General features: G+C 36.8%; 2 protein-coding genes and 1 pseudogene across 2 annotated transcripts; all 3 read right to left on the bottom strand.

Annotated features, from left to right (window-relative positions):
* Nucleotides 1–6,573: 6,573 nt before the first annotated feature.
* Nucleotides 6,574–7,500, bottom strand: LOC107500355 (olfactory receptor 2G3-like). Its single transcript, XM_016125476.2, has one exon. The coding sequence runs from the start codon at nt 7,498–7,500 to the stop codon at nt 6,574–6,576; it is 927 nt and encodes a 308-aa protein (XP_015980962.2).
* Nucleotides 7,501–32,493: 24,993 nt separating this feature from the next.
* LOC118605541 lies at nt 32,494–54,574 on the bottom strand (annotated as a pseudogene).
* A 14,020-nt stretch (nt 54,575–68,594) lies between these two features.
* LOC107500354 (olfactory receptor 2T27-like) lies at nt 68,595–69,533 on the bottom strand. Its single transcript, XM_016125475.2, has one exon. It carries the CDS (start codon nt 69,531–69,533, stop codon nt 68,595–68,597), a length of 939 nt encoding a protein of 312 aa, XP_015980961.2.
* Nucleotides 69,534–72,089: the final 2,556 nt, after the last annotated feature.

The following is a 72,089-nucleotide window of genomic DNA, read 5'->3' as shown; positions in this document are numbered from 1 at the left end:
TATAAAGCTGGGGGAAAATTATTTTTTTCAGTGATCTTTTTTTAGTAGGTTGATAAGAAGAGTTTTTTCATTGTTGTTTTGTTTTCCAGTAGGTGGTGCACAAGCCTCCTTCACAACCCAAACTTTCTGGTCTCCACTCTGAAGTTAAAATGCCCTTATTCCCTGAGGAAGTGTGTGTCTTCTTTGTGACCAGGTTGTCCCAGTCCCAGGGCTCCACTCCCATGGAAGAATGAATGTAAAGGGCTAAGGGGATGAGAGTCTTTGAAGAGCCCCTGAAGTTCTGCGACTGCCGCAGTAGCCAGATGCAGTGCTAGGGCCACTGCCAGCTCTGGGGAGGTACAGGGAGTGGGAAGGGTATATTCTGTAAGGTTTGGAATAGGATAGCAGGCTCTGTGACTCAGCCTTTAGCCTGAAAATGGCAGTTGCCACTCTGTGTATTTGGTCTCTGCCCTGTTCACTGGGCTCTGCCACATAGAATATGTTGATCACATAGGCAGGACTGCTCTGGGCTTCAAAGAGAGAAAACTACCATCACTCTCCTGCATCTTGCAGGGACCTCTGGGCTGTGATCACAGTACCAGGTCTCTGTTTCTTCCCTTTTGTCCTCCTTTAGTCATTTGATTCACCCACCTTCAGATGCTCTGATGCGCAAATCTCTCCAATGTGTCTGTATGCTAGTCTGGGAATTATCTGTTGGATTGTAGGTGTTTGGTTTGTTGTAACTGCAAGAGAAAAGTTCAGGGGAGATCCTTCATGCTGCCATTATTCTGATATCACTCATTTTTAACCCTGCAGAGGTTCGTGTGTGGCCAGATGAGAAATCGCCCAGGGGTGACAACTCAACAGAGACCTCACACATAGGTCTGCCCTTTAAGCAGATGAGGCCTTGTATTCTGAGAGGGGCTACCCCAGGAACTTTCAAAATGCTACCTGGTCTTGGAGACATGTTTCTGAATCTGGAACATGGTTGAGGTGGGAGTTCTGTGGGCAAGGATGGGAGGGCTGCAGCTGCTTTTCAGATGATCACCGGGCCCTGATTTAGTGTTTTGGTTTCTTTGGATAAATAACCAGAAGTGGAATTTTTGGATCATTAAGTAGAGTTTTAGGTTGCTTCCATCCCTTGGCTATTGTGAATAGCACTTTCATGCATAGATTTACAATTTAGTGTTTTGGGATTTTTGGATAAATACCCAGAAATGCAATTGCTGGGTCAAAAGGCTGATTCAGCTTAATTTTTGAGGAACCACTAGACTGTTTTCCATAGTGGCTGCACAAATTTTTCCTTCTACCAACAGTGCAAGAATGTGACCCACAGACATGAAACATAAACTTCTTGGACCTCCCAAGGCCTAGGAGTAAACAATTCTTTATGTCCTTATTTTGATCTTGATTAAAATTTTTTATTACTCATTGTAATTTTTTTAGGGAAATAACAGATGATCAAATATTAAGAACATAAAACATTGAATACACCAAAAAATGTCACCACCTTTGCATGTATCTACTTGCCTATATACACATTTTACACTAAAAAAATTAGAAAACTTTTGGATTAAAATGCCTCCAGTGGTTTCACTAAAATTACACACACTTATACATCCAGAAAGTACATAACATAAGCGACTATTATGTATATTTATAATCAGTGTTTTTATTCAATGACATACTAGCAATGCTTTTGCAATGTGTGTTAATAGGTGTATGTTTTATTAATACTTGAAGACTGTTAAACTATAAGACATGGTATACACTATATTTGTCAAATAAATATCTTATTGTTAGACACTGATGTTCTCATTTTTTCAATTGTATAGCACTTCATGGAGTCACTCATACAGAAAATTTTGCAAAATGACTCGACACTTTTCAAAACTATTTTAACAGTTTTTTCTAAAAATGTTGCACCCACAAACAATGAAATCAAATTTTCTATGCCATTGATATCTTTGAATTTGACGTGCCTATTCAATACTTCTATTTCTTCACTTCTTTTTCCCTAAAATTAAAAACCACCAAATATCTGGTTCTCATAATCCTCCCCAAGCTCTCTTTAATAATAGCACAAGTATTGGACTAATTCAAGTCAGAAATTGGACACACCCTTTCTTAATTTGCAGCTTTGATCACATTTTATCTTTCCTGATACCTTCCCACATTCTACCAAGATAATTCTACTCAAGTCTGGCTTATCTATTAACTGCCTACCCAAGATCCATCCCCTCTTTTACACCTTTATTTGTCAAATCCCAATTTTAGAAGAATGTGACGTGACTAGATAAAATAGCCAATGTCCCAATCTAAATTAAAGCTAGAAGTGGCCCAGTTCTGGCCAAGAGAGTTTAGGATGTCTTTGAAAAAAAGGGGGGTACCTTCTCAACTAAAAAAAAAAACAAATAATTGAGAGAATAAACCTTTTAGCTCTTTTACTTAAGTTCTGTTTCTGCTCAGAACACACCATGAGGCCTCCAGGTGCAAATGTGTTGATAAAATCATACGGCGAAAAGTATGAGAATGGAGACTCATGCTAAAGCTAGTGGAAAGGAAGATGGAGGAAGAGCCTGGGTACTCTTAGTCCATTGGCCTCAGACCCATCCTTTTCCCTTCTTTTGTCTGCTCTCTGCCTCAGGAAGCTGACCCCTGTGGACCGCATCTCCCAGATTAACTTCTTTGCTAAATGCCAGCTGGGGTCTTATGTCTCAGTAATTCAAGGCACCAAAAGGAGTTGAGAAAATGAGAAGACAGCTTTTAGGATATTTTGCCTTGCTTTCTTTAGCATTAGTGAACCTCTGAGAGCAGCTGCATCTCTACCACATGTGCAAGGAAACTTGTCCACGGTTTCCAATCTCCTACCTTGATGACACTTTTCCTTCCCTTATTCTTCTAGATCGAAGTACAACATGCCTTCTCCTGTGGCTAATCTCTAGTGCCTTCCTACTTCTTCTGTGTCCCCATACTCACACTCCAACTGGTATGTGTACCTTCATTACATCCCCTCATCTGAGCCAGGGCGATTCTTCTTACTTGTGAGGACCCTCCTTGATACCCTGAGATAGATGAAAATGAAACTACAATAGCTCGAAACTTTTAGAACACAGCAAAAGCAGTCCTAAGAGGGAAATTTATGGCAGTACATCAAGAAACAGAAAAACTCAAATAATCTAAACTTACACTTAAAGAAACTAGAAAATGAACAGTGAACAAAGCTAAAAGTAAGTGGAAAAAAGAAAATAATAAAAATGTAAACAGAAATAAACAAAATAGAATCTAAGGAAACAATATAAAAGATTGAAGAAACCAAAATCTGGTTCTTTAAAAAGATAAACAAAATTGATAAATCTTTAACCAGACTCATCAAGAAAAAGAGAGGACCCAAATAAATAAAATCAGAAATGAAAGAGAAATGACAACCAACACCACAGAAATATGAAGGAGTATTAGAATATACTACAAGAACTTGTATGCCAACAAATTGGGAAGTCTGAAAGAAATAGATACATTCTAAGAAACACACAACCTCCCAATATTGTCAAGAAGAAACAGAATATCTGAACTGACTGCAAAACAAATTGAATTAGTAATCAAAAACCTCCCAACACACAAAAGGCTTGGACAAAATGGCTTCAAAGGTGAATTTTACCATACAGTCAAAGAAAAATTAGCTCTCATTTTATGAGGCCATCATTACCAGACAAAACTGATACTAAAGACATTTAAAATATATATATATATTTTATATATATATATATATATATATATATATATATATATATATCCCTGATGATTTATCCCTGATATCCCTGATAATATCCCTGAGAATAAAAATTGTCAACAACGTGCTAGCAAAACAAATACAGAAATATGTCAAAAATATCAAACACAAATAAATCAAGTAGGATTTATTCCTGGGATGCAAGATTGGTTCAATACCCACAAATCAACTAAGATTATATACAACATAAACGAAGTAAAGTATGGAGTCATATTATAATATTACTAGATGCAGAAAAAGCATTCAATGAAATCAAGCATCCTTTTATTACAAAAACTCTCAGCAAAGTGGGAATAGAGAGAACATATCTCAACATAATAAATGGTGTATGTGACAAACCTGCCATTAACATTATACTCAAGGGGGAAAAGCTAAAAGTGTTTTCCTTAAGATTGGGAATTAGACAAGGATGTCCACGTTTACCACTTTCATTCAACTTAATATCGGAAGTCCTATTCACAGCAATCAGCTAAGGAAAAGAAATAAAGGCACCCAAATTGGAAAGAAAGTAATAAAACTATCATTATTTGCAGATTATAGGAAATAAAGTCAATAATATTGCAATAACTATGTATATTGTCAGATGGGTACTATAATCAGGGGATTACCTTCTAAATTTTATAAATATGTACACATTAAAATAATTTAAAATAATATTAAACACCAAGTATAATTGAAAAATAAAAATTTTAAAAAGAAACATTAAAGAGACTTCTTTAAGATGAAGAAAAAAGAACACACTTAGGAATAGTAAAATGGCAATAACTACATACTTATCATTAATTACTTTAAATGTTAGTGGATTAAATGCTCCCATCAAAAGACATATACTAGATTAATGGATAAGTAGACAAGACCCATACATATACTGCCTACAAGAGACCCACTTCACCTGAAGTGAAGGGGAAAAAAATTTCACCTTTATTTTCATTAACTTCTAATTAAGCACATTTAGTATTTCCTTTTTAGTATTTTCCTTTCCCTTCTTTTATTTATTCAGACAAACCTCAACACTATGCATGTACCCTTGCAGTGGATCCCAGGTAAGAACTCCCAGATTGGGTGCTGGGTCTTGTAGAACCATGTCTGACTCTGGAAGCACTCAATAAATAGTACTTCTCTCCAGCAAAAAATGTGGCTCTTCTCTTGGAAGGAAGGTGATCAAAAATTTACATGCTGTTCCAGGAAGAGAGGAAATTTCCCCTTAAAATGGATTAAATCAGTCCTTCTAATGGATCAAAGAATAATGCAATGTTTCCATATCACAAAAAATAAATATACACACTTCAGATCAAAAGAAACACAAAGATTGAAAGTAAAACAATTTAAAAAGTTATTTCATGCAAGTAGAAATGAAAAAATCTGGAGCAGCAATACTCCTATTAGACAAAATAGACTTTATAAAAGACAAAAAATACATTTCATATACAAGAACCAAAATATGGAAGCAACTTAAGCGTCCATTGATAGATAATCTGATAAAGAAGTAGTACATATATACAATGAAATACTACTCAGTCATTAAAAATAATGAAATATTACCATTTGAAACAGCATGGATGGACCTAGAAGGTATGACAATACCTGAAATAAGTCAGACAGAGAAAGAAAAATACCATATAATTTCACTTATATGTGGGTTCTTAAGTTCAGAATAAATTAACTAACAACACAGAAATGGACTGATAGATATAGAGATCAAATTGATGGTCACCAGATAGCAGAGTGTCTGCAGTGCTGGGTGAAAAGGAGAGGGGATTAGGAAGTACAAATTAGTAGCTATGAAATAGTCACAAGGATGTAAAGTACAGCATAGGGAATATAGTCAATAATATTATAATAACTATATATGGTGCCAAGTGGGGACTAGACTTATCAAAAGGATCACTTCATAATTATATAAATATCTAACCATTGTGCTATACACCTGAAACCAATATAAAATAATATTGAATGTCAACTGTAACTGAATAATAAATACCAGTATTGTGAGAAGAGTTGCCATCATGTTACTGAAGAAATAGGTTAAAGAAATATGTGTTAATTTGAAGAAGTTATGCAGTGAACTCTATTTCATATGTTGAAAGTATTTAGGTAAAGGGAAGATTATATTGTCGGAGGCTATTTTGCCTGACTCTGAAGGCCAAACCAAACCAACTAGACTGATTTAATAGAAGCAAACTTCCAGCTCACCCTTAGGAAAAATCAGAAATGAGCATATCTTTTCAAATGTGGAATATACACCTTGGGGAAAATAGACCATTTGTGTGTGTGTGTGTGGAAACGTTTAAATAAATTCGAATGACCATCATTCAAAAATCTTTTACAGAGATTTGAATACTCCACAAATTAGGCCTGATGAGCTGTAAATAATCTAAAACTAAAATTAATGCCCTAAAATTATATGTGGGATTTCTTATATTTTACATTTGTAACCTACAAAACACTATTTTATCTAACTCTATCCCACTCCTTCGCAACTATGCAGGGTAAGTGTTTTCATTGCTCTTTTTCATAGTGATAAAAAGATAAGAGGAATTGCTTGGTAGGCGCTGTCATGTAGCCGGTCATTGGCAGAGCGAAGGTAAGAGATTGTTAGCTAATCTCAGTTACTTAACGCTCATAGGTAAGCCATAAAATATATTAACTTGATAAAATTAATATTTTCTGACACATGGGTTTGACCATTCAGAAATTAAAACAAAAGATTACCAGTTTTTCAGAATTAAAAGCATCTCATGGTCAGGTCCATTTTGCAATCCTGCATTCTTTAGTTTCCACTCCTTCCCACCTCTCCTTTCTCTCTACTCTTTCCCCAACATCTTCTTCAGTGCTATTTTCATATCTTTATTGTGTATTGTGTAGATAAAAGGGTTTAGAGTTGGGGTGACAATTCCATAGAGTAAGGCCATGAACTTGTCCCGGTCACGGAAAGTAGTCGAGGGCGACTGCAGGTATGTGGCCATAGCAGTGCCGTAGAAGAGAAATACCATCATCAGGTGGGAAGAGCAGATCCCCAGGGCCTTGTGATGCCCCTCAGTGGTCCTGATCTTCCACATGGCCTGGGCAATGCAGCTGTAGGAGGTGAGAATGAGTGCGAAGGGTTCCAGGAGAAAAAACACACTGACCAGGAGGAGTTCCATGCAATTGAAGGTAACATCCACACAGGCAAGTTTGAGCAGAACTGGCACTTCACAGAAAAGGTGATCTATGACATTTCTTCCACAAAGAGGGACCTGTGTGACCATCATAGTCTGCACCAGTGAGCTTCCCAAGCCTGCCAGCCAGGTCATGGCCACCAGCTGCCCACAGATGCACAGATGCATGAGAGTGGCATAGTGCAAGGGCCGGCACACCGCCACATAGTGGTCCACTGCCATGACTGCAAGGAGGATGCACTCCATCGAACCCATGGCCAAGGACACATACAGCTGGCCAACACAGCCACCATAAGTGGAGGTCTTCTTCGGGCCCTGCATGTTAACCAGCAGCTGGGGGACCGTGCTGGTGGTGTAGCAGAGGTCCATTAGAGATGGGTGTGTGAGGAAAAGGTACATTGGGCTATGGAGCCGGGGATCTAGATGAGCTAAAATAATGATGGCCATATTGCCCAGCAGGGTCAGTAAATAGAAAATCACAACAATGGCAAAGAGGGTCATCTCCAGCAGTGGCTGCTCAGAGAATCCCAGCAGAAAAAAACCACCAAAAGAGCTGGTATTGAGAATGACCATCACTTTTCATTGCATTGCCTTTAAAAGAAAAATATATTGGAGCAAGGAAATATGTGAGATTGCATAGAAATCTGTACTTTCATCATCTTTCCTGGGTGTTGACCTTACAGAGGCAAACAGTGCAGTCCTCCCTTAGGACTGTAAACAAACACCTCCAATTTAAGCCCTCGCCCGTTTTTTATCCTTATATTATTACCTTTCCCTGCCTTCCCTGGGTTTGTCATTGGCTAATTTTGTGTATTCACACTATTTCTAACTCTGACTTCACTTCTTACCTTTGCCTTAGAACATATATATATTTCCCCCGTTTTGAAAACTGATGCTATTAAAATTCTTTTCTTCCATGCTGTTCTCTGTACCTTCTGCTATCATGTCCTAACTGAGGTTGTAAAGATATAATTCTGAAATCTATATATAATCTAAAGTGTCTCTGATATGACCTCACTGCTGAAGGCACCCTTCATTTCATGGTGCTAGAGTATTTTATCAATGCACATACGTATACAATCTATTATTAACCACTTTGTAAATGTTGCTCAATATCCTAAATTTATTTTCTGTGCTTTTGTTATGAACTCATGATGCTTAGAAATATTTTCTTAACTGTCAGTCCTAGGAGCTTGACTCACTACCATTCTGTTTCATTATGCTAAGAAATAAACTATGTTAATTGTCATATTTTATTTTTTAAATTCTATTCATTAGGAAATTCTAAGCATATTTTGTTCTTTCTCCACTATGACAACTTTTGCCTTTTATATACTAAATTTGTGTTTCCATCTCATCCCCATGGGGGTCATTTCCCAATTTTTGATGTTTTCTTCTTTCTTCATCACTACTTCCCAACTATCTCACCTATTCACATTACTTCACCACTCGCTGATAACACAATGACTTCATGTTTAGTTGATGTATTTTTTTTACCATGAAACTCTATTTTCACATGTCTGTGTGCATCTATGTCTGTCATAATACCACCTTTAACTCAACCTGTGTGACAGTGAGTCTACCACACAGCATTCTGTGATGACGATTGAACAATAGGGCACCTATCTTTTTCACACACCTTAACTGAAAATTAAGCATCATATTTGAACTCACCCTTCATCCCTCCTATCTTGGTCAAACCATCCTGTCTTGGGACTATCACAGAGCTCAGATTTTAAAAATACATAGAAATATTGAAACATCCCTCTTATCACAATTTTTTCCAGATCAAAATCTTCAGAAGGCTTTTAGGCCATGAAAATTTAGATCAAAACTTCAGAAGCTTTAATGTGTGCCTTGCTCTGTGAGCTTCTAATGTTTTTGTCTGTTTATTTGTTTGGTCTTTACTGGTCATTTTGAATTTATCACACACAGACTTGTATATAGAATACTTATATATATTCATTTTAGCTTTATTACACATATGATAAGCATCTGGACAAAAAGAGAAATAAATGTGTTCCAAAGGCCCCATAGCCAAGTCTTCCAAATAAAACAGAATTTCTACCGAAATGTAAACTGATCACATAATTAACTACCCAAAACTGAGTGCCAAGGCCTATTTCTTTCTTTTCTTAAATACGCATTTTCTGGTTCTTACCACTCTGAATTCTGTGTAGATTCCTGCTTACTAGTCTCATCTATGTAGCAGAATAACCATCATCTCTGATTATCTCATCAGATAATGCACATAGACACACACACACACACACACACACACACGCCACACACTCACACATCTAACCCTTGCTGTGCAATCTCCCATTTAACTACATACAGTCAACTCTAAAAATAAAATAATAATTTGGAAATACTTGTTTGCCCATTGTTTAGATTCAGTATTATATTATGTTTAACTTTAACATTAAAGCAGGTCCTAGTGAATGGATTATGCTAACCAAAATATATTGAAAAGCATTTATCAATGGAACGTTTCCCTTGGAAACTGGCTAAGAAGCTGAGATGTGTTGCATCATGCTTGGAGCTTTGTCAGAAGGTTCTATCTGCCAGTTTCTTATTGCCAAGAAAATTCCTTAAACATGATCATAATACAGAATAAGGGGAAGGATGAAAGTACAATTGGCCACTTTTAAAATTAGTCTTTTTGTTATATTCACAAGAAACACCATCCATATTTCACTTTCTAATTAATAATATTTTTAAAAATCAGTTAATAATTCCTGAACATTTAATCTAATTATTAATGTGCCATATGATATCTTTGGCTACACAATAACATTCACATACTAGAAAAAGCATAGAATCATTAGCAATGTTTGTATCAAATTCAAATAATTTTTTCCTGGTAGCACTTTCTCCACCACATGAAACGAATAGATTGATAGTTTTTGCTCTGTATGCAGATAATTCACTTAATCAATTCACATAGAAAAACAAATACCTATCTGACAAAATCATTGAAAAACAAGCATATTGGCTTCTCTTAAATCTGACTAATAACTGAACACTTTATTTAGGTATGTATTTATTTATTGTAAAAGAACCTTACTCCCCATAGAGCCTTTGCCACAAAGTCCATGAATGCTGTACCTGGAGAGAAAGGTGGGCATTACTGCAGGCATCGTTTACCTGACTTCAAGGCACAGACACCAGGAAAGAGCACAGGGCATCTGCTTCTAAAAGAAGAAGATTCTGTTTTCTCAGAAATAATGAGAGCATGGAGGAGTTAGACAGGGACACGTGGTGTGTTTACTTGGCTGTGTCATTGTGACTAAGGACCCCAAGGAAGCAGTTAGGGCTTGTGCTCTCTAGCGCACAGCCATTCAGAATTCATGTAAGAAAATAGATGCCTGTGGGGCACAATATGTGTGTCACTCTGCTCTCATTGTTTGGTGAGAGATGATTTGCAATTTTCAAATCCAAATAAGATGAACAGATGAGGTATCACCTATATTTGTACAATTCGATAAGTTTTTTTCCAATTATAGTGGGCATACAATAATATATTAGTTTCAGTTGTACAGCATAGTGAATAACTCATTAAGTGGTCACCCCACTAAAACAGGTATCCTTCTTCCCCCTTACATATTTTTTATAACACTGTTGACTATTTTTCTTATGCTACATTTTATATATCCATGACTATTTTGTATTTATCCATTTGTACATCTTAATCCTTTTGCCCTTTTTCATTGTCTCCCTTAAACTCCTCTTATATAGCAGCTCTAAAAGTATTCCCTGTATCTATGAGTTTGTTTCGGTTTTTGTTATTGTGGTGGTTGAATATTTTGTTCTTTAGATTTCACATATACTTGAAATCACCTGGTATTTGTCTTTCCCTATCTGTCTTATTTCATTCAGCACAATACCCTCTAGGTCCACCAAGGCAATATATTTTTCTATCCCCTTACTTTTAGCCTGTATGTGTCTTTTAATCTGAAGTGAGTCTCTTGTAGGCGGCATATGCAGGGTTGTAGTTTTCTTAGCCATTTAGCCACTCTATCCTTTGGTTGGAGCACTTAATTCTTTTCCATCTGAGGCACTTGTTGATAAATATGTAGTTACTGCCATTCTTTATTCATGCTTTTGATACATTTTCTTCTTCTTAAAGAAGTTCCTCCAACATTTCCTGTAATACTGGCTTGGTGTTGATGAATTCTTTTAGCTTAATTTTGTCTGGGAATCCCTTTATCTGTCCTTCAACTCTAAATGATAGCTTTCCTGAGTAAAGTATTCTTGATTGTAGATCCTGGGTTTTCATCAAGTCGAATATTTTGTTCCAAGCCCTTCTATCCTGCATAGTTCCTTTTGAGAAATCATTTGCCATCTTATGGGGGCTCCCTTGTAGGTAACTAATTACTTTTCTCTTGCTGCTTTTAATATTCTCTTTGTCTTTAACCTTTAGCATTTTAATAATGATGTATCTTGGTGAGGGTTTCTTTGAGTTCATATTTTGGAGGACTCTGAGATTCCTGGGGTTGTATGTCTATTTTCTTCACCAAGCTAGGAACATTTTCCATCATTATTTCTTCAAATATATATTCAATCTCTTATTCTTCCTCTTCAGTTACCCCTATGACACAGATGTTACCCTTAATTTCGTCCCATAGGTTCCTTAAATTATTATTATATTCTTAGCCTAAATCCAACATGGGTTTACATCGATTCTTTTCCACTGGTCTGTGTGTCTGTTTTTCTGACAATACTATGCCATTTTGATTATTGATTCTTTGTAACATAATTTGCAGTTGGGCAGAGTGATGCCTCCAGCCTTGTTCTCTTTTCTCAAGATGACTTGGCAATTTGGGGTCTTTTGTGCTTTCATACAAATATGATAATTTTTTGTTCTATTTCTTTTAAAAATGCCACTGGGATTTTGATGGTGATTCCATTAAATCTGTATAATGCTTTAGGTAATAAGGTCATTTTAACTCTGTTGATTCTTCCAAAAAGAGAACACAGAATATCTTTTTGTTTTTGATCCTCTTCAATTTCTTTTAATACAGTCTTATAGTGTTCATTATATAGGTCCCTCATGTTTCATTAGATTTATTTATTTATGTTGCAATTGCAAAAGGAATTATTTTTCCACTTCTTTTTCTGACACTTCATTATTAGAACAGAGGAATGTTATAGGTTTTGCACATTGCTTTTGTATCTAGAAACTTTACTGTGTTTGCTTATCATATCTAATAGTGTTCTTGTGGGATCTTTAGAATTTTCTATATATAGAATCATGTTATCTACAAATACTAACAATATGACTTCTTAGTTTCCTATTTGGATACCTTTTATATCTTTCTCTTGCCTGATTGCACATGCTAGGCTCTCCAATGTTGAATAACAGTGGCAATAGTGGACAGCCTTGCCTCGTTCCTGATCCTAGAGGGAAGGTTTTTAGTTTTTCACCATTAAATATAATGTTGGCTGAGGGTTTGTCATATATGGCCTTTATTATGTTCTTTTCCTTTTATACCGATTTCGTTAAGTTTTTTTTTTCATAAAATTAGCATTGTATCTTGTCAAAGGCCTTCTCTGCATCTATTAATGTGATCATATGCTTCTTATTTTTTAATTTGTTTATGTAGTTTATCACATTAATCGGTTTGCATATGTTGAACCATCCATGGTGTATAATCTTTTTAATATTTTGCTGTATTCAGTTAGCTAGTATCTTATTTAGGATTTTTACATCTGTATTCATGAGAGATATTGGTCTGTAGTGTTCTTTTTGTGTGTGTTATCTTTATCAGGTTTTGGTATCAGAATATTTGCCTCATAAAATGAGTTAGGAAGTATTGCCTCCTCTTCAAATTTTTGGAAGAGTTTGAGGAGAATAGGTATCAAATCTTCTTTGTTTGATAAAATTCACTGGTGAAGCCATCTGTTCTTGGACTTTTACTTTTTGGTAGCTCTTTATGATTGTTTCCATTTCCATGCTGCTGATTGGTCTGTTTAGATTCTCCAGTTCTTCTTGTTTCTGTCTAGGAAGGTTGTATCTTTCTGAGTAATGGCCCATTTTTCTAGGTTATTAAATTTGGTGTTATATACTTTTTCATAGTGTTGTTGTATGATCCTTTGTATTTCTGTGGTGTTTATTATAATTTCCCCTTTTTCATCCCTGATTTTGTTTATTTGTGTTCTGTGTCTTGGTTCTTTAGTGAGTCTAGCCAGGGGCTTGTCAATTTTATTAACCTTTTCAAAGAACCAGCTTTTTGTTGCATTTATTTTTTCTATGTTTTTATTTTTAATTTCATTCATTTCTGCTCTACTTTTGATGATTTCTTTCCTTCTGCTGACTTTAGGCTTCATTTGTTCTTCCTTTTTTAGCTTTTTAAGATGAAGTGCTAAGTCGTTCATTTTTGGAGATCGGCCTGTAATGATATGAACTTTCCTCTTATGACCTCTTTTTGCCATGCTATCATTATCATTTGTTCTATGTATTTCTTGATCTCTCTTCTTATTTCTTTCTGACCCAGTAATTCTTCAGGAGAGTGTTGTTTAATCTCCATGTATTTGTGGTTCTTCCTGATTTCTTTCTGTAGTTGTTCTCTAGTTCCAAAGAATTATGATTAGAGAATATGGTTAGTATGATTTCAACCCTCTTACATTTGTTGAGGCTATCTCTACGTCCCAATATATGGTTAATCCTTGAGAATGTTCCATGTGCACTAGAGAAGAATGTATAAGCAGCCATTTTGGGATGAAAGACTCTGTAAATGTTATTTATGTCCAGTTGGTCTTATGTGTCATTTAAGGATGTTATTTCCTTATTGATTTTCTGTTGAGATGATCTGTCCATATCTGACAATGGGGTATTCAGGTCACCTACTATGTTAGTGTTTTGATCTGGCTCTCCATTTAGTTTTGTTAGTAATTACTTTATATATTTTGGGGCTCCTTGATTGAAAGCATAGATATTAGTAAGTGTATGTCTCCTTGCTGCATGATTCCCTTTATTATTATGAAGTGTCCCTTAATATCTTTCTTCGCCTTTTTTTACTTCGAAATCTATTTCATCCAACATTAGTATCACAACTCTCACTTTTCTCTGAATGCCATTTACTTGAAATATTTTCCACCCTGTCACTCTGAGTCTTTATTTGTCTTTGGAACTGAAATGTTTCTCCTGAAGGCAGCATATGGTTGAGTATTTTTTTTTATTCATTCTGCAACTCTGTGCCTTTTTATTAATGAATTCAATCCATTTACATTTATGGTGATTATTGAAATGTGAGGTCTTCTTATAGCCATTTTATCTTTTGCTTTCTGATAGTTTGGTGTTTGCATTGCTTCCTTGTACTTGCATCTGTTTTTTAAAATTTTGATTGGGCTTTGTGGGTTTTCCCTCTGGCCCTTCTTCTTTGATGTTATATACTTTGATTCTGAATCTTTGGCATGTGGTTACCATTAAAATATGTAAAGGATAATTATATACATACAGTCATCCATTTTCTTCTATGCATGCCTTATCTCCATTCCCCTTTGCAAATTTGGACCTTTGAATCTTCCCCTTTTCTGACATTATGGTCTCAGTTTTTCCCTGTATATGCTGAACATTCACTACTATCTTGCTATAGCAATCTCTTCTTATTGTTTAAGTTTTTCATGCCCTGTTCTTAGTAAGCATTGCACTCCTCTGCCTTTATCTGCCTGCTAGTTGCCTTACTCCTAATTATGTTTTGTGTGTGTGTGTGTGTGTGTGTCATTTTGTTTTAGGTGAGCTGACCTTTTTCAATATTTTGTAATGCAGGTCTCTTAGTGGAGAATTCCCTCAATTTTTGTGTCTGGAAAGGTCATTATTTCTCCTTCGTATCTAAGGAGAACTTAGCTGGATACATTATTCTTGGTTGGTAGTTCCTTCTATTTAACACTTTGAATATTTGATTCCACTCCTTTCTGGCTTGAAAGCTTTGTTCCAAGAAGTCCAAGGATAATCTAATGGGTTTTCCTCTATAGATTTCCATCTTCTTTTCCCTGGCAGTCCTGAGAATGCTTTATTTGTCATTGATTTTTGGTAATATTTGTACAATGTGTCTTGTTCAAGACTTTATTGGGTTGTTATAATTGGGTGTTCTATTGACTTCTTGAATTCCAAGTTCCAGTCCATTCCTTAATTTTGGGAAATTCTCAACTATTTGTCTGAAAATGCTTTCTAATCCCTGCTTCTTTTCCTCACTTTCAATAATGCCCATTATTCTTATGTTTTCTCTCCTGATGATGTCAGCTAGTTCTTGTATTTCTCTTTCATTATTTTTTATTCTTCGGGTTCTCTCTTCTTCTTTCTAATTTATTTCCAGAATTCTGTCTTCGATATCATTGATGCTTTTCTCCATTTGATCGACTCTATTTCTCAAGGTTGCTATTTCATTTTTCATCTCTTGCAGTGTGTTCTTCAACTTCAGAAGTTCTATTTGGTTCTTTTTGAGGGTTCGAATCTCCTTGCTAAAAAACTCGTTCTGCTCACCTAGTTGTTTTTTCAATTCCTGAAATTGTTGATATGACTCATTTTGGAACTCATTGAGTTTTTTCAGAAGTACCATCCTGAATTCTCTGTCATTTAAGTTGCAAATTTCTATGTCTGTAAACTTACTTTCTGAAGATTTTTCTCTTTTTCTGAGATTTCTCGTCGCCTTGGTTGTTCATGGTGTTTAATGGACTATTTTTCTGCCTGGTCATCAATGCAAGTGTATTCTGCTTTTTTTTTTCCCCAGAAAAATGTAATATAGAAAGGTCTGTCATTAACCTGTTGCAAATAAGTGTTTTTCTTTTGGTTTCCAGTAGGTAGCATCTAAGCCTGTTATATCCCTGCTTTATATAAAATCTTTTAATGCCTTTTTTTAAAAAATAGATGTTCTATCATGCTCGCTACCCTCAGTCTCAGTTGCTGTCAGTGTTAGTGACCATTTCAGTAGTGTTTCTCAAGGTTGCTATTTCATTTTTCATCTCTTGCAGTGTGTTCTTCAACTTCAGAAGTTCTATTTGGTTCTCACATTTCCCTGGGGCTCCGGGGTCTTCAGTCTCAAAGGATATGGTGAAAGGGGCCTCTGGGTTGGGTAATGGGCTTGTGGCTCACCCTTGCATTTTGCAAATGTGGCTGATAATAATCTACTGTTGTTTCTCTGCTGTCCCTGCTTCTCTGTCATCCCCACTTCTCTTCTTTCTGTCCTGATGTCTGGGCACTGCTACCAGCTGCGTGGAGCTCACAGCTCTCCTAGGTAGGATACTCAGGAAACTCGCTGCATCTTTTCTCCTCCCCTCTCCTCCTACAGGGAGCTCCGGCTGCAAGAGGCAGCTTCTTTATTTCTCCCAATCTACCCATCCAGCTCCTGGGGTTCTGACCTGTGGTAGCTTTTATGTGCACATCCCATGCTCAGACATGCTAGTGTGCAGTTGTCTGTTTGTTGTTGTTGTTGTTGTTGTTGTTGAGTTTTACATGTTCAGCTTATTGTTATTTCAAGCAGAGAGATCTGGGGGACATCTCTCACTCCTCTATGTTTCTGACATCACTCCATTGATTTAGTTTTGAAAATGGAAGAAAATTTAAACTCATTTACAGTCTTTTGTGAACACAGTTTCTCATCATATAATATCCAGATGCACAAATTTAAGATCTGAACAGGATTTACTTGGTAATATTTGATGTTATGTAGGTCAAGAGAAAATCTTCCTCCTTTGTTAATCAGTTCTGTAACTTAGATCCAAATTACTTTGGAGTTTAAACACTAGGTAGTGTTCTGAATGGCTCAGAGTTGAACTTTAAACAACACTGGCTTGAACTGTTTTGGCTCCACTTAAACGCAGGTTTTTCAATAAAGCTAGCCTTTCACATCACATCTTGGATTTCCCTAACCTTTGGCATTTTAATGATGATGTGTCTTGGTGTGGGCCTCTTTGAGTTTATCTTATTTGAGACTTTCTGTGCTTCCTGGGTTTGTATGTCTATTTCCTTCACCAGGTTAGGGAAGTTTTCAGTCACTATTTCTTGAAATAGGTTTTCAATTACCTTGTTCTATCTCTTCTTTTGGTGTCCCTATGATGCTAATGTGGTATGTATGATGTTTTTCCAGAGGGTTCTTAAATTATCCTAATTTTTTTTAAATTCTTTTTTTCTTGTTGCTTTTCTGATTGGATATTTTCTGCTATCTTATCTTCCAAGTCACTGATTCAATCTTTTGCTTCATCTAATCTACTGTTAATTCCTTTTAAGGTATTTTTCTTTTTAATTATTGTATTCTTCATTTCTGACTGCTTTTTGTTTGTTTTTGCCTCTATTTTTATGTTTCCTATGTCTTTGTTAAAGTTTTCATTAAGTTCATCTACTCTTTCTTTAAATTCATTGAGCAGCTTTGAACTCCGCATCTGGTAGATTACTTTTTTCCATTTTGTTTTGTTCTTTTTCTGAAGCTTTTTTTGGAGGGGAGGCATGTTTTTTTTTTTTTTTGTCTTCCCACTTTTGCTGCCTACTTGTGTCTGTTTCTATGTACTAGATAGGACTACTGTGTCTCCCAATATTAATAGAGTAGCCTTAGGTGGTAGGTATCTTGTGGGGCCCAGAAACTCAGTGTCTCTATTCTTCTGAGGCAAGTGCTCTAGGTGTGTCTTTGTGTAGGTTACATGTGCTCTCTTATTGTAGTTGAGCCCCAGATGCTGTACATGCATTAGGCTAATGGATTGTGAGGACTGGCCCTGACTACAGTGGAGGAGCTATTGTGCAGGGGCTGACCCTATGGAGAAGGATTCACTTTAGAAGGGTTCTGGTGCCTGCCCATTCTTTTCTCTGAGTGTCATTTGTGGAGGTGGTTGAGAGATGCTCTGTTGTGATCTAAATTTGACCATCTGGTTGATTCTGGGTCTTCTCGGGTGGGTCTCTGTTATAGGCCAAGGACAGCCACTGTCTGTGTCTTGCCTAGGGCCATTTGACATGAGCTAAAAAGTGATCTGCAGATGGTTTCCACTTATTCTGTGTTTGGAGGTGTCTGATAGAGGACGAGCTGCAAACGAAGGTTAGATGCTGCTAGTTCTGGGCTTGGTGCTGCTCAGCCAGAAGTACGGGACATATCAAAGCCAGATGTTGCTTGTCTGGGGTTTATGAACCTTTGAGAGTTTATAAAAAGTTCACAGCTAGAGCCAAAACTGGAAGTTGCTTTGGTGGGCCCACATGTTGGATGGGGCAGGGTCTCAGGGAATCACAAAGATGAAATGAATGATGTTAGCTAGGTTGATGGAGACTACACCTCTATGCGCAGGCTGGATGGAAGGACAGCCTAACAGAGGAAAATGGCTTCCACCAGCAATTTTGTCTGGGAGAAAGCTGTCCCTCTAACCCTCACCATGAAGCCAGACAACTCAGTTTCTCCCACATGTCCTTAGCATCTTTTATGCTGCTGCCCTACAGCTGGAGCTCAGAGCAAGGAGTCCAATAGTGAGTAAGTCCCTGAATGGGCCCTTTAAAAGAAATACCTTAGACTCCAGTCATCCTCCATCTCCCTCAGCCACAATCTCCACTGGATTTCACAGCCAGAAGTTGTGAAGACTTTCTCTTTGGACTAGAACCCTGGTTTGGGAAGCCTGGTGTCAAGCTGGGACCCTTCACTCCTCCAGGTGAAACTCCAGAGCCAAGAAATCCCTCCTTATTTTTAACACCCACTCGTGGGTCTGGAAGTAGCCTATTCTGCATCTCTGGCCCTCCTACTGGTCTCCACGTGGCTTTCTCTGTGTAGCCTTAGTTATAAGACTTCCTTCCGTTCAGCTAGAGTTCAGGAAATTCTCAATAATTTTTGCTCTGAAGTTTAGTTGTAGTTTTGATGCAATTGTGAGGGGCAAGGACAGCATTTACCAACTTCACCATCTTGACCAAAAATCCCTAGTATCATTTATTTTTTATCAGCATGGTTATTTACAATGTAACATCACTATATTAAAAACCCAAAAAGGAAAATTGTCTAGAAAAAAATTAAATTTCCAAAGTTTATTGAGTAATAGAGAGCTTAAAATATAACAATAAGAATTAAATCCTCAGTGAAACACCTACCCTCAACCAGTAAAAACAAACACAGTATTCTGGAAGTTCAGTAAAGAAATAATATTCAAGTGCAAAGAGTGATTGTCTGTGCCAAACATTGCTATCATGTCATGTGAAACATTCGGGAACATATTGGTTTAGCAACAAGGATGCCTGTGGTGACTGACAAGAGAAATATTTTCAGTAGGGTCATGTAAAATGTATTTGGAGATGTTTTAAGAGCCAGTGGTAAAGATTAATTTGAATAAGCAAAGATAACTAAAGAATTTTACCTCAAAAGGGAGGAAAAAATTAAAAGATCTAGGGAGAGAAGTTTTGCAGGTAAAGATATTTTACATTAGGTTAAAAATAGCACTGTTTTGGGGGATGGCTCCATAGTGTAGTGGTTAGCATGTCTGCTTTACACACAGAAGGTCCCGGATTTGCGCCCCAGGTAGAGCCGTAGACCATACCCTGGGTGTGCCAGGCCCCAGAGGCGCCAGGCCCTAAGTGCACGCCACAAGCATGTGGGAGGAGATGCCCTGCCTTCAGGGATCCAGCGCTTAAGGGGAAACAGCAACATCCATAGGTCAGGGGTGGAAGTGGGGTGGGGGGGGGGGTTGGGCAGAGAGGGAATTAAAGAGGAGAAAAAATAGCACTGTTTTACATTGATTGAATAATCCAGTAAAAAAGAAAAAAATCAGTGATGTAAAAGAGATAATAAAATCCTGGAGCAATTTTCTTTGAGGTAGCAAGACAGATAAGATCTAAGTTAGAAGTGGGAGAATTGACTGTAAATAAGAGTATAAGAAGTTTATCTATCAGGAAAGATGGAAAAGTAGAATAATTGAGGCCAATGCTGGCAGGTGAACAGATGCAGTGGTGAGATGCCTTGAAGTTTTCTTCTGATTGCTTCAATTTTTCTTAAAAATACATAATGTGAAGAAGTAATTAATAATAATAGTATAGTTAAAAGTTCAACAGAATATCATCAAACCTAGGATAAAGTGGAGAAAATAAAAATATTAAAGAGTATTAGTGCATTACTCAAAAAAATATTTAAATTTTGGAAGGATGATGATTCTGAACTAATCATTTTAGTTATTTTTTTTTTAAATTTTTAGGACTAATGTTCAGACAAAATTACTTCCCAAACATTGACTATGTAAAATGTTAAAAAATGGAAGAACACAGAAGAAAGAACAGAGTTCTTGAAAACATGACAGAGAAGGAGACATCCCCAGATCTCTCCCCTTGAAACAACAATAAGCGGAACATCTAATTCTCAACAAAAAAAAACACCCAAACTGCAAACCAGGACGTCTGAGTGTGGGATCTGTACATAAGAGCTATCACAGGTCAGAACCCTGGTGTCAGGTGGTGGACTGGGAGTAATAAAGAAGCTGCCTCTTGCAGCCGACAGAGCTCCCTGAAGAAGGATGAGGAAGGGAGAAGGAGTGGCAACTCCGTGTGGCAAGTTGCCTGAACATTTCTGCCTGGGATAGCTGTGAGCTCCCCATGCCAGCTGGCTGAAGAGCTCACTCATTAAGGGAAAAAGCAGAGAAACAGCCAGCAAAGAAACAACAGTTGATTTTTCCAGTCTGAGGTTGCAAAACCTAAGCTGAGCTGCAGCCCCTAACCCCCAACCCGAGGGCCCCTCCCCCCATCCCCTCCAAGACAGATCACCGCAGAGCCTCAGGGGAATCTGAGCAAACACTACCAGGGCTGTCTCTAACACTGACAGGAATTGAAACTGTGGGTAGCAAGAATGATTAAATGCCTATCAGAAAATAAAAAGTCATTTTTAAAGCTTTACGTAAAGCAGGGATCCAAGACTCTTAGACGCCACCTACTGGAAACCAAAAGAAAAGCACTCTCTTTGCAACAGGTTAAAGAGAGACCTTTATATAATAAATCTTCTTTCTGGAAAAAAAGAATACATTTCCATTGATGCCCAGGCAGAGAAATAGTCTATTAAACACCACAAACAACCAAGGTGACACAATATCTCAAAAAGAAAGAGGAAACTCTCCAGAAATTAAGCTTACAGACATAGAAATATGAAACTTAAACGATAGAGAATTTAGGATGGTACTTCAGGAAAAAATCAGTAAATTCCAAAATGAGTCATATCAACAATTTCAGGAATTTAAAAAGCAGCTATATGAACAGAGCAAGGAGATCGAAAACCTCAAAAAGTACAGAATAGATCTTCTGGAGATAAAACACACACACACACACACACACACACACACACACACACACTGCAAGGGTTGAAAAATGAAATAGCAAGCCTGGGAAATTGAGTCGACAACATGGAGGAAAGAATCAGTAATATTGAAGACAGAAATCTAGAATCAATAGGAAAGAAGAAGAGAGAAACTGAAGAATGAAAAAATAATGAAAGAGAAATACAAGACCTATTTGATACCATCAGGAGAGGTAACATAAGAATAATGAGCATTATTGAAGGCAAGGAAAAGACCAGGGAATAGAAAGCATTTCCAGACAAATAGTCGAAGAGAATTTCCCAAATTTAAGGAATGAGCTGAAGCTTGGAATTCAAGAAATCAATAGAACATCTAACTATCTCAACCCAAAAGGGCCTTCACCAAAACACATTGTATTAAAATTATCAAAAATCAATAACAGAGACAGAATTCTCAGGGCATCCAGGGAGAAAAATATAAAGGTTACTTATAAAAGTAAACCCATTAGTGTATCCTCTGACTTCTCAGCACAAACTTTATTAGCCAGAATGGAATGGAATCAAATATTTAAACTACTAAGTGAAAGGAACTACCAGCCTAGAATAATATATCCAGCTAAACTCTCTTATAGATATGAAGGAGAAATTAAATTTTTTCAGATGTACTAAAATTGAGGGAATTCTCCACTGTGAGGCCTATACTACAGGAAATGATGAAAGGGGTCAGTTTACCTAAAATAAAATGACAAAAAAAAATACATAATTAGAAGTAAAGTTACTATCAGGTAAATAGAAGCAGAAGAGTGCAATCTTTACCAAGAACAGGGCATTATAAGCTTAAACAATAATAAGAGAATTATTACAACAAGATAGTAATGAATGTTCAGCATACACAAAGGCAAATTGAGATAATAAAATAACAATGATGAAAGAGAGGGGAATTCAAAGATCGAAATTCACAAAGGGGAATGGAAATAAGTCACACACAGAAGAAAATGGACAATTATGTATAAAACCTTTACATATTTTTGTAAGGGTAACCACATGCCAAAGATTCAGAAGCAAAGTATATAACATAAAACAAGAAGGACCAGAGGGAAAAACTACAAAAGCCAACCAAAATAAGAAAAACAGAAACACAAAGACAAGGAAGCAATGGAAACACCGAGTACCAGAAAGCAAAAGATAAAATGTCTATAAGAGCCTCATATTTCAATAATCACCATAAATGTACATAGATTGAACTCACCAATAAAAAGGCACAGAGATGCAGAATGGATCAAAAAACAAAACTCATTTGTATGCTGCCTCCAGAAGACACTTCTCAGCTCCAAAGAAAATATAGACTAAAAGTGACAGGGTGGAAAATGATATTTCAAGCAAATGGCATTTAGAGAAAAGCAGTAGTAGTGGTACTAATATCAGATGGAATCGACTTCAAAATAAAAAAATTAAAGAAAGATACTGAGGGACTTCATAATAATAAAGAGAGTCATACACCAAGAAGACAGAACACTTATTAATATCTATGCTCTCAATCAGTGAGCTCCGAAATATGTAAAGCAATTACTAACAGAACTAAAGGGAGAAACAGACCAAAACACTATCGTAGTAAGGGACCTAAGTATCCCACTGTCGGATATGAACAGATTGTCCAATCAGAAAATCAATAAGGAAAAAACATCTTTAAGTGACACATTAGACCTACTGGACATAATTGATATATACAGAGCATTTTATCCAAAACAGCTGCTTATACATTCTTCTCTAGTGCACATGGAACATTCTCAAGGATTAACCATATACTGGGACATAGAGATAAAAAATATAAGAAGGTTGTAAGCATACTAACCATATTCTCTAATCATAATTCTTTGAAACTAGAGAACAACTGCAGAAAGAAATCAGGAAGAACCACAAATACATGGAGATTAAACAACACTCTCCTGAAGAATTACTGGGTCAGGAAGAAATAAGAAGAGAGATCAAGAAATACATAGAACAAATGATAATGATAGCACAACATATCAAAACTTTTGGGACATGGCAAAAGCAGTCATAAGAGGAAAGTTCATATCATTATAGGCCTATCTCCAAAACCAAGGATGAGTCCAAATAAACATCCTAACTCTTCATCTCAAAAAACTAGAAAAGAAAAAACAAATGAAACCTAAAATCAATAGAAGAAAAGAAACAATCAAAATTAGAGCAGCATTAAATAAAATTTAGAACAAAAAAGAAAACAACAGAAAAAAATAAATGCAACAAAGAGTTGGTTCTTTGATAAGGTTAATAAAATTGATAAGTCCCTGGCTAGCCTAACTAAACAAAAAAGAGAAAGGACACAAATAAATTCAAGAATGAAAGAAGAGAAGTTATGACCGATACTGCAGAAGTACAAAAGATCAAACAAGAATATTATGAAAAAGTATATAACACCAAATTTAGTAAACTAGAAGAAATGGACAGGTTCTTATATTTATACAACCTCCTAGAATGAATCAAGAGTAACTAGAAAATCTAAATAGACCGATCAGAAGTATGGAAATTGAAACAACCATCAAAATCTACCAAAAAGTAAAAGTAAAAAAAAGAAAATCATCAAAAAAGAAAAATCTAGGACCTGATGGCTTCACTAGTGAATTTTACTAAACAGTCAAAGAAGATTTAATACCTATTCTCCTCAAACTCTTCCAAATAATCAAAGAAGAGGCAATACTTACTAACTCATTTTTATGAGGCCAATATTACCCTGATACCAAAACCTAATCAAGATAACAAATATACACAAAAAAGAAAACTACAGACCAATATCTGTCATGAATACACATGCAAAAATCCTAAATAAGATACTATCGAACTGAATACAGCAACATATTAAAAAGATTGTACACTATAATCAAGTGAGTTTCATCTCAGGGCACAAGGATGGTTCAACATATGCAAATCGATTTATGTAATACACCATGTAAACAAATTTAAAAATAAGAATCAAATGATCATATCAATAGATGCAGAAAAATCTTTCAACAAGATATAGCACCCATTTTATGATAAAAACAATTAACAAAATCAGTATAGAAGGAAAGTACCTTAACATAATAAAGACCGTATATGATAAACCCTCAGCCAACGTTATACTTAATGGTGAAAACTAAAAACCTTCCCTCTAAGATCAGGCACAAGGTAAGCCTGTCCACTATTGCCACTGCTATTCATATAACAATAGAGGTCCTAGCGAGTGAAATGAGGCAAGAGAAAGATATAAAAGTTATCCAAATAGGAAACAAAGAAGTCAAACTGTCACTATTTGTGGATGACATGATTCTCTACATAGAAAACCCTAAAGACTCCATAAGGATACTATTAGAAACGATAAGCAAATACAGTAAAGTTTCTGGATACAAAAGCAATGTTCAAAAACCTATAGCTTTCCTATATTCTAATAATGAAGTATCAGAAAAAGAAACGAAACAAAACAAAACAAAACAATTCCTGTTACAATCGCAACAGAAAGAATAAAATACCTAGGAATAAACCTAACAAAACGTGTGAGACTTATGAAATGAAAACTATGTCCCTAAAAATAAAATGATGAAGACATAAGAAAAATAAAAAGATTCATGAGCTGGAAGAACAATCATAGTAAAATGCCTTATGAGGTAAAGCATTATACAGCTTTAATGCAATTACCATCAAAATCCCGTCAGCAATTTTTAAAGAAATAGAACAAAAATATCATCAAATTTGTACAGAAGCACAAAAGACCTTGATTTGCCAAAGCCATCCTGAGAAAAAGAACAAGGCTGGGGATATCACTCTGCCCAACTTCAAATTATACTACAAAGCAACAATAATTAAAACAGCATGGTTTTAGCAGAAAACAGAAACACAAATCGGTGGAACAGAATCGTGAATCCAGAAGTAAATCCTCATATATATGGGTAAGTAATTTTTAACGAAGGAGCCAAAAACACACCATAGAGAATGGAAATTCTCTTCAATAAGTGGTGCTGAGAAAACTGGATAGGCACCTTCAAAAGAATGAAACTAGACTGTTGTTTGTCACCACATACTCAAATTAACTCAAAATGAATTAAGGACCTGAATATAAAAGTTGAAACAATAAATTGCTTAGTAGAAAACATAGAAACTAAACTCAAGAACCTTGGATGTAAAGAGGATTTTGTGAATTTGACCTCAAAAGCAAGTGAAGTAAAAGCAAAAATAAATGAATGAGACTTCACCAAACTAAAAAGCTTCTGCTCAGGAAATGAAACCATCAACAAGGTAAAGTGACGACCATTCAAATGGGAAAATATATTTGCAAGCAACACTTCTGATAAGGGTCTAATATCCAAAATATACAAAGAACTCACACAACTCAACAATGACAACAACAACAACAACAACAACAAAATGATCCAATCTAAAACTGGGCAGACGACCTGAATAGACACTTCTCCCTAGAGAACATACATGACCACCAAAAATGAAATGATGCTCAACATCGTTGGCTATTAGGGAAATACAAATCAAAACCACAATGAGATACTACCTTGGACCTGTTAGAATAACTGTTATCAACAGAACAAGTAATAACAAGTGTTGGAGAGGATGCAGAGAAAATAGGGCTACAAATTGGTACAGCCACTATGGACTACAAATTGGTGGGACTACAAATTGATACAGCCACTATGGAAAACAGTATGGAGTTTCCTCAAAAACTAAGAATTGATATACCATATGATCCAGCATTCTCTCTACTGATTGTTTACCCCAAAGACTTGAAAACCCATATCTGAAAAGATATTTGCACACCGATGTTCATATCAGCGTTATTCATGGTGGCCAGGACATGGAAGTAACTAAAGTATCCTTCAATAGATGATTGGATAAAGAAGCTGTGGTACATATATACAATAGAATGTTACTCAGCCATAAGAAGAGATGAAATATGGCCATTTTGGGACAACATGGATGGACCTCGAGATAATCATGCTATGCTAAATAAGCCAGAAGTGGTTCCTCTGGGTTTTTAAATAGTGGGATATTTAAATATGTGAGATATTTAACCTAAAACAACAAACAAACAGGACAGAGAATCATGGATATGGACAATAGACTGGTGGTACCAGAGGGTAAAGGAGAGGGGGAAGGGGGAAGTACATGGGGTAAAAGGGGTCAAATATGTGGTGACAGAAGGAACTCTAACTATGGGTGGTGAACACATGATGAGATATATATGTATGACTTACTGTTGAATTGTACACTTAAAACTTATTGGATTTTGTTAACCAATGTCACCGTAATAAATTTTGAAAAGGCATCGTTAATTATCATGATATATTAAATTAAATAAATAAATTTACATTTATTTCAGCTAAAAAATAAAGAGTATTATTGGTAATACAGTAGCCATTTTATGTCTTCAGTGCTCATTATTAGTTGGAATATATAAGAACAAGGTTTGAGAAAGCCCAAAGAACTAGTATAACTATTATTATGACTAAAATTATTAGCAGACAGGTAAAGACAATTAAACAAATTGTTTCTGAGGTCAGCATCAATTCATAGGTACACAGTCCTTGCTGATGTCTTGGGTAAGCTGTCTACCTCTGATGTAGTGGCTTCTCATTTTTAAGAAGCCTTTGGTGCCCATCATAGGTGGAGGTGAGTGTCAGAGACAGGGGTAGATGTCAATTTGTGGTTAGGTGCCTTTTAAAAGTAAGATGTGAATCTGTGAGTTAACCCCTTTAAGTTTAGCTACATGTGAATTAGTTACTAATATCTTCAGGTCTCTTCCAATGAGATTGAAGCGTATTTTATTTGATGCTTTCCAGTGAATAGAACCAGCTGGTTATAAGCTATGGTCTTTGAAGTCTTTACCTCCCAGGAGCACACTGTGAGGTGAATCAGTTACTCATTTATCAATTGCTTTGAGCTGATTAATGGCAATGATGTAGAACGTCCACTTCATCCAGATGCACAGGGTGACCAGTGACGATTTAATAAAGAGAAAGGTTATGTTTACCCAAAGGAAATATCCCAGGCTAAGGAACACTAATGGGGGGGGGGGAGGCAAAAAAGAAGGGGAGTGCTTTCAGCCAGAGGAAATCAAAAGCTTCTGAAATTTAAGCTAGTTAAATTTTGATTGTACCATTGGTACGTTCCACCAGTCCAAAGGGCCAGGAATGATAAGTAAAATAAAAATGTAGTGCAGGCCAAATGTTGCAAACGGATTGCACCATTCACACAGTAGAGTCCTTTAGTTACTATGTAATTAAGAGAGAATTCCCCATATGGGAATTTTTTTTTCTAATAAGAATTTACCTCTCATTAAGGCTGTTGCTCTTCTGCAAAGAAATGAATGCCTCAACCCAGTGAAAAATATACAAATCATAACTAACACACGTTTGTATCTTTGAGATGGTAACATTTGGATAAAATGGGCCTAACAGAACTGAGAAATGCCCCTGGGGTCCTGAAGTGGTTGCTCTGGGTTTTGTGAGAGACAGATAGGACCTCTGCTCTACACTCTGAAGCTGCAGCGGGGGAAGTTTCCAGGTGTATCATTTATTCCTTAGAATCATCTTTTCCAGGACCCAGTGTTAGTTCATGCACATATGGACATGCAGGCAATTAAGCTCCTAGAGTAACATGGTTCTGACTCAGTCCAAGCCACATCTGTTTGCCTCAGTCAAAGGTTCCACTTTTTTTTGCCACACCTCCATTTTTCCTTCCTCAACTGTCCACTGGAACTGTAAAAATTAGGCTTTTATTGATTTAATAGTGAGTAAGGAACATTCTTGGGTCTGGAAAATTTGATTTCTTACTGCTACTTGTTTAACTGAAAGGTCAGCTAAATGATTCCCCTTTGCTTCCATGATAACAGCTTTATTTTTCATTTTTTTATAATTTTTGAATTTTTAGTCCTTTATTGAAGAATGGATTACCGAACTATTTTATAATTATTTTATTTTTCATTGTGGTGACATCGATTAACAAATTCTGGTAAGTTTTAAATGTACAACTAAACACTAAGCATATATATTTTGCATTGTGTGTTTTGATGTGGATTTCATTAAATCTGAATAATGCTTTAGGTAATAAAGTAATTTTAACTATGTTGATTCTCCCAATCAAAGAACTAGAAATGTCTTTCCATTTCTTTGTATCTTCTTCAATTTCTTCTTTTTTTATTTATTATTTTCCTTTTTCTTTTTTTTTTTTTTTTTACTTTTTTTCTCTTTTTTTTCTTTTTATTTTTTGCTGTTTGGTGATAGCCACTTGAATTTTTTTAAATTAAGTTTATTGGAGAAACATTGGTTAATACAATTATATAATTTTCAGGAGCACATCATAATTTGACATCTGTATATTCTATTGTGTGTTTACCACCCAAAGTCCAGTTTCTTTCAGCTACCTTATATTTGTTCCCTTTTACCTACTTCATCCTCCCCCTACCCTCCTAGATTTGACCCCATATACCCCGTCTATCTCCCCCCTTCTCCCCACTCCCTACCTTGTGACAACCAGTCTATAGTCCATGTCTATAAGACTCTGTCCTGTTCATTTGTTGCTTTTAGGTTTCTATCCCACATATAAGTGATATGTGGTTTTCAACTTCTTCTGTCTGGCTTATTTCGTTGAGCATGATTATCTTGAGGTCCATCCATGTTGTCGCAAATGGTAGTATTTCATCTCTTCTTATAGCTGAATAATAGTCCATTGTATATATGTACCACAACTTCTTTAGCCAATCATCTATTGTACCACACTTCAGTTGCTTTCATGCCCTGGCCACTGTAAATAATGCTGCTATGAACATTGGTGTACAAATATCTTTTCAGATATAAGTTTTCAAGTCTTTGGGATAAATACCCAGTAGAGGGATTGCTGAATCATATGGTAGATCAGTTCTTAGATTTTGAGGAACCTCCATATTGTTTTCCATAGTGGCTGTACCGATTTGCAATACTCTAACAGAGGTGAGATGGTATCTCATTGTGGTTTTGATTTGTATTTTCCTAATAGCTAACGATGTTGAGCATCTTTTCATATATTTGTTGGCCATTTGTATGCCCTCTAGGGAGAAGTGTCTGTTTGGGTCATATGCCCAGTTTTAGATTGGATGATTTGTTTTGTTGTTGTTGTTGTTGAGTCATATGAGTTCTTTGAATATTTTGGATATTAGGCCCTTATTGGAGGCATTGCTTGCAAATATATTTTCCCATTCAGATGGTTGTCTCTTCACCTTGTTGATGGTTTCATTTCCTGAGCAGAAACTTTTTAGTTTGATATAGTCCTATTCATATATTTTTGCTTTTACTTCCCTTGCCTTTGAGGTCAAATTCATAAAATCCTCTTTAAGTCCAAGGTCTTTGTGTTGAGTTTTGTATTCTTTATTTTTATTTACTGTTTTGTTTTTAATTTCATTTATTTCTGCTCTAATTTTGATGATTTCTTTCCTTCTGCTGACTTTACATTTCATTTGTTCTTTCTTTTTAGTTTTTTAAGATGAAGCGGTAAGGTGTTTATTTGGGCTCATTCTTAATTTTGGAAGTAGGCCTGTAATGTTTTGAACTTTCCTCTTATGACTGCTTTTGCCGTGTCCCAAAAGTTTTGATATGTTGTACTATCATTATCATTCATTTCTATGTATTTCTTGATCTCTGTTTTTATTTCTTCTCTGATCCCAGTTTTTCTTCATTAGCATGTTTTTTAATCTCCATGTATTTGTGGTTTTTGGATTTCTTTTTACAGTTGATCTCTAGTTTCAAAGCATTATGATCAGAGAATATGGTTTGTATGATTGCAACCCTCTTATATTTGTTGAGGCTATGTCTGTGTCTGGGTATGTGGTCAATTTTTGAGAATGTTCATGTGCACTAGAGAAGAATGTATAAGCAGCTGTTTTGGTATGGAAGGCTCTGTAAATGTCAACTATGTCTAGTTGGACAAAGTGTCACTTAAGGATGTTATTTCCATATTGATTTCTATTTGAATGATCTGTCCATATTCAACAGTGGGGTATTAGGAGTATGATGATGTTTTGGTCTGTTTCTCCCTTTAGGTCTGTTAGTAATTGTTTTACATATTTTGGAGCTCACTGATTGGGAGCATAGATATTAATAAGTGTTATGTCTTCTTGATGCGTGATTCCTTTTATCATTATGGCATGTCCCTCAGTATCTTTCTTTAACTTTTTTATTTTGAAGTCTATTTCATTTGATATTGTACTGCTACTCTTGCTTTTATCTGAATGCCATTTGCTTGAAATATTGCTTTCCATCCTTTCACTTTCAGTCTATATTTGCCTTTGGAGCTGAAATGTGTCTTCCGGAGGTAGCATATTGTTGTATTTTGATCCATTCTGCAACTCTGTGCCTTTTTATTGGTGAGTTCAATCTATTTACATTTATGGTGATTATTGAAATATGAGGCTTCTTATAGCCATTTTATCTTTTGCTTTCTGGTAGCTAGGTGTTTCCATTGCTTCCTTGTCTTTGTGTTTCTGTTTTCTTTATTTAAGTTGGCTTTCATAGGTTTCCCCTCTGGTTCTTCTGGTTTTATGTTATATACATTGGTTCTAATCTTTGGTGTATGGTTACCATTACGAATATGTAAAGGACAGTTATTTATATAGAGTCATCTATTTTCTTCTGTGCATGCCTTATCTCCATTCCCCTTTGTGAATTTGGACATTTGAAGTCTCCCCTTTTCAGTCATTGTGGTCTCAGTTTGTCCCTATGTATGCTGAATGTTCATTACTATCTTGTTATAACAATTCACTTTGGATTATTTAAGTTATAATGGCTTGCTCTTAATAAGGGTTGCACTCCTCTGCTTTTTTTACCTGATAGTCACTTAACTCCTAATTATATATTTTTGTTGTTGTTATTTTGTTTTAGATGAGCTGACCCCTTTCAGTATTTCCTGTAATGCAGGTCTCATAGTGGAGAATTCCCTCAATTTTCTCTATGTCTTGAAAAGTCTTTATTTCTCCTTCATATCTAAAGAAGAACTTAGCTGGATACATTATTCTAGGCTGATAGTTCCTTTCTCTTAATAGTTTATCAATATTTAGTTACATTCCTTTCTGGCTTGTAAGATCTGTGCTGGGAACGCTGATAATAATCTAATGGGTTTTCTTTTATAGGTTACTGTTTTCTTCTCCTTGGTTTCCTTGAGAATTCTATCTCTGTCATTGATTTTTGATAACTTTAATAGACTGTGTCTTGGGGAAAGCCTTTTTGAGTTGAGATGATTGGGTATTCAGTTGACTTCTTGAATTCCAAGCTTCAGCTCATACCTTAAATTTGGGATATTCTCATCAACTATTTGTCTGGAAATGCTTTCTAGACCCTGCTCCTTTTCTTTGCCTTCAGTAATGCTCATTACTCTTATATTTCCTCTCCTGATGGTATCAGCTATTTCTTGTATTTCTCTTTCATTATTTTTCATTCTTCAGTTTCTCTCTTCTTCCTTCTGATTTATTTCTAGATTTCTGTCTTCAATATTACTGATCCTTTCCTCCAAGGCTTGCTATTTCATTTTTCAACTCTTGCAGTATGTTCTTCATCTCAAGAATATCTATCCTGTTCTTCTTAAGGGTTTCAATCTCCTTGCTCTGCTCATCTAGTTTTACTTTTTAATTCATGAAATTGTTTATATGATTTGTTTTGGATCTCACTGAGTTTTTTCAGAAGCACCATCCCAAAGTCTCTGTCATTTAAGTCGCATATTTCTATGTCTGTAAGCTTATTTTCTGGAGATTTTTCTTTCTTTCTGAGATGCATTGCCACCTTGTTGCTCATGGTGTGTAATGGACTATTTCTCTCCTAGGCATTAATAGAAGTGTATTCTGTTGTTTTTCCAGAAAGAAGACTTATGAAATAAAGGTCTCTCTGCTATAAAGAAGGTGCTCTTCTTTTGGTTTCCAGTAGGTGGTGTCTAAGCCTCTAGGATACCTAGAAGTTTCAGTAGAGTTTGCTTAGATTCCCCTGGGGCTTTGAGGTGATCCATCTTGGAGGATATAGGGGGAGGGGCCCTCTGGGTTGGAGGTTGGGGGCTGTAGCTCAGCCTCAGTTTTGCAATCTTTGCCAGCAAAATTCAGCTGTTGTTCTTCTTTGGTCCTGCCCCTCTTCTCTGCTTTCTGCCTTGATGACTGTGCCCTGCAGTCCGCCAGCCATGGCTCACAGCTTTCCAAGGCAGAGCTGTTCAGGGAACTAGCTGCAGGAACTCACACTACTTCTCCCCTCCCCCTCTTCCTGCAGGTTGCGAGAGGTAGTTTCAGTCTGGGCAGCATTTGCTCATATTCCCCTAGGGCTCAGAGGCGATCAGTGCCCTTTAGGTTGAGATTTGGAGACTGTGGGTCAACCACCATTTTGCCACCAGGGTCAGCAAAAATCAGCTGTTGTTTCTCTGAGGTCCCACCCCGCTTCTCTGCTTTCTGCCTTGATGACTGGACCCTCCGGTTGGCTGTGTAGAGCCCTGACACTTCTAGAGAGGGTTGTTCAGTAAAGTCACTGCACCTTCACCCCTCCTCCTCCTACAGGGAGCTCCTTCGGCTGTGAAAGACAAGTTCTTCATTACTCCCAGTCCATCACCCGACACCCGGGGTTCTGTCCTGTGGTAGTTCTTATGCGCAGATCCTATGCTCAGATGTGCTAATGTGCAGTTTTTGTGTTTTTCGTTGAGTTTTAGATGTTCAGCTTATTGTTTTTTCAAGGGGAGAGATCTAGGGATGTCTCTCACTCTTCAATGTTTCTCTGAATCCTCTTTCATTATTTTTCATTCTGCAATCTTGCTTCTTTATTCTGATTTATTTCTAAATTTCTGTCTTCAATATCACTGTTCCTTTCCTCCATTTTGTCGACTCTATTTCCCAAGTTGGTATTTTATTCTTCATCTCTTTTAGTGTGTTCTTCATCTCCACGCCTTCCATTTGGTTCTTTATTAGGATTTTAATGTCCTTGCTCAAAAAAGAAAAAACTCATTCTGCTCATCTGGTTGTTTTTTCAATTTCTGAAATTGTTGATATGAATTATTTTGGATCTCATTTAGTTATTTCAGAAGTACCATTCTGAATTCTCTGTCATTTACATTGTATATTTCTATGTCTTTAAGCTTATTTTTTGGAGATTTTTCTCTTTCTTTCTGAGCTGCCAGGTCACCTTGGTTGTTTATACTGTTTAATGGACTATTTCTCTGCCTGGGCATTAATGTAAGTGTATTCTGCTTCTCTCCCCCCGCACCCCCCTCCTCACTAAAGATTTATTACATAAAGTTCTCTTTAACCTGTTGGTAAGAAAGCACTTTTCTTTTGGTTTCCAGTAGGTGGTGTCTAAGCTTCTTGGATACCTGCTTTATATTAAAGTCTTAATAATGCCTTTTATTTTCTTATAAATATTCAATCATAATCACTAGCTTCAGTCTCAGTTCTTGTCAGTGTTAGTGACAATGTCATTGGTAGCATTTGCTCAGATTCCCCTGGGGCTCCGCTGTGTTTTTTGTTCTTGAAGGGTATGCGAGGAGGTGCCCTTTGGGTTGGAGGATGAGGGCTGTGTCTCAGCCTCGTGTTTTTCAACCATGGCTGGTAATAATCAGCTATTGTTTCTCTGCGTTCTCCCACTTCTCTACTTTCTGCCCTGATCCCTGAGCACTGTTACTGAGTGGCACTCACAGCTTGCTCAGGGAGGGCTTCTCAGAGAATCCATCACACCTTCTTCTTTCCCCTCCTCCTGCAGGGAGCTCAGACTGCAAGAGACAGCTTCTTTGTTTCTCCTAGTCTATCACCCAACTTCCTCGGTTCTGACCTCTGGTAGCTTTTATTTGCAGATCCCTCACTCAGACGTGCTCGTGTGCAAATTAGTTGTCATTTGTTTGTTTTAAATATTCAAGGGGAGAGATCTTGGGATAGCTCTCACTCCTCCATGCTTCTGTCATCACTTCTTCCATGGTGACAGCTTTAGAGTATCCTGGAATTTTGATAATTGCCAGTTGTTTCATTGCTGTGTGGCTTTAATAATTCCTGTTTTCCATCCTTTGTGGGAAGTCTCGAGGAAATTAAGAGGACTCACTGTTTCTACAATGTTTTAAAGTCATGAGCTACACCAAAGTCATAACGACTATCAATGTAAATATTGGCTATGTGATCTTTAATCAATTGATAAGCTCTGGTTAGAGCAAGTAATTCAGCTTGTTGGTCAAATTTTATTCGAGTAAATAAGTACCTTCAGTTATATCCACTTGGAAGTTTTGCACATCCTGCTCGACAGTATCCCTGTTCTTCCTCAGATGAGACCCACCTATAACCCATTCAGTCAGCGTTATCAATAGCAGTTTCATGCGAACCATTCCTAGGAGCAAGAAGGTGGTCAGTGAGGAAAACACAATCGTGGGTGTCTCCATCCTGCAAAGACAGTAGCAAAGTTACTGAAGTAAGTCTGCCACATAGAGTTAAAGCAACATTAGGCACAGAAAGTAAGAGTATTTCATAAAAAGCCAGTCAACTGTCAGAAGTGTTGAGTGCGATGAGCGTTCACTGGAGATTCGACAGGATGAGGAACATAAAGGAGAGCCCTGTAACTATCTCTTCTGTTTGTTTGCGTAACGTGGCTGTGGCAGAGATGGCTGTCATGTGTGTGTGAAAGGGGGTGGCTTTGGCAACTGAATCCAATTGCTGACTGTAATATCTTATAGGGCTGTGATAATCTTCATGTTTCCAAGTTAGAACTCCTGAATCATTTTCTTTATTTTCATGTAAAAAAAAAAAAAAAAGGAAGAAAGGGAATTTATAATGAGGGTGTCCCAACACGGGAGCTTTATTTCCTCTTTCTTTAGAGCTTTTACAGCTTATTTTTCTTCAGTGTCTTATTAGTTTATGCCAGGTCAATCTGGTTTTAATAAAGCACATAGAAGCTGGGCCTATAATGAAAAATTAGGTGACCGATCGCGATGGTATCCAGTCAGACCCAGGGACCCTCTAAGCTGTGGCTGTTGTTGTGTTGTTGTGAGAATAGAATTCCTCAGAGTCTTTCCGAGTTAATCACTAGCCAATTTTAGGTATGAGATGGCCAATGTATTTTATTTGGACAAGGTAAACAGAATCGAAGTTTGTCCTCTGAGACTGTATGTCTCTTTATGACCAGCTATTGTAATAGGTAAATTGTGTCCTCTTGGGAGTCTAATATATCCTAGAGCATAAAAGTAAACACTGGATTAGAGTGGAATTTCTTGTAAATTCATCATCATTCAAATAAGCCTTTAGTATCTAAGAGAAATAGGTGGGAGTCTCTGAACACCCTTGGGACGTTACTGTTCAAGTAAACTAGTGATTTTCCTAAGTAAAGGCAAAGGAATAGAGATCATCAATTTCCATAAGGATGCTAAAAAAGGCACTGCATAAATCTGTTACTGAAAAATATTGCCAGTCCACGGAAATGGGTGCTAATAGGGTATGTGGATTTGGAACCACAGGATATCTGGGAATAACTTTTATTTATAGCTCCGAGATCCTGTACAAATCTCCCTAAGGAGAATTACTGGGGTTCATACATGGAATTATAAACCCTCTTTTCTTGAGTAATCTTAATTCCAGCTAGTGTATGAGATCTTTAAAAATATTGACAAATATTAGGTAGAAATGAATTATTACCAATAGTTACTTGGATAAGAGTGGTGGCTTAATCTTGCATCTTTACTGAAAAGAGCCCAGAGTCCCATAGGAACCTCTTGCATCAAATTATTAGTTTTCTCTTTTGGATATTCCTTTAAAATCATTATTTTCTCAATTGGTTCAGCATCTTATCCATTTAGTTGTAAATACATTTCTCCCTTCTGGGAAAAAATAAAAGATATGTGAACATCCTGGGTTTCAAGCAAGTCTCACCCTATCAGGTGAATCAAAGCTGATTTAACTAACAATAATACATTTTGTCCCTGACATTCCCTGGTTAGAAGGAAATAGGTTCTAACTTAAAAATAGGCATTGGCTGATGAAAAGCTTTGCCCTGAGGGAGAGGGCACCTTAACTGGGTATGACCGACAATAGATAAGTAGCCCCAGTATCTGTAAGGGCCTCAGTAGTTTGCCCTTCCATGGCAATTTTAATTTCTCCTAAAGTGTTGGTAATAAGAGGGGAAATGCCCTCTTGGAATATTTGGAGCAGCTCCATGATTGCTTCATTTCATTTTTCTACAATCCTTCTTAAGATGATCTGGGCTTTTACGGTAAAAGCAGACCCTCCTTTCCTTTGTTGAAAAGGCCTTCAGGAAGGTCTTGCTTGATTGCTTATTGCTGGAGCCACAAATTCATCCTCTATATGAGTTTCCTAGTGAAATGTATTGCTGTTTTGCTCTCAGAAATGAGCAAGAGTACTAGCTGGAATAGGTCAGGAAGCCAGGATCATGTGTTCCAACAGTTAAACTCCTTGATGAACCCATAAGGCTCTTGGAGTTGGTAGGGGAAATCTAAGGAACATAAGCAATTGGCTTATCTTCTGCCTGAGACTGGCTTTTCTCTGAAATGATCTGCCAGAATTTCTAGTTTTTCTGGTCTCTCCTGGACTGCCTTTCTATTCTTGGTTTCTCCTGGATAAGTAGAGGGTGCTGATGAGGAAGGTATAGGGGAGATAGAGAAGACAAGTCCAGACAAGGAAGTTCGAAAAGGAAAGGATACAGTGGAGCAGCTGAAGAGGGAGAGGAATGGGGCATTGGCATTTATCAGCTTCAGAAGACTTTTGTTCAGAGACATGCCCTAAAATTTTGCTTTTAACTTCCTGAACAGAAGAGAATCTATTATGCATCATTTAGATGCTTCATTTGGCCAAATTTGCACACAGAAAAATCATTTTAGAGGTATCAAAGAAGCCTCAATTAAGGCACTTTAAGTTGAATCGCTTTTATTAAATCTCCCCAGTCCTACAGATACCAGAAAATTAATGATTTGTACAAATTGTAAATATATCCTGCAGAGTATTAATGGGATTGTAAGGTTACCTCCTGGGTCACTCAAACTCTCTTACATGTCTTGTTTTCTCTCCTCAGCTGTCTAATAACCGTGAGAACTTGGAGTGCGAGGTAATCAACTTTTATGCATGCATCTCCAGACAAGTCACTTTTTAATTACAGTGTCTTGGAGTTCCCAATGGGACCACTTCAAGTCTGTACATTCCTCAGTCACCTCCACAAAGATTCTTAGTCACCTAATACTGAATGAAGATTTGGGCTAGAGGGAGCAGACATCCCTTTTTTTCAGAGCTGAATGAGCTCAGTCTCTCATTTGACTAACAAAGATTTGTTCAGACTCACAGTGAGTACTTACAATTGAAAATCTGAAATCAGAAACAGCCACTCATTTTTCTCCAGTCCCTTGGCTGCCTCAACCCTTACTGGTTAGCCTGGGTTATCTCAATCCTTATACTATTATGCCACCTTGAGGATTTTCTAAGCACTGCTCAAGTAAAGTCAGGACCTGCTATCTCAAACAAAGGGAGGGAGGTTCAGGATTCAGAGAGAAAACTCACCTGAGATCACTGAATGTGTAGCAGGGAGCTGGAAGGGTCTCCATGGGCTCCTGTTTGTACCTAGTGATGGGTGGTCTTCTTTAGAATTCCTTTGTGGCAGGACAAGACAAATTCCCCCGAGTGTGGGAAACTCAAATGCTGCACTAAGAGAAAAAAAGTTTATGTGCTGAGCACAAGAAAGAATGAAAGCACATACCAGAGTTAGAGTCAAAAGGAAAGTCTATTAGAGAAGGGGGAACACTCCATAAACAGAAAAGGCAAAGACAAGAGAAAGCAAAGACAAAAGGCCAAGACAAGGAAAAGCTCTGAATGTTGGGGAATTCAGTTTATACATCATTTGTAGTTTCTATGGATTTCAGTTTAAAGGCTTTGTTTACCCATTTTCTTTCGATGGCATGGACATACAGTGAGGAAGGGGAAGAGAATATAGAGTAAAAATGTAAGAATATGTAGTGTGAAAGGACTACTTGCAATTCCCAGAATTTGATCCATAGATTCTCCTTGGTTTTGGCCATAGAGAATGAATGATTTTATTGTGTAGGGCGCCATTTAAAGACTCTTTTCCTGTTTCCCCTTCAGGTGTAGGGAAATAGGCTGTTAGCAATCCCAGCAGGAATCTTTCTTTGTTCTGCAGTTTTCCTCTTGTTCTGGCTGCCGAGCTGATCAGCATTGCAGTCTCTAAATGTAGCTGATCTAAGATTTAGTTATCGTGCCTCCATCTTACATTACTGTCAACTATAATAAGTAAATGTCAATGAAAGAACATCCAAACCTGTAAAAACTCTTATAAAAATTTATTTGGGCCAAAATCTTGAGGATATGCCTGGAAACAAAATTTAATGGATTGAGAAAGTTTTCCAGGGAGTAGAAATTTTGCAGCTCATTTTATATATTTAAAATCAAAGGAGAAATCATAAGGGAGGTTACATGCCATCCATTGGTGGCAGACTAAGCAGGTAGAAGAAAGCAAAGCAGAGAAATCTGTAGGATTAGATAGAAACAAAATGGAGAAACACATTTTAAAATTTATTTATTTTAATTAGTTTCAAGTATACAGTACATTAGACATCTACATAGTCCATAAAATGGTCCCCCCAATTGCTCCCTCTCTCCTCTGACCCTCCACCTAGCCAACATATTAATACTATCTGCATTCCCTATGCCGTGCTCGTGACCATCTATCAGCTACTACTTTGCACTTCTTTAAGCCTTCACCTCATTCTCTCAGCCCCCCAATGCCCTCCCTCTGTCCGTCACCAAATTGTCTACTATATTTGTGAGTTTGTTTTAATTAGTTTGTTCTTTTTATTTTTTAGATTCTGTATATAAGTGAAATCATATAGTGTTTATCATTCTCTTTTTGACTTAAATACATTCTAGTTTCATCAAAGCAATATATTTTTCCATCCCCTTCCTTTTAGTCTGTGTGTGTCTTTTAATCTGAAGTGAGTCTCTTGTAAGCATCATGCAGGGGTCTTGTTCACTTATCCATTCATCCACTCTATCTTTTAGTTTGAGGACTTAATCTTTTCCATCTGAGATACTTATTGATAGGAATATAGTTGTTACTATTCTTTATTCCTGTTTTCGATACATGTTTTTTTCTTCTTACAGAAGTCCTTCCGACATTTCCTGTACTACTGGTTTGGTGATGATAAGTTCCTTTAGCTTATTTTTGTCTAGGAAGTTCTTTGTCTGTACTTCAACTCTAAATGATAGCTTTGCTGGATAAAGTATTTTTGGTTGTAGATCCTGGGTCTTGATCCTGTCAAATAGTTTTTTGCCAAGCCTTTCTGTCCTTCATAGTTTCTTTTGAGAAATCAGCTGCCAGTCTTATGAGTGTTACCTTATAGGTAAATATCTGCTTTTCTCTTGCAGCTTTTAATATTCTTTCTTTGTATTTAACCTTTGGCATTTTAATTATGTGTCTTGGTGTGGGACTCTTTGGATCCCTAGTTTTCGGGACTCTCTGAGCATGCTGAGGTTTTATGTCCATTTCCTTCACCAGGTTAGGAAAGTTTTCCATCATTATTTGTTCAAATATATATTCAACTTCTTGTTCTCCCTCTTCAGGTATCCCTATGACATAGATATTTTTACCTCAAATTATTATTATTATAGTCTTGGCTTCTTTTTTCTTGCTATTCTGATTGAGTGTACTTGGCTTTCCAATTATCTATATAGGTCATTTGATCCTCTTCTTTATTCACTTGGTTTCTTCCATTTAATAAACTTCTCATCTCAGATAATGTGTTCTTCATTTCAGATGGGTTCTCTTTTATAATTTCCATTTCCATTTGTATGCCTCTTATCTCTTTGTTGAAGTTATCACTGAATTTGTCTACACTTTCCCTAAGTTCATTGAGCATCTTTATAACCAGTGTTTTGAACTCTGCATTTGTTAGATTGCTTGCCTCCATTATTCCTGGATCTCTGTTCTGTTCTCTCATATAGCTTCTGCTCCTTTGTCTTCCCATTTTGGCTGCCTTTCTGTGGCTATTTCTATATATTAAGCAAAGATCCTAAGTCTCTCGGTCTTATTAGTGTAGATTTGTAAAGTAGGTGTCCAGCGGCACAGTCCTGAGAGGGGTTCAGCTGGTAGGCCAAAGTTAACCCCAGCCTGTTCCCCTCTGGGGCCACCTGTTAAGATTCAGCAAGCAATTCACTGATGCTGTGCTTATGATTGCCTCAAAAGGCCACACCAGAAACGAAGGCCAGATGTTTTCAGTGTGAGTCTAGGCGCTGCTCAGCAAGGAGCACCTGACTCACAGAGGATATACCTGGATGTGGCTTGATGGGGCTTCGAGTTGGGGGAGGCAGAGTTTCAGGGAATTCTCTGGGCGGCGCAACCTCTGTTATCCAATTTGATGGTGTCTGGTCTATGATGGCACTATGCCTATGCACTGGGGACAGGGAGGACTCAACAAGGAACAATGGATAATGCCGGCACTTATGTACAGAGTAAGTCTCACCTCGACCATCACTCGGACAATGTCTCCCTATAAGTCCCTAGTACCCCCTGCATGCAGTTGAATTGGCACTGATGCTCAGAGTGAGCAGATCCATCACCGGGAAAATCCACTCGCATACGCGGTCCCTTTAAGAGACGTCTGCAGCTGCCACTGCCTCCGTCTCCCTCAGCCACTGGAGACTGGGCAGCCCTGTGTCCTTACCCCATCCTCCCTTCTGCTGTTGCAGGATGATTACTTGGATTTCTCCATAGTTGTTGGCTTTTCATCTAGATCCCAGGTGATTTTTCCTTACCCTTTGCTCTTTGTTTCTGTCACAACTTTGATTTTGTCACCGGTGGGATGAACAGAGCCTCTATCATCTATACCATTTTTTTCCTCCCCAGAGAAACACATATTTTTTACATTGGCTGGTACAGGATAGCCGGCATTAACTCTTACAGTTTATAGAGGTGATATGCAGATATAAGGTAATGTTACTGGTTCGACATTCATGTGTCCTATGCTTCAAAATGCCAGAACTCAAAACTTCAGAGTTTGGAGTAAGGAAAGTTACATTGGTTAAGAAGCTGCCAATCCATCTTAAGAAGAACAGAGTTCAACTTCTTTTATGTCAAGGAGAGGGGAATTAGGAGGAGCTGTTTTTGTAAAAACTCAAACCACAAGCAGAATTTCTCTAATGATTAGCAAGGCTAAAGCCAGAGCCATTTGCCTGAAGGCCTTAGGAACAATGAAGACTTGAACAAAATGTGGTCAAAAAGTAGGGTATTTAACTCTGTTACAATTCTTTTTTTGTTCATTCCTGAATCTTGAGGGAAACTGGTTTAATTAAGAGGGAAGATTAGCCTTTAAGATAAAGCCTAATTTGTCTTCCCATTGTGCCTCTCTTATAATCTCACACACCCACCTCATCTGTGATGGTTATTGAGCCTGAGAGGGGGCATTCTGTGTGTTCAACTTATGAGCAGAGTTCAGAGCAATGATAGAAGTAATGGCAGGCCAGAATACCAGTCTCCTAATATGAGACAGAGAATAAAAGGTAACTTGTTATTATGTCCCCCAGAGCCCAAACCATGATGAATTGGTGATTGTACAAACAATTCCCAGTTCAGCTAACAAGTAATATATAGCAATCCTAGTGTCTAAGAACCCTATGCCAAAGACTGTAAAGTGTGCAGTCAGAGTCTCAGAGCTTGAGCAGTAGAATGGGCCAAATGGCTAATGGAAAAAAAAAGGACAAACAAAAGATAATAATCAGAGCATACCATAAACCAGACTGAGTCTTTTTTTATTCTTTATTTACTCCCTTCTGTGTGCTCAAAACTTTAAAATTATTTTTAAAAGGTTAATTCTCTACCATTTGGGGAATAGTATTAGTTTCTGCCAGCTACCTTAACCTATCCTATAGATACATTATAAAAAGATCAGTAAACTTTAAGACTGGTAAATATCTTAGCAAGCTGATCTAGAAAAGTAACTATGTCAACAAATAGTTGAGAGGCTCCTATCTGTTGGTCGTTGTGAGAATCTCTTAAAAGTCTGTCAGTCAGATTCCTGAGCCCCATATAACAGGTGCTAGTTCTGCTGGTCTGAAATGGCACAGAACTACTTTGTGAGTACAATTAATGAAGACAACATGTGATTCTAACTCAGATGATCAAGGAGCCATTCATTGGAAGTTTGACATAGAGGTGAAGACTTTGCACTTTAATAAGATGGAGAGAAATTAATAGTCTTCTTAGGTAGAACAAAACAACACTGGGAAATTTACTTGATTCTTGACAATCTATCCTCATGCCCATTATTTAACCAGGGAGTGCTTCTGAGGCATCACCTGAACACTAGGGACTCTTCTGTAATCTATGAGTGCAGACATTGAACTTTCTCTCATGGAAGCAACAGGAAGCTCAGCAAATGCTTGTGTTCATGTGACCATCAAGTAGAAATGGTGCAGAGGAAGGATGAGCATAATCCTTTTTCCTGTACCAGCATGTCATCCGGGATTATCAGACAGAAATTCTAATAATTATTAAACAGAAATTTTTCTGCAGATGCAGAAAAAATTGCAACTGAGTAATATTAGTTGACTTTCCCAGGTTCCTGTAGGAGTTATTTTTTAACTGACAAAATGCTCCTTGCTGGTACCTCTCTGAATTGTTTGCAGTTGTTAATGGGATTTCTGTCCTTTTTCTGGAGGACTGATACTTCCCCAACAAGTTTTTTAGTGCACCCATAACTTCCTTATTTCTGAGACTGTAAGCAAGAGGGTTCGGGAGAGGGGAGATAATAATTCCAAACAGAAAAGACCTTGATTCAGCTTTAGAGACTTGGCAGAGCCAGGTCTAATGTGTAGATGCACATACCTGGACCAAAAAAGAGACCCACCACACAGAGATGAGAGGAGCAAGTAGCCAGAACCCTGTTAATGCCTTCTGGGGAGTTCATCTGGAGTAGAGCAAGGAAGATGAGAACATAGGAGTAAAAGATAAGAGATAAGGTCAGCAGCAAAACAAGGATGCTTGTCACCACCACTGCCTTCTCATAGGCTGAGATGTCCTCACAGACAATCCTAAGGACAGCCATGACTCCACAGAAAAAAGTGAGGGATCTCTCTGGAGCTGCAGATGTAAAAATGCAAGGTTAAAGCAGTGTGGCCAAGGAAGTAAGTGCTCCTCCATCCAGCTCAAGACTTGGCAATCATCTGCAAGCAAACCCTAGGGCTGATGATGACAGGGTACCAGAGGTGATTACAGATGGCCACATAGCAATCAAAGTACATGAGAGTTATAAGGTTGAATTCTGCAAAGGCTACAGTCAGGGAGAAGAATATTTGAGTCCCACAAGCCAGGAATGATATGTTCTGCCATCCAGAGAAGAAGTTGGCTGCTATCTTGAGGATGATGTTCGAGGTCAAAATCAAGTGCATTAAGGACAGCTACCAAGCAGGAAGTACATGGAGGTGTGGAGCTGGGAATCCAACCAAATGAGCAGGACCAGCAGAGTGTTGATAGTGAAGGTGGCCATGTAGATCAAAGTGGTGAAAATCATGGTTGTGAGGTGTCTAAATCCTGGGGAGAACCCCAGGAGAGTGAAATCTGTCTCATTCTCTCTCCACATGACTTGTGACAACAGAAAGGGAAGAGATTTATAAAAACCGTCATAGTAGTAGTAAAGCAGTTTCTTACTAGTTTTTTTAAAGAACAATATTATAACAAAAATGACAAACATAAAATATTCACCCGTGATCACTTAAATCAATTCTTAACATTTTTCTATATTTCTTATCAATGTTCAAATATACTTTAGAAATTAGTGTACATGTTATAATATGGTCCATTAACTTTATGGTATGAGAAGCATTTTCTATATTAACACCAACTTTTAAAAAAATTTTTTAAATTTATTTTCCCCAAGTTTATTGAAATATAATAGACAATTAGTTGTTGATTTTACATTGTACAATTCAATGAGTTTTTTTCAATTATAGTCAGCATACTATAACATGTTAGTTTCCAATATTCAGCATAGTGATTAGAGCTCAAGTGATCACCCCACTAAATCTAGTACTTCTCTTCCTCCATACTTATTTATTACAACATTGTTGAGTATTTTCCTTATGCTACATTTTATATCTCATGACTATTTAACTATCCATTTTTATTTTTTAATCCATTCATTCTTATTCCCACCCCCAACTCCCTCTCAACTAGTAACCCTCAAAATATTCTCTGTATCTATGAGTTTGTTTCCATTTTTGTTGTTGTTGTTTATTTTGTTCTTTATATTCCACTTATATGTGAAAGCATGTGGTTTTGTCTTTCTCTATCTGACTTACTTCACTTAGTGCAATACTCTCTAAGTGAATCAAGGCAATATCTTTTTCATCCCCTTCTTTTTAGTCTGTCTGTGTTTTTTAATCTGAAGTGAGTATCTTGTAGGTGGCATATAGAGGGATCTTGTTTTCTTATCCATCCAGCCCCTCTATCTTTCAGTTTGAGCGCTTCTTTTCCATTTGAGGCACTCACTGATAAACATGTAGTTATTGCCATTCTTTATTCATGCTTTTGATACATTTTCTTCTTCTTAAAGAAGTCCCTCCGACATGTCCTTTAAAACTGGCTTGGTATTGATGAATTCATTTATTTTTGTCTGGGAAGCTCTTTATCTGTCCTTCGACACTAACTGATAGCTTTGGTGGATAAAGTATTCTTGGTTGTAGATCCTGGCTTTTCATCACTTTGAATATTTTGTGCCAAGCCCTTCAGTCCTGCAAAGGTTCTTTTAAGAAATTAGCTGCCAGTCTTATGGGTGCTCCCTTGTAGGTATCTAACTGTTTTTCTCTTGATGCTTTTAATATTCTCTCTTTATATTTAACCTTTGGCAATTTGATTGTGATGTATCTTGGTGTGGGACTCTTTGGATTCTTCTTTCTAGGGACTCTCTGATCTTCCTGGGGTTGTATGTGTATTTCCTTCACCAGGTTAGGGAAGGTTTCCACCATTATTTCTTCAAATAGCTTTTCCACTTCTTGTTCTCCCTCTTCTTCTTCATGTACCCCTATTATACAGATATTTTGACACTTAATTTTGTCCTAGAGACACTTTAACTTATTATTATATTCTTGGACTCTTTTTTCTTGCCATTTTGATTAGGTGGACTTGGCTTCCTCATCCTCTATATTGGTGGTTTGATCCTCTTCTTCATCCACTCTGTTAATTTCCTTAATATACTCTCCATCTCAGATAATGTGTTTTTATTTTTGACTAATTCCTTTTTATAATTTCCATTTTCATTTTTATTTTTGATCTCTTTGTTAAAGATCTCACTGAGTTCAACTAGACTTCCCCTAAATTCATTGAGCATCTTTATTACCAGTGTTTTGAACTCTGCATTTGTTAAACTGCTTGCCTCCATTATTCCTGGATCTCTGTTCTGTTCTCTCATATAGTTTCTCCTTCTTTGTCTTCCAATTTTGGCTGCCTTTCTGTGGCTATTTCTATATACTAAGCAAAGCTCCTAAGTCTCTCTGTCTTATTAGTGTGGATTTGTGAAGTAGGTGTTTAGTGGTTCAGCTGTAGACCAAGTTTGTCCCAGCCTATTCCCCGCTGGGGCCACCTGTTAAGATTCAGCAAGCAATCCCAGATGCGGTGCTTATAGTTGCCTCAGGAGGCCATGCCAGAAACTGTAGTCAGCTGCCACCAGTGTGGGTCTTAGAGCTAGCTGCTCAACATGTTGCAAGGACTCTCCAGGTACACAACTGGATGTGGCTTGGGTGGGGCCATGAGTTTGGGGAGGTTTATCCCCAAACACATTTCAGGCGTTCCTCTGGGCAAAGCAACCCCTGTTATCCAGTCTAATGATGTCTCAGCTGTGGTGACACTGCACCCACACACTCCTCCCATTGTAGAGTGATTTATTATTTCTCTCTCTAGTTATAGGGCTTCTGTTCATCTAGACCTCAGGTGTCTCTCCTTGCTGTTTGCTCCGTATTTTTTTTCACAGCTTTGATGTGGTTGTAAGAGCAGATGAAAAAAGGCCTCTATTATCTACACCATTTTGACTTCTCTCTCAATAGTAACACCAAATTTTGATAATTAGAGCTTGTTTTACAAGTAGAAAATTTGCTGCTGGGTTGATAATTCACAATCTCTAATTATACATTGTCCAGTTTTTCAATATCAAAGAAAATTAAATAAATTTTATTTTTTATTTTTTAGTCATTTCATTAATAATTTTTTGAGAAAAAAATTATATTTATTTTCAGGTCAGATATTATAGTCTTTATTTTGACCATAGAAAAACATTGCTAATTTAACCTCTAGAAGGACTTTTCTAATATTGAAGTGTTCCTTCTTTACCCAAATGTTCTGGCTCTAGGCATCATAATTTAAGAAGAAATTGATCATTAGGAATGTAAATGTTATATACATTTGTGATTATTTAAACTTTTCATCCAATTAGCCCTTTTCTATCCAGGGGTAAAACTCATTGTATTTAGATATTCAGATTAAATATCAATAAGGGCAAAGTTTTTTTTTTTCCTATGTGACCTTGTAGATTCCTTGTCCTGCAAAATGTATACTATCTTTAACTACTAGCCACAGCAGTTATGTTCATGGTGGGCACAGGAAAAACATTAGATGTCTTTTCCTCACACTTACCAAGTTTTTCCTTCTTAGACTTTTCTTGCTGTATACCACCCTCATCCCTGATATTTCTACAGCCATGCAAACATCTACACAAACTCTTGCTGAGTTTAGAACAAGGAGGAACACACCCTTCTCATCCTATAGGGCTCATTACAAAAACCCGACAAAAGAAGTACAGATAAGACAAATGTAAACAAATTTTACTCATGAAAATAGCTCACAAAATTCTTTTTAAAAAAGCAAATTGATTCTAACAGTGTATTAAAAAAACACAAATATTTAAATCTATTGTAAGTCGAGATTAACTCCAGAATGTTTTTAAAGTTAGAGCAGATTTTTTTTTTTGGAAGAGTGATGTCAGAAACGTGGCAGAGTGAGAGATCTCTCCCCCTTGAAACAACAATAAAGTGAACATCTAAAACTCAATAAAAAACACCCAAACTGCACACTAGCACATCTAAGTATAGGATGTGCCCATAAAAGCTCCCACAGTTCAGACCCCAGGAGTCCAGCAATAGACTGGGAGAAACAAAGAAGCTGCCAATCACAGATGGAGCTCCCTGTAGGAAGTGGGAGAGGGGATAATGTGCATGAATTCCTTGAACAACCCTACCTGGGAGAACTGTGAGCTCCATATAGCCAGCGCAGTGCCCAGGCATCAGAGCGGAAAGCAGAGAAGTGGGGATGGGCAAGAAGCAGGGATGGCAGAGAAAAAACAACTGATTATTACCAGCCACGGCTGCAAAACACAAGGCTGAGCTGCAGCCCCCATTCCAGAACTGAGAGGGCCCCTCCTACCATATCCTCAGAGACCCAAAACCGCGGAGCCCAAGGGGAAGCTGAGCAAACACTACCAAAAACTGTCACTAACACTGACAGAGACTGAGATTAAGTGAAGCAAGTGTGATTGAATACCTTTTTTTTTTTTAAGGCATTAAGACATTATATAAAGCAAGGATCCAAGAGGCTTAGATGCCACCTACGGGCAACCAAAAGAACACCTTCTTCTCAACAGACTAAAGACAGCCCTTATATAATAAACCTTCTTTCTGGGGTGGGGAAAAGCAGATTACATTTCCATTAATACCCAGATAGAGAAATAGTTCGTTAAACACCATGAACAACCAAAGTGGCAAGGCAGCTCAGAAAGAAAGACAAAAATCTCCAGAAAATAAGCTTATAGACATAGAAATATGTGTTTTAAATGACAGACTTCAGGATGGTACTTCTGAAAAAACTCAGTGAGATCCAAAACAAATTATATAAACAATTTCATGAACTGAAAATAAAAACTAAATGAACAGAGCAAGGGAAATGAAACCTTCAAAAAGAACCAAATAGAACTTCTGGAGATGAAGAACACACTGCAAGAGATGAAAAATGAAATAGCAAGCTTGGAAAATAGAGCTGACCAAATGGAGGAAAGGATCAGTGATATCAAAGACAGAAATCTAGAAATAAATCAGAAGGAAGAAGAGAGAAATAAAATAATGAAAAATAATGAAAGAGAAATACAAGACCTAGCTGATACTGCCAGGAGAGGAAATATAAGAAAAATGGGCATTCTCGAAGGCAAGGAAAAGGAACAGGGATTAGAAAGCATTTCCAGACAAATAGTTGATGAGAATTTCCCAAATTTAAGGAATGAGCTGAAACTTGGAATTCAAGAAATCAATAGAACACCCAATTATCTCAACCCCAAAAGGCCTTCACCAAGACACATCATGTTAAAATTATCAAAAATCAACAATGAATACAGAATTTTCAAGGCAGCTGGGGAAAAGAAGACGAAAGCCTATAAATAAAAATCCATTAGATTATCATCAGACTTCTCTGCACAAGCCAGAAGGACTGGAATCAAATATTCAAACTATTAAATGAAAGCAACTACCAGCCAAGAATAATGTATCCAGCAAAGCTCTCCTTTAGATATGAAGGAGAAATTATGACCTTTCCAGAAGACACACAAAAATTGAGGGAATTCTTCACTACAAGGCCTGAATTACAAGAAATACTAAATAGGATCACATCACCCAAAACAAAATTACAAAAAACAAACAAACAAACAAACAAACAAACATAACTAGAAGTAGGGCGACTAGCATGCAGATAGAAGCAGATGAGTGCAACCCTTATTTTTAAAAAAGGGCATTAAAAGCTTAAACAATAAGAAGAGATTGCTATAGGGATATAGTAATGAACATTCAGCATATATGGAGACAAATTGAGACAACAATAACTGAAAAGGGGAGGATTCAAAGATCCACATTCACAAAGGGGAATGGAGATAAGGCACACACAGAAAGAAATGGATGACTGTATATATACTACTTTCCTTTACATATTTTAATGGTAACCACACACCAAAGATTCAGAACTGAAGTATATAACATAAAACAAGAAGGAACAGAGGGGAAAACCACAAACCTTGACCAAAATTTAAAAAAAAAAAAAAAAACAGACACACAATGACAAGGAAACAATGGAAACACTGATTTACCAAAGCACAAAAGTTAAAATGGCTATAACAAGACCTCATATTTCAATAATTGCCCTAAATGTAAAGGGACTAAACTCACCAATACAAAGGCACAGAGCTGCACATTGAATCAAGGAACAAAACCCAACCATGTGCTGCCTTCAGGAGAACATCTCAGTTCCAAAGAAAAATATAGACTCAGAGTGACAGGGTGGAAAATAATATTTCAAGCAAATAGCATTCAGAGAAAAGCATGAGTAGTGGTACTAATATTGGACGATATAGACTTCAAAATAAAAAAGGTAAAGAAAGATACTGAGGGACACTTCATAATGATAAAAGAAATCATGCACCAAGAAGATATAACACTTATTGATATCGATACACCCAATCAGGCAGCCCCAAAATATGTAAAGCAATTACTAACATAACTAACGAGAGAAACAGACCAAAACACTAACGTAGTAAGGGACCTAAATACACTACTATTGGATATGGACAGATCATTCAAACAAAAAATCGATAAGGAAATAACGTTCTTAAATGACACGATACTTGATATTTACAGAGCCGTCCATACCAAAACAGCTGCTTATGCATTCTTCTCTAGTGCACGTAGAACATTCTCAAAAATCAGCCACATACCAGAACACAGAGATAGCCTCAACAAATATAAAAGGGTTGAGATGATACCAACCATATTGTCTGATCATAATGCTTTGAAGCCTGAGATCAACTATAAAAAGAAAGTGGAAAAAATCACAAATACATGGAGGTTAAACAACATGCTACTGAAGAAAAACTGGGATCAGAGAAGGAATAAAAACAGAGATCGAAGAATATATAAACATGAATGATAATGATAATACAACATATCAAAACTTTTGGGACATGGCAAAAGCGGTCATAAGAGAAAAGTTCGTATCATCACAGGCCTATCTCAAAAAAAAAAAAAAAGGCTCCAAAATTAATAACCTAACGCTTCACCTTAAAAAACTAGAACAGGAAGAACAAATGAAGCCTAAAGTTAGCAGAAGGAAAGAAATCATCAAAATTGGAGCAGAAATAAATAAAATTAAAAACAAAACTAAAAAAAAAATAGAAAAAATTAATGGAACAAAGAGCTGGTTCTTTGAGAAGGTTAATAAAATTGACACACCCCTGGCTAGAATCACTAAAGAAAAAAGAGAAAGGACTCAAATAAACAAAATCAGGGATGAAAGAGGGGAAATTATGACTGATATCACAGAAATACAAAGGATCATAAAAGAATACTATAAAAAGTATATAATACCAAATTTAATAACCTAGAAGAAATGGACCAGGTCTTAGAAAGATACAACCCTCCTAGACTAAATCAAGATGAACTGGAAAATCTAAATAGACCGATCAGCTGCATGGAAATTGAAATAATCATTAAAAACCTACCAAGAAGCAAAAAGTCCTGGACCAGATGGCTTCACCAGTGAATTCTGCCAAACATTCAAAGAAGATTTAACATCTATTCTCCTCAAACTCTTCCAAAAAATCGAAGGGGAGACAATACTTCCTAACACATTTTATGAGGCCAATATTACCCTAATACCAAGACCTGGTAAAGATAATATACACACACAAAAAAAACTACAGACCAATATCTCTCATGAACACACCCGGAAAAATCCTAAATAAGATACAAGCAAAACAAGTACAGAAAAATATTTTAAAAATTATACACCACAATCAAGTAGACTTCATCCCATGGCACAGGGATCAATCAACATACACAAAACGATTAATGTGATACATCACATAAGCAAATTTTTAAAAAGAATCATATGATCATATCAATAGATGCAGAAAAAGCCTTCGACAAGATACATCATCCATTTATGATCAAAATACTTTACAAAATTGGTATAGAAAGAAATTACCTTAACATAATAAAGGCCATATATGATAAACCCTCAGCCAACATTATACTTAATGGTGAAAATCTTCCCTCTAAGATCAGGAAGAAGACAAGGCTGTCCACTATTGCCACTGTTATTTAATATAACATTGGAGGTCTCAGTGAGTGCAATTAGACAAAAGAAAGATACAAAAGGCATCCAAATAGGAAACAAAGAAGTCAAACTGTCACTATTTGTGGATGACATGATTCTCTATATAGAAAACCCTAAAGACTCCACAAAAACACTACTAGAAACAGCAAGCAAATACAGTAAAGTTTCTGTATACAAAATCAGTGTTTAAAAAATCCATAGCATTCCTATACTCTAATAATGAAGTGTCAGAAAAAGAAGTGGAAAAAAATAATTCTTTTGCAATTGCAACATAAAGAATAAAATATCTAGGAATAAATCTAATGAAACATGTGAGGGATCTATATAATGAAAACTATAAGACCCTATTAAAAGAAACAGAAAGATATCCCATGTTCTGTGATTGGAAGAATCGACATACTTAAAATGACCTTATCACATAAAGCATTATACAGATTTAATCCTATCCCCATCAAAATCCCATCAGCATTTTTAAAAGAAGTAGAACAAAAATCATCAGATTTGTATGGAAGGAAGCACAAAAGACCCCAAATTACCAAAGCCATCCTAAGAAAAAAGAATGAGACTGGAGTCATCACTCTGCCTAACTTCAAATTATAATATGAAGACAATAATCAAAAATAGCATGGTATTAGCAGAAAAACAGACACACGAACCAGTGGAACAGAATCGAGAGTCCTGCTGTAAACCCATGATTTTATGGGCAAATAATTTTTAACAAAAAAGCCAAAAACATACAGTGGAGAAAGGAAAGCCTCTTCAATAAATTGTGCTGAGAAAACTGGAAAGCCATGTGCAAAAGATGAAACTAGACTGTTGTCTATCACCACACACCAAAATTAACTCAAAATAGATCGAGGGCCTAAATATAAGACCTGAAACAATAAAGTGCATAGAAGAAAACATAAGAACTAAACTCAAGGACCTTGGACTTAAAGAGGATTTTATGAATTTGACCTCAAAAGCAAAGGAAGTAAAAGCAAAAATAAATGAATGGGACTACATTATCCTAAAAAGCTCTACACAGCAAAAAAAAAAAAAAAAAAAAAAACTGTCAACAATAGGTAAAGAGACAACCATCCGAATGGGAAAATATATTTGCAAGCAATGCCTCCGATAAGAGCTTAATATCCAAAATATACAAAGAAGTCATATGACTCAAAAACAACAACAACAGACAAACAAACAATCCAATAAAAAAATGGGAAGATGACATGAACAGACACTTCTCCCTAGAAGACATACAAATGGCCAGCAAACATATGAAATGATGCTCAACATTGCTAGTTATTAGGGAAATGCAAATCAAAACCACAATGAGATACCATCTCATACCTGTTAGAATAGCTATAATCAATAGGACAAGTAATAATAAATGTTGGAGAGGATACAGAGAAAAAGGAACCCTCATACACTGCTGGTGGGACTACAAATTAGTACGGCTACTATGGAAAACAGTATTGAGTTTCCTCAAAAAACTAAGAATTGATCTACCATATGATCCAGCAATCCCTCTACTGATTATTTACCCCCAAAGACTTGAAAACCCATATCTGAAAAGATATTTGCGCAGCGATATTCATATCAGCGTTATTCATGGTGGCCAGGACATGGAAGCAACTGAAGTGTCCTACAATAGATGATTGGCTAAAGAAGCTGTGGTACATATATACAATGGAATGTTACTCAGCCATAAGAAGAAATACTACCATTTGCAACAACATGGATGGACCTAATCATACTAAGAGAAATAAGCCAGACATAAAAAGTTGAAAACCACATGATATCAGTATATCTAGGATATAAACCTAAAAGCAACAAATGAACAGGACAAACAGAGACTTGTGGACATGAACATAGGCTAGTGGTTACCAGAAGGTAGCAAGGAGGGAGTTGAGGGGAGATAGATGAGTTAAAAGGGATTAAATATATGGTGACAGAACGAAATCTAGAGGGTGGTTCCATAGTGTAGTGGTTAACACGTCTGCTTTACACGCAAAATGTCCAAGATTTGCGCCTCAGGTGGAGCCATGGACCATACCCCTGGTGCGCCAGGCCCTGGGTGTGCCAGGCTCCAGGGTGCCAGGCTCCGTGGTGCACCGGGCCCCGGGTGCGCCTGGCCCCAGGTGCGCCAGGCCTTGGGTGCACGCTGAGAGGGGAGCACATGGGAGGAGAATCTTTGCCTTCAGAAATTCAGTTTAAAAAAAAAAGGGCAGGAGAAAATGGCAACATCTATAGGTCAAGGGTGGAAGTTGGGGAGGGGAAAATTATAAGAGGTGAAAAAGAAAAAAGAAAATCAAACTATGGGATGTGAACACACAAACTGGATTTGTTAATCAATGTCACCATAAAAAAATAAACTTTTATAAAAATAAGTAAATAATGATAAAGTTAGAACAGATGACTATAAACATTACATTGGATTATTAAAAAAAATTATATGCCCTTTCCATTAGTTCAAAAATTTTGACAAAATTTATCAGTAAATCCTGTATTAAATCCATCCTAAGAAACCAGAAGTAGAATAAAATTCTCCAATGTCCTATTCTTTTACTTTCTCAAGTTTTGACATTCATTGTTAATTAAATTATTGAAGATATCATTTCTACATTGTTAATCTATCCTCCTCCTCTGACGTGTATGTGGGCATGTTAACATGAACAGCAAGATCCAAGTTTATTTTGTCATTTATAGGAAAGTCTAAAGAATCTATTGCCCCTCCACGTGGTACCCCTTCCTTAGAAAGAGCTGGCTCAAATATTAGGTCATTGATTTCTTTTCTAATTCCCACGCAACTTGACATCAACTCACTGCTTCCATGTAGACACTTAGATTTGTTCAACAAAAATAGTAATGTTTGGAATGTAGACATTGTGATAACAACAGCAAACACTTTAAGTCTGTTCTCCCTTTGCTCATCCATTAGGAGCCTCAAAATTCCTGTGAAGAATTAGCAGAACTCTGTGGGTTGGCATGGCTAGTAGTAGGCATCTATCTACAAACCAGCTTTCATCTGAGCAGGCTATATGATCACCTTCAAACCAAAAGATCACACACTCATCAGGTCTGTCTCATGTCACTGGGTGTTTGATTGGCTTAATGAGTTAGCCTGATTTTAGAGGTGGAGATAGTTTAAGAGATAAACACAGTTTTAATAACAAAAGTGGCCAGCACACACGTTACTGTCTCCCTCATCACGGTGAGTCTTGGTGCAGTCAGTGGGTTTCTGTACCTGACCATGTTTTGTTAGATGGTGAGAAACCAAGATTTCAGAATCACCAAACCTTTGCTTATTCTCTAATTTTACATAGGAGAAAATCAGGGCTCTGTGATTTAAGTGCTATGTCTCACAGTCCCCCCATTTCTGGCTCAAGTGCCTATTCTGAGGCTTTGGGGCATCTCCAGACTTGGTCAGGTTCTGTTCTTGTAAATTCTCATTCCAAATCTATTCATTACAGCCCAAATAGAAATCTAAATTTCATCATTGTTTGTGCTTACATGTGTTAGCATCTGTCTCACCCTTTACACTGTGAGGTTTACCATGGAAGGAACTGTATTTGCTAAATTTCACCTTCTATCTCCATCTAGCATGTTGCCTCCAGTCAAAACAAGTTACACACAGAATAAGGTCAGGGCTGGAACACATGCCTTTGTACTTTGGATTTTGTGTCTGGACCACATTAGTTGCTTTTAGCACAAAAAAATCATTTCCTCCCCTAAAGGCGTTACTTTATTTTGCCTGATGCCCTTTACTGGCTTCAAAGCACTTTCTAGCAATTTATATTATTAGGATTTATGGGATGAAGCTGGGCATAGTGATGTCCACTTGAGCAATGATGTCTGGAAAAGTGCACACAACCTGCCAAGTCATATACATAAATAACACTTTCCGACTCCTGAGTAAGTCCCTGTTTACCAAGATTGAGCCTCACAAACACTACTAATGGATAACTGTAGAATTTGCATTATGAGTGGATGTTCACAATCTGGAAAAGTTAGAAGACGTCCTTGTCAAGATGCTCACCTTGTAATTCGTGTCCATTCATTACAATTTCTTAGAAAGCATAAAATGTTTAAAATTCCTTCTGACCATTGGTACTGGGTATTCTGTTAAGGAAGAACGAGTAGACCATTTGAGTAGGAAGGGCATAACTGAGTGGGTCTCGCTAGGCTGTCGCACCTCAGTCTGCCAGTTTGTGAGCAGGGGTGGGATTGCCCTAATCCCCAGTGCCATGGTACCAGATGAGAGGCTGGTCAGCGTGAATGATGCTGCTCCATGGCTCAGCCCCGCCAGCTTCCCATTAAGGGCTGAGGCACCCAGGTGTGTTATCCTAGAGGGATCTTCTCCCCAGGATATAATTAGAACTTTTCAAAAGCAGCTCTGATTTTTCTTTTGGTTGTTTTGGTCAGCACCACCATAATTTCCCCAGAGGTCCAACTTGGAATTTTCTTTGACTTTTTAATTTTTAATCTCATTTAACAATTAGGCAAGTTAGTGATTGTTATCTTATTTTCTCCTTCCTTTTTATCCTCAAAACCCACTCTAGACCTCTTTCCTCAGTCTAGAATTATCTTTTTTATCCCATATCCCTAGCTAAATTATCCCTTTTTTTCAGGGTCAGATTTAAATCTTGCCTCCTCAGTGCAGTTTCTTTTATTTGCACAGTGAGTATCAACCTATTGTTCTTTAGTTATATGACATCTCTCTCTCTCTTTTGGCTTATCATACCTACATCATCCAGTTATTTGTATTTTACCACTCCTGAAGTTAATGATGAGATTTTAAAATATAGAACCTTTGTGTTGTGCCTCAGTTCTCCCTTTGTTTCCTAACTTATCCCCTCAGGCACCCATAGTTTGTTCTCTGTATCAATGAGTCTGTCTCTGTTTTTTGTTTGTTTGTTCATTTGTTTTAGATTTAACTTATAGTGAAATCATATGCTTTTTGTCTTTGTCTGAATAATTTTACTGATCATAATACCCTGTAGGTCCATCCAAATGGTCACAAATTGTAAATTTCATTATAGCTAAGAAATATTTCATTATATATGTGTACCATGTCTTTATCCAATTGATGATTTATTTAATTTATTGGGGTAACATTACTTAATAAAATTAAATAGGTTTCAATTGTACAATTCTATATGTCATATGTATATCGCAGTGTGTGTTTACCACACAAATTGAGTATGCTTCTATCACCCCTATTCACCCCTCTCTCCCTTCCCTCTGGTAACCACTAAACTGTTATCTGTTACTATGAGTTTTTGTTTTTTGTCTTGATCATCAGCTGCTTTCAGTTTTATATTTTATATATGAGTAAAATCATATGGTTCTCAACTTTTTCTGTCTTTTCTATTTATTTTGCTTAGCATGATAATCTCGAAATCCATCTATGTTGTCACGAATGGCAGTATTTCGTCTTTTCTTATGGCTGAATAATATTCTATTGTATATATGTACCACATCTTCTTTATCCAATCATCTATCAATGAACATTTGGGCTGCTTTCATGTCTTGGCCACTGTGAATAATATTGCTATAAATATCGGAGTGTACATATCTTTATGGATAAATGTTTTCAAATTTGGGGGTAAATACCCAGAAGAGGGATTGCTAGGTCATATGGTAGTTCTAATCTTAGTGTCTGGAGGAACCCCTATATTGTTTTCCATAGTAGTTGTACCAATTTACATTTCCACCAGCAGTGTTTGAGGGTTCTTTTTTCTCCACATCCTCTCCAATATTCATTATCACTTGCCCTGTTGATGATAGCCAAATGAGTATGAGATGGTATCTCATTGTGGTTTTGATTTGCACTTCCTTAATAGCTAGCAAAACTGAGCATTTTTTCATATGTCTGTTGGCCATTTGTCTTTTTGGGAGAAGTTTCTGTTTAGGTCTTCTGCCCATTTTTTAATTAGGTTGTTTGGGTTTTTTGTTATTATTGAGTTGCATGAGTTCTTTATGTATTTTGGTTATTAACCCCTTATCAGAGATGTTGTTTACAAATATCTGAAGTTCAATTGGTTGCCTCTTTGTTTTGTCAATGGTTTCTTTTACTGTACAGAAGCTTTTTAGTTTGATACATTTCCATTCATTTATTTTTTTAAGAGCAAATATTTTATTTTTTATTTATTTCTAAAATTTTAATCAGTGTCAAGTACACATTACATTGCTTAGACATCTATATAGTTAGTTAAATGATCCCCCCAATTGCTCCCTTCTTCCCCTGACCCTCCACCTAGCCAATGTATTAATGCTAATTGCATTTCCTATGCCTTGCTCCCCATCCCCATGACCATCCATCGGCTATGAATTTGTACTTCTTTAACCCGTCACCCCATTTGCCCAGCCTCCCAAATCCCAGTTCCCTCTGTCCGTCACCAAATTGTCCACTATATTTGTGAGTCTGTTTTTAATTAGTTTGTTCTTTTTATTCCTTAGATTCTTCATATGAGTAAAATCATATAGTGTTTATCTTTCTCTGTCTGACTTAAATACCTCATAGGTCCATCAAAGCAATATCTTTTTCCATCCCCTTCCTTTTCATATGTAAGGGTCTTGATTTTTTTTTTACTTTCAGCCACTCTATCTTTGGTTGGAGCACTTAATTCTTTTTCCTGTAAGGTACTTATTGATAGGAATATAGTTGTTATCATTCTTTATTCCTGTTTTTGATACACTTTTTTTTTTCTTTTTAAAGAAGTCTTTCCAACATTTCCTGTAATACTGGCTTGATATTTAGCTTATTTTTGTCTAGGAAACTCTTTACCTGTCCTTCAACTCTAAATGATAGCTTTGCTGGATAAATTATTCTTGGTTGTAGATCCTGGGTCTTCATCCTGTCAAATATTTTTTTGCCAAGTCCTTCTGTCCTTCATAATTTCTTTTGAGAAATCAGCTACCAGTCTTATGGATATTCCCTTATATGTAATTATTTGTTTTTCTCTTGCTGCTTTTAATATTCTTTGCATTTAACCTTTGGCATTTTAATTATGATGTGTCTAGGTGTGGGCTTCTTTGGCCCTCTGATTTTTGGAATTCTCTGAGCTTCCTGGGGTTTTATATCCATTTCCTTCACCAGGTTAGGAAAGTTTTCCATCATTATTTCTTCAAATAGCTGTTCAACATCTTGATTTTCTTCAGTTATGCCAATAAAACAAATATTTGGAGCCTTAATAGTGTCTTTATAGTATTGATATCTTTTTTCCTACCATTCTGATTGAGTGTCTTGATTGGCTTTCCTGTCTTCTAGATAGGGCATTTGATCTTCTTCTTTATTCATTTTGTTTATTCCTTTGTTTATTCCATTTAATATATTTCTCATCTCAAATAATGTGTGTTCCATTTCAGACTGGTTCCCTTTTATAATTTCATTTTCATTTTTATCCCTTTGTTGGAGTTCTCTACACTCCCCAAAAGTTTATTGAGCATCTTTATAACTAGTGCTTTGAACTCTGCATTTGTTAGATTACTTGACTCCAATAATGAATATAATTTGGACCTCTGTTCTGTTCTCTCATATAGTTTCTGCTGCTTTGTTTTCCCATTTTGGTTGCCTTTCCATGTCTGTTTCTATGTACTAAGCAAAGCTCCTAAGTCTCCCAGTCTTATTAGTGTGGATTTGTGAAGTAGGCATCCAGTGGCACAGTCCTGAGAGGGGTTTAGCTGCAGGCCAAGTGTGCTTATAGTTGCCTCAAAAGGCCACACCAGAAACCGAGGCCAGCTGCCTCCACTAGTGTGAGTCTCAGCAAGGAGCACCTGACTCACTGAGCATGCACCTGGATGTGGCTTGGGTGGGGCCTGAGTTGGGGTAGGCAGAGTATCAGGGAATCCTCTAGGCGGAGCGGCCTCTGTTATCTAGTTTGATGATATCAGGACTATGGGGGTACTGTGTCTGCACACTGGGAGCGGGAAGGGCTCAAGAGGGAACAATGGATACCTCCAGCCCTTCTGTAGCTAGCAAGTCTCGCTTAGGCCCTCACTCCAACAATGCCTCCCTGTAAGCTCCTGGTGACCCCTGTGCGCAGCTGAACGGGCACTGGTGCTCAGAGCGAGCAGGTCCATCAAAGCAAAAATTCGCTCAGGGTGTCTGCTGTTGCCACCGCCTCTGTCTCCCTCAGCCACTCAGGACCAGATCCCTGCATCCTTGCCCCTTCCTACCTTCTGCCATTGCAGAGCGCTTTCTTGGATTTCTCCGTAGTTGTATGGCTTGTTCATCTAGATTCCAGGTGATTTTTCCTTGCTCTTTGCTCCTTGTTTCCGTCACAACTTTGATTTGGTCGCCAGAGGGATGAACAGAGCCTCTATTATCTATGCCATTATTTTCTCCAACTCCCATTCATTTATTTGTGCTTTTATTTCCCTTGCCTTTAAAGTCAAATTCCTAAAATCCTCTCTAAATCCAGTATCCATGAGTTTAGTGCCTGTGCTTTCTTCTATGCAATTTATTGATTTGGGTCTTATATTTAGGTCTTTCATCCATTTTGAATTAATTTTGGTTTATGGTGACAGATAACAGTCTAATGTCATTCTTTTGCATGTGGCTTTCCAATTTTTCGGTACCATTTATTGAAGAAGCTTTCTTTTCTCCATTGTATGTTTTTTAGTTCCGTTGTCAAAAATTATTTGTCCATCTACATGTGAGTTTATTTCTGGACTCTCGATTCTTTTCCATTAGTCTGTGTGTCTTTTTTATTTTTTCCCCAGTAGCATGCTGTTTTGATTACTGTCACTTTGTAGTATAATTTGAAGTCAGGCAGAGTGATATCTCTAAACTTAATGTTTCTTTTCTCAGGATATCATTGGTTATTCAGGGTCTTTTGTGCTTTCATACAAATCTGATGATTTTTTGTTCTATTTCATTAAAAAATGCTTATGGGATTTTGATGAAGATTGCATTTAACTTATATAATGCTTTAGGTAATAAGGTCATTTTAACTATATTAATTCATCAAATCCATTAACACAAAATATTTTCTATTTCTTTGTCTTTTTCAATTTCTTTTAATAATGTCTTAGATTTTACTGTATAAGTCTTTCACATTCTTCATTAAGTTTATTCCTAGTTATTTTACTTTCTTGTTGCAATTGCAAAAGAAATTACTTTTTCCGAAAATTTATTATTAATGTATAGAAATACTGTGGATTTTTGTATGGCGATATTGTATTCTGAAGCTTGATTGATTCTAACAGTTTTTAAGTTGAGTCTTTAGGGGTTTTTTTTGTGTAGAAAATCATGCCATCTGCAAAAAGTGACAGTTTAATTTTTTATTCCCAATTTGGATGCCTTTTTTCTTTCTCTTGCCTGATTGTTCTAGCTAGGACTTCCAATACTATATAAATAATGGTGATAGCAGATAGCCTTGTCTGTTCCTGATCTTAGAGGGAAATATTTTAGTTTTTCACCATTAAATATGATGTTAGCTGGACTTTTGTCACATATAGCTTTTATTATGTTGTTGTGCTTTCCTTCTATACTCATTTTATTAACTGTTTTAATCATAAATGGATGGTATACCATATAAAATGCTTTTTTGATTTATTAACATGATCATATAATTTTTATTCTTAATTTTGGTTATGTGGTATATCACATTGTTTGATTTGCACATGTTAAACCATTCCTACGTTCCTGGGATGAAGCCCACTTGATCACGGTATATAATCTTTTTAATGTGTTGCTTGTATTAGATTTGCTGGTATTTTTATTTAGTATTTTTGTATCTGTGTTCATGAGAGAGATTACTCTACAGTTTTCTTTTTTTGAGTTATCTTTACAAGGTTTTGGTATCGGGGTGATGTTGGCCTAATAAATGTGTTAAGATGTATTGCCTCTCCTTCAGTATTTTGGAAAAGTTTGGAAAGAATAGGTATGAAATCATCTTTGACTGTTTGGTAGAATTCACTGGTGAAGCCATCTGTTCCTGGTCTTTTATTTTTTGAGAGGTTTTTGAAGATTGTTTCAATTTCCTTACTGTTGGTCAGTCTATTTAGATTTTCCAGTTCTTCATGAGTCAGTCTAAAAAGGTCTTGTGTTTCTTAGAACTTGTCCATTTCTTCTCGGTTATTGAATTTGGTAGTGTATAATCTTTCATAGTATTTTTGTTTGATTCTTTGTATTTTGGTGGTATCTGTTCTATCTTTGTTTTTTTTTTTCCTTAGTGAGTCTAGCCAGAGATTTGTAAATTTTATAAATCTTCTAAAAAAAAAAACAGCTCTTTTTGCATTAATTTTTTCTATTGTCCTTTTGTCCTCAATTTCATTTAATTCTGCTCTAATTTTTATTATGTCTTTCCTTCTGCTGACTTTGGGCTTTATTTGTCTTTCTTTTTCCAGTTCCTTAAGATGTAATGTTAGGTTGTTTATTTGGGATTTTTGTTTTTTTGTTTGTTTGTTTGTTTTAGAAAGACTTGTAATGATATAAACTTTCCTCTTATATCTGCTTTGCTGTATCCCAAAAGTTTTGATATGTTGTATTTTCTTCTCATTTATTTCTATGTATCTCTTCATCTCTTCTTTCATTTCTTCTTTGACCCAGTCATTCTATAGTAGAATGTTGTTTAATCTCCACATATTTGTGGTTATTCTCACTTTCTTTTTCAGTTGATCCCCAGTTTCAAATCATTATGGTCAGAGAATATGCTTGGTATGATTTTAATCTTCTTAAATTTGTGAGGCTAATGTATTCCTACATATGGTCTGTCCTTGAGAATGTTCAATGTGCTCTAGAGAAGAATGTGTAATATGGTGTTTTGTGGTGAAGGGCTCTATAAATGTCAATTGTGTCCAATTGGTCCACTGTGTCTTTTAAAGTTGATATTTATTTATTTTCTGCTTGGATGATCTATTCATATTCAACAGTGGGGTATTTAGATTCACTGCTATATAATTGTGTGCTTGTCAGTTTCTCCCTCTTGTTCTTTTAGAGTAGCTGCTTTATACATATTGGTGCTCCCTGATTGGGAGCATATATATTGATAAGTGTTATGTCTTCTTGATGTATGGTCCTCTTTGTCATTATGAAGTTTCTATCTTTGTTTCTCATTATTTTTTTTTATCTTGAAGTCTGTTTCATCAGATATAAATACAGTTATACACACTTTTCTTGAATGCCATTTGCTTGGAGTATCATTTTCCTCCCTTTTACTTTGAGTCTGTATTTGTCTTTGGAATTGATGTGTCTCCTGAAGGCAGCATATAATGTTGTTTTTGTTTTTTAAATTCTTTCCACTACTCTCTGTCTCTTAATTGGTGAGTTTAGTCCATTAACATTTAGGGAGATTGTTCAAATATAAGGTTTTCCTATAGCCATTTTATCTTTTGTTTTCTGGTAGCTCAACGTCTCCCTTTTTTCTTTGTCCTTGTGTTTCTGTCTCTTATTTTGATTTGGTGGTTTTCTATAATTTTTCCTCTGTTCTTTCCTATTTTATATTATGAGTTTCAGTTCTGGAATTTTTGTATGTGCTTACCATTAAGTTCATGTAAAAGAAAGTTTTATATATACAGTAGTATATTTTTGTTTGTTTGTTTCTTATCTCCATTTTCCTTTGCAGATTCAGACCTTTACTTTTATCCCTTCTTTTGTTTTTATTGTCACAAATTGTCCCTATTTATACTATTTAGTATGATTTATACTATTTAGGTTGCAATAGTGGTTGTTATCTTCTCTTTCAAATTTTTTGACCTTTAATCATTATATAATATTTAAGTTTATAATACATTGTTATTAATAAGGGAATAAGGGTTACACTTTCCTATTTCTGTCAGTCATGGTATTTATAGTTTGGGGGAGCATTGTCTTTTTATTTCAGGTAGAAACCTTCAGTATTTCCTATAATGTATGTCTGAAAAGGTCTTTATTTCTCTTTCATATACAAAGGAGAACTTTGCTGGATATATTATTCTTAGCTGGTAATTTCTCTCTTTTAATAGTTTAAATATTTGATCTTACTTTCTCCTAGCTTGTAAAGTTTGTCCTGAAGTGTCCAGTAATAATCTGATTTTTTTTGGGGGGGGGGGGTGAGGAGGGTATCATCTTCTTTTCCCTGGCTGCCTTGAGAATTCTTTCTTTGTCATTAATTTTTGACAATTTTAATACAATGTGTCTTGGAGAAGGCTATTTTGGATATAGATAATTAGGCATTCCCTTTGCTTCTTAGATTCATGGATTTAATTCTTTAAAAAAAAAAAAAAAGACTCTCTGTTCCCTTCTCCCTTTCTTCTCCTTCTAGTATACCCATAATTTTATATTGCTTTTTCTGCTGAAATCAGACAGTTCTTATAAAGGTTTTTTTTTTCCACTCCCAAGTCTCTCTCCTTTCATCTGCATCATTTCTAGATTTCTGTCTTTGATATCACTAATACTTTCCTCCACCTGTTCAGCTTTATTTCCTAAGCTTGCTCTTTCATTCTTCATCACTTTTGTTGAGTTCTTCAGCTCCAGAAGTTCTACTTGGTTATATTTTAAAGTTTCAGTATTTTTTGGTAAGGTTACTTTAGTTCATTGATTTTATTTTTGAGGTCATTAAACTGCCTGAGTATTTTTGCATCTTGTGGAGTTTTTTCAGAATTGCAATCTTGAATTCTCTGTCATTTGAATCACATATTTCTATGTCTTTAAGCTTATTTTCTGGAGATTTTTTATTTTCTTCCCGAGCTGCCTTGTAACCTTGGTTGTTCATGGTATTCGATGAATTATTTCTTCACGTAAGCATTTATGGGAATGAACTCTGCTTTTTTAAAAAAATTATTATTATTAAGGGTGATCCCTCTTTAAAAGGTTGATAAGAAGAGGGTTTCTTTTTGTTTTCTAATAGGTAACACACAAGTCTTCTGCACTGTCCAGGCCTCTCAGATCTCTGCTTGTGGAAAAAAAAAGGAAGGAGGAGGAGGAGGAGGAGGAGGAGGAGGAGGAGGAGGAGGAGGAGGAGAAGAAGAAGGAGAAGGAGGAGGAGGAGAAGGAGAAGGAGGAGGAGGAGGAGGAGGAGGAGGAGGAGAAGGAGAAGGAGAAGGAGAAGGAGAAGGAGAAGGAGAAGGAGAAGGAGAAGGAGAAGGAGAAGGAGAAGGAGAAGGAGAAGGAGAAGGAGAAGGAGAAGGAGAAGGAGAAGGAGAAGGAGAAGGAGAAGGAGAAGGAGAAGGAGAAGGAGAAGGAGAAGGAGAAGGAGAAGGAGAAGGAGAAGGAGAAGGAGAAGGAGAAGGAGAAGGAGAAGGAGAAGGAGAAGGAGAAGGAGAAGGAGAAGGAGAAGGAGAAGGAGAAGGAGAAGGAGAAGGAGAAGGAGAAGGAGAAGGAGAAGGAGAAGGAGAAGGAGAAGGAGAAGGAGAAGGAGAAGGAGAAGGAGAAGGAGAAGAAGAAGAAGAAGAAGAAGAAGAAGAAGAAAGAAGAAGAAGAAGAAGAAGAAGAAGAAGAAAGAAGAAGAAGAAGAAGAAGAAGAAGAAGAAGAAGAAGAAGAAGAAGAAGAAGAAGAAGAAGAAGAAGAAGAAGAAGAAGAAGAAGAAGAAGAAATGCCTTTTACTCTCTGGAAAGATGTGTGTCACCTGTGTGACCAGCTTACCCATGGGAGAATGTGGCGGTCAATGGGAATCCAAACCTCCTAAGAGTCCCTGACATCCCTGTCCTTCCCCAATAGCCAGATGCTGTGCTGGGGCCCCTTGCTAACTCTGACAGGGTACTGAGTTATGGAGCCTGGCCACCTCTCCCCACCATCTAGGCATACTCCTAGATGGTGGGGAGAGGTGGCCAGACTCTGTAATTCAGCTTTCTGGCTCACAATGGTTGTTGTTAACACATAACTTTTGCCTCTATATTTCATCTCTGCTCTGCTCTCTGCCCTGATCTCTGGGCTCTGCCATATGGAATATGCTGGTCACTCAGGCAGGAATGCTCAAGGCTACAAAGAGTGCACACCACTGCCTACTCCCCACCCTCTCTCTGTGCCTTACAGGGAGCTCCAGGATGCATCTCTAGAACCAGTCTTTGCTCCTCTGCCTTTCCTCCTCCCTTGTTCACCTAATCCTTTCACCTTCAAATGCTCTGATGCATAGATCTCTCAGACATGTTTGTGTGCTAGGCTGGGTGTTCTCCATTGTGTTGTAGCTGTTCAGCTTGTAATTTTAAGGGGAGAGGTCAGGGGTATCACTCACACCACATGATCTTGACATCAGTCCTCTTTATTGAATCATCTATTAATGGACATTTAGATTGCTTCTGTATCTTGGCTATTGTGAATAATGCCACAGTGAACATAAGGTGCATATGTTTTTCAAGTCACTATTTTGGGTTTCTTTATATAAATACCCAAAAGTGGAATTTTTGAGTCATATAGTAGTTCTATTTTTAATTTTTCAAGGAACCTCCATACTATTTTCCATAATGGCTGTACCAATTTGCAGTCCCACAAACAGTGCATGAGAGTTCCCTTTTCTCCACATCCTCACCAGCATTTGCTGTTTATTGTCTTTTTGATCGTAGCCATTCTGACAGGTGAGAGGTGATATCTCATTGTGGTTTTGACTTACATTTCCATGGTGATTAGTGATACTGAGCATCTTTTCATGTGTCTGTTGAACATCTGTATATCTAAAGAAATGTCTATTCATGTTCTTTGCTTATTTTTTGATCAGATTGTTTGTTTTTTATATTGAGTTGTTGAGTTATTTATATATTTTGGATATTAACCTTATATAGATGTATCACTCGCAGTGTCTTCTCCCATTCAGGAGGTAGTCTTTTCATTTTGTTGATGGTTTCCTTTGCTGGGCAAAACCTTTTTAGTTTGATATAATCTCATTTGTTTATTTTTTCTTCTGTTTCCCTTGCCCAATGAAATATATTTAAAAATATATTACTAAGAGAAATGTCAGAGAATTTTCTGCCTATATTTTCTTCTAGGAGTTTAATGGCTCCAGAGCTTACATTGAAGTCTTTAACACATTTTAACTATATTCTTATGTATGGTATAGAAAAGTGGTCTAGTTTCATTTTTTACACGTATCTATCCAGTTTTCACAACAGCATTTATTGATAAGACTGTCTTTACCACATTGTATATTCTTGCCTCCTTTGTCATAAATTAAATGGCCATATTGGCATAAATTTATTTCTGGGCTTTCTGTTCTGGTCCATTGATATATATGTCTGTTTTTATGCCAGTGCCATACTTTTTTGATTACTATAGTCTGGTAGTATAGTTTGATATCAGGTAGCTTTATACTGCCAGCTTTGTTCTTTTTCAAGATTGCTGTGGCTCTTTGGGTTCTTTTGTACTTCCATATAAATTTTAGGGTTATCTATGGTAGTTCTGTAAAAGATGCCATTGGTGTTTTGATAGACATTGCATCAAAGCAGTAGATTGCTTTGGATAATGTGAATATTTTAGCGATGTTAATTTTTTCATCCATTAGCATAGCATACCCTTCCATTTATTTATCATATTTAATTTTTTTAGCCAATGTTCTATAGTTTTTAGAGTACCAAAATATAAGCTTTTATCGTATGCATTCCTCTCCCCACCAAACCTTCTATTCTTCCTCAAAAATTTCTTCTAGCAATCCTTCTCGTTATTTTATATACTTTTTATTTATCATTTATAAAAGTTGTACAATTTTTCATAAGATAAATGGACTACAATTTGTTTGGTCATTATTATACTGGTTATTGCCAGTCTTTGAGTAAACAATTCAGCAAAAAGCATGTGTGTACCTATGTTAAGTATTAATATTTTTATTCGATTTATTTTAGAAAATTTCCAAAAGGAGAATTCTTAAAAATGAAAGACAATATTTGAATTTAATAAACTGCATTCCAAAAGCCATAATACTGCACATTTATATTAACAATCAAAAAGAAATCCTTTTTACACATTATATTCACTAACAGGTTTTAGAGTGCTTTTTGGTTTTGATGAGTTGAAGGAGGTTGAAACAATATACACTACAATTTAATTTATATTTCCCATTAGGAATAACTGGTTACCATTTATAATGGACTCTGCAATAAATTTCAATCATAAAGTTTCATTGTTTTTCATGTAGGCTCACATCAAAACCATTTTCTTCATCACAGAAAACTGAAAAAAAAAATTCTGCATCAAGAGAATCTTGACTTGAGCCTAATTATTGGAACTCACAATTCTAACATCCATTCTGGTGTTAGGCAGCAATCATGTTTGTGTGTGCTTCCATATGCAGTTGTGCATTGCCTCTTAAGGAGTCCAACAAAGCACTTCTCTGATGTCCATACAACAAATTAAAATTCTGGTCATCTCTGTTGGTTATTTCAATCGTATTCATGGGTCCACTCTGTTCCATTCTTTGGTGAATGTTCATGTACTTTACATAGACTGCCAACCCCAACGAACTCCGATCACTTTTATCTTTGGATGTGTGCCAGTATCTCCTAAGAGTTCAAAAGTATCCTATTAAGAAAGAAAGCCCTGAACATTCACTGACTCCAAGGAGTCTGCTTTATATTTTCCGTGTCCAAAAGGTACTTTCTCTGGACAGGTGGCATGTAGGTAGAGCTTTTTGAGGCCATTATCTTCACTCTTTTGAATTACAACTGTACTCACTGAATGAGGGGCTTGAAGCTGGAGCTCATGAGGACTTGGGGAGCTTGTAAAGTCAAGAGGAAAGACAACTGCCTGTCACTTACCCATAGCAGACATTACCTCCACCCAAAGCTGGGTGCATCAGCTTCTTACACTGTACCTGAGCTTAGGAGTCTTGCTTATCAGAGAATTACAAGGACGGTTCTATCCAAGATAGGCAGAGAAAATACAGCCAACATTTGAGTTTATCAGGGCATTCAGGAGAGGAAAAAAAGTTATCTTATAATTGTCCCTAATAAGATCATTCTTTTTTACATCTTAGTCATGTTTGTCTTTCCTAAGTTAACATCTATCAATGGAAATTAACAAGACCTTAATCCCCAATAAAGCCAAACAGAGCTTAGCCTAAAGACACTGAGAAATGTCTAAATGTTCCAGTTATAAAATAAAGGAAATTGTAACTTTATGCTTATGAACTGGTTTGTAGAACAGCAGTTGAATTGATCCATTTTGGAAACAAACAGTTAGAAACTATTTTCAAAAATTTGTTAACAAACAATATTAAAGTGATATTGTCAACTAAATTTAACCATATAGTTTGGCCATCAGGCAGCAGCAAATTCCTTATGCTAGAATATTTGCTTACACATGTCGCTGGTCTATGCTCTCGACCCTCTAGATACTGTTTTCCACCTTGGTATCTATGTGTCCTATTTAGAGACTTGATGTTTTCCCAGGACTTTCTGCACAGCCCCTACTACATCCCTGTTTCTCAGGCTGTAGATAAATGGATTTAGCATGGGTGTGAGGACAGTGCAAAACACAGACACAGCCTGCTCCTGCTCAGGGCTGTGGGAGGAACCAGGTGTCATGTACAAATAAACACATGGCCCTAGATAAAAACTTACCACTAAAAGATGGGAGGAGCAGGTGGCCAAGGCTTTTTTCCTGCCTTGGGGAGATTTCATACGAAGGACAGTAAGGAAGATGAAGATGTAGGAAGCCGTGATAAGTCCAAAAGGGATGATGATAAATGAAATGCCCATCACAAAGACCACCAGCTCATAGGTGGAAGTGTCTTTGCATGAGATCTTCATAATTGCTGGCATCTCACAGAAGAAATGGTGGATTTCTCTGGAGCCACAGATAGGCAGATTCATAGTATAAATTGTGTGGGCCGTGGAAGCCAAAATACCCCCCATCCAAGACACTACAGCCATTTGCAGGCAGACCTTATAGTTCATGATGACCACATAGCTCAAGGGGTTACAGATAGCTACATATCTGTCATAAGCCATGAGAGTCAAGAGAATGCATTCAGCACCCCCAAGAGTAAAGAAGAAAAATATCTGGGTTCCACAGGCAAGACGCGTGATGGTCTTCCTCCTGGAGAAAAAGTTAATCATCATTTTTGGAACGGTACTGCTGATGAGGGCCAAATCCACAAGGGAAAGCTGGCTGAGCAGAAAGTACATTGGGGTGTGGAGCCTCAAGTCCACGGCAATCAGGAGCAGCAGAGCAGAGTTCCCTGTGACTGCAGTGAGGTAAAGCAAAATGATAGCATAGATAAGGATGCTGACGAACTTCACATCAGGGAAGAGTCCCAAGAGAATAAAATCTGTTGCCAGTGTCTCGTTCACTCCCTTCATGGCTATGATTGATCTGGTTCTATCAAAATACACCAAGAAAAACAAAAGTCAAATAAAATATTGTAAGGCCTTTCAAAAAAAAGTACTTACAGTTATTGCTGTAATTTTGTAAAGAAAAAAACTCCACAAATTTTAGCAGCTTATGACAAAAAATATACATATTCTCTTGCTCCTATATCTGTGGGTCAGTTGGGGCATTTGGCTTCGAGAAGCAGGTCAGGTACAGATGTCCTCCACCAGATATGTCTCACTGTGGGGCTAGCTCCTCTCAAGGAAGAAGGCAGATGCCAAAAAGGGTCAAGTAGAGTCACAATGTTCCCTAAAGCCTGAGCACAGAACTCATGCTATCGCTTTCAATCACATTCCACTGACAAAAACAAGTCACACACAGAAAGAAGCCCAGCATCTATTTGGTGGAAAAGGAACCTCCACCTACAGGGAACCATAAAAAGATAAACATGAAGAAGTAATTGGAGGTGATTAAGATGCTCTATTATGTTTCTCAAAACTCCTACCATCACTATCCACAGTTTCATGGTCTTGATTCTAGGTTTTCAGAAATTTCATAATTTAATTCTTCATCTTCTATTTAATGTGTTTTATTAGGCCTCAATAATGAACTTCTATGGATTTATTATGATTACAAACTAATTTCACTATGGTGAACTTGAGGTAATACATAGCCATTTAATTTAGTCATGGTTAGACATGCAATAGGTAAACTCATAAACTCTTAGCAGTTTGTGTGTGTGTGTGTGTGTGTGTGTATGGTTACTAAATCCATGGAAGAAACTACAGATGGGTGTGAAGTAGCGTGCAGTGAAACAAATATATTATCCTTGTACTTGAATGGAATCTGGGATGTCATTTTCTGAAACAGTACAAATCAACCAGGAAGTGAACTTAGATAGTCAGGGCTTTTCTTTAGATTTATTCATGGAAACTCAATACGAATCACATTAGGATAAATTTAGAAATAATAACTAAAACAGATTCTATAAACTGTATGCAAGAAATTAAATTGTGTTCAAGAGGGAGGTCTCCCTACAAGTTTGAAGTAGAAATGGAGAATTTTATACTCTAAGCAGCTTGGAAGAGGCTAGAAGGAACTAAGCATGAAACGTAATTTTTTATGAGTATGTTACTAATTGCTCAGATGGTATATAGGCATTAGGAAAACATAAATCTGACAACATAGATGGATCTTATGATCATCATGCTAAGCAAAATAAGTCAGAAATAAGACAGCAAAACCTGAGAACTATATAATTTCACTTATGTGGGACATGACATAAAACTGAAAGCAACAGAAACTTATAAACACAGACATTTTAGTGGTTACCAGAAGGAAAGGGGGAAAGGGAGTAGATAATGGTAAAGGGGGTCAAATATATGGTAATGGAAGGATATTTGACTTTAGGTGGTGAACACACAATGCAATATATGTATAACATATTATTGAATTGTACACTTGAAACCCATATAATATTAACCAGAGTCACCACAATAAATTCGATAATAAAAAGTAAGAAAACAGAAATCCACTAGAACTGTATAGTGTAGGAAAATGCAGTTGAGGCACCAAATTTTAAAAGGAAAATGTAACAGAGCCATAACAAGATTCCCCACTCTCCCCACCAACACTGCTACGTGGCGCCTCCTGGTGGCACCAGCAGTGATGTGTAAATTTACTGTTAATGCTGCTTCACTTATTTGAGTTTATCAGGTTCACTGACTTCTGGAATCCAATAATTATGCCTTCTTGCCAGTGATGGCTGGATTTCCAGGCAGAGAGTATGGAAGGCACTTAGAAACAGGAGGTGGAAGGTAAAGAAAAAACCAGATTCAGGAGGTGGTTTGATTTAGTGAAAATGTTCTTAAGGTTTGTCCCAGCTTGAGGAATCTTAAATGTCCAATTTAAGAACATATGTTCTAAAGTTGCACCCTGCTGATTGAACTAAATATTCTTCCCGGCATCTCAAGTTGCTACAAAGGCTCTAGTAAGAGGACACACTACACTGAAGAGGTACAGAACCACCGATATGAGTATTGTAAGCCAGGTTCGTTTTGTTCTCATTCTACCTGTGCCCGTGTACCCCGATGCACCGGATTTTCCTCAAAACATCACACTTCTCTAAGAATTGCTCTTCCTGGTTCCTTCCTGAGGGAGAGTTGGTGCTGGAGACAGCATTTGGATTTCTACCCCAGACAGTATTTCTGAGATCATACAGACAATTACAAATATGAAGGACAACAGCAAGTGCCCCAGAGGATCCTTAAGACAAACAGAACACCATAGAGGACATGAGTCCCTAGACATGCGTTAATTGACTTGATTACATCCACTGCACTCACTTTTGCTCAAAACAAAACTCCATAAGGAAAAAATTACCCTGTTTAACCAGGACTTTATTCTCCGGGGTTGCTTAAATATGTCCCACGTTTTGGCCTCGCTAGGGGTCTCATTTACTTGAGATTCATTTTCAGATTCATCAACAAGAATACATGTTCTTGTGAACCTTTACTGAATTTATATGAGAAATTATAAATGTATTT

This window comes from Rousettus aegyptiacus, unplaced genomic scaffold (genome assembly GCF_014176215.1).
Source record: "Rousettus aegyptiacus isolate mRouAeg1 unplaced genomic scaffold, mRouAeg1.p scaffold_m13_p_7, whole genome shotgun sequence".
Lineage (NCBI taxonomy): Eukaryota > Metazoa > Chordata > Mammalia > Chiroptera > Pteropodidae > Rousettus > Rousettus aegyptiacus.
Note: the sequence above shows the minus strand (reverse complement) of the source record. Positions and strands in the feature narration are given on the sequence as shown.

Bases quoted from the DNA above. Each gene is read 5' to 3' on its own strand.
- LOC107500354 (XM_016125475.2), bottom strand. From the start codon at position 69,533: ATGAAGGGAGTGAACGAGACACTGGCAACAGATTTTATTCTCTTGGGA.
- LOC107500355 (XM_016125476.2), bottom strand. From the start codon at position 7,500: ATGGTCATTCTCAATACCAGCTCTTTTGGTGGTTTTTTTCTGCTGGGA.